The 72089-nt window shown below is 44.0% G+C and overlaps 3 protein-coding genes and 3 pseudogenes across 3 annotated transcripts in view; 5 read left to right on the top strand and 1 right to left on the bottom strand.

Annotated features, from left to right (window-relative positions):
- LOC117834491 (uncharacterized) overlaps positions 1-1772 on the top strand; it is a 3468-nt gene extending 1696 nt beyond the window's left edge. The window contains exon 1 of the mRNA XM_034714053.2: positions 1-1772. This exon is cut by the window's left edge and continues 1696 nt beyond it. Coding sequence (XP_034569944.1) covers positions 1-1772 — 1772 coding nt within the window.
- A 482-nt stretch (positions 1773-2254) lies between these two features.
- Positions 2255-10793, top strand: LOC117834490 (uncharacterized; annotated as a pseudogene).
- A 24694-nt stretch (positions 10794-35487) lies between these two features.
- Positions 35488-48066, top strand: LOC117866834 (protein ALWAYS EARLY 3). Its single transcript, XM_034751122.2, has 22 exons — positions 35488-35645; positions 35753-35945; positions 36416-36538; positions 36812-36910; positions 36995-37057; positions 37276-37353; positions 37988-38177; positions 38313-38578; positions 38674-39046; positions 39623-39706; positions 40790-41076; positions 42175-42222; positions 43859-43895; positions 43981-44156; positions 44246-44424; positions 44497-44779; positions 45038-45265; positions 45353-45517; positions 46210-46350; positions 46437-46655; positions 47264-47539; positions 47644-48066. The coding sequence occupies exons 3-22, from the start codon at positions 36434-36436 to the stop codon at positions 47815-47817; spliced, it is 3471 nt and encodes a 1156-aa protein (XP_034607013.1). The 5' UTR covers positions 35488-35645; positions 35753-35945; positions 36416-36433; the 3' UTR covers positions 47818-48066.
- A 25-nt stretch (positions 48067-48091) lies between these two features.
- On the bottom strand, positions 48092-49766 carry LOC117866835 (wall-associated receptor kinase 3-like; annotated as a pseudogene).
- Positions 49767-62476: 12710 nt separating this feature from the next.
- LOC140220278 (uncharacterized) lies at positions 62477-63690 on the top strand (annotated as a pseudogene).
- A 1801-nt stretch (positions 63691-65491) lies between these two features.
- On the top strand, positions 65492-70783 carry LOC117866275 (uncharacterized). The gene is made up of 2 exons (XM_034750442.2): positions 65492-65676; positions 66768-70783. Exon 2 carries the CDS (start codon positions 66929-66931, stop codon positions 70520-70522), a length of 3594 nt encoding a protein of 1197 aa, XP_034606333.1. The 5' UTR covers positions 65492-65676; positions 66768-66928; the 3' UTR covers positions 70523-70783.
- Positions 70784-72089: the final 1306 nt, after the last annotated feature.

Genomic DNA, 72089 nt, shown 5'->3' with positions numbered 1-72089 from the left:
GCCAAGGTGAAGGAACTGCAACACAAGAAGGGAGTCCGCAAAAGTACAAGGAATGGACAGATATTGCTGATCAGATGCATGTCAGTCCTGTGATTACCTATGAATGTGCTGACAGCAGCTGCAGCAGGGATTCTTGTAGCAACAAGAAGCAAAGGAAGGACAATTCAGTCACTGATGCTAATTCAAGTTATGATAAAACGTGTAATGATAATGTTGCTGGCACTGAGAATCAAGTTGCCGAACAAGCTCCCAGCACAGTGGACAGCCAAGATGAAGGAAATGCAACACATAAAGGCAGTGAGCATAAGTACAAGAAGGAAGGGACGGACATTGCTAATCAGATGCATGACAATCCTGTGATTACCTATGAGTGTCCAGACTTCTTTGATTTTGGAAAGTTAAGAGATGTTAACATGATAGCAGCTAATCAAATCTGGGCAATTTATGATGATCATGATTTCATGCCAAGAGTTTATGCTCAGATAAATCACGTTGATGCTTCCAATCATAAAGTTCAGTTAACTTGGCTGGAGCAGAACACAATGAGTGAACAAGAGATCAGATGGACTCGTGAAGAACTACCTGCTGCCTGTGGAAGCTTTTGCTTAGGAGAAACATATGTACTGCAAGACCCATCCATGTACTTATCTCATAGAGTTTCATGGGGAAAAGGGAAAAATGGGAATTCATTTGAAATTCGTCCTAAGCAGGGTGAGATTTGGGCTCTTTACAAAGAGTTGAGTTTGCAGCAGAGCTCGGACACAGATAACCATCAACCCTTTAGCTATGATGTTGTGGAAGTTTCCAATGTCTCAATGAATGTTGGTATCGTCGTTTCCCCCTTGGTCAGAATAGAAGGCTTTGTGAGTCTATTTGCAGAAGTTAAGGACAGACCCCGTATTTTGATACCATCAAGTGAGCTATTTCGTTTTTCTCACAGTATCCCATGTTATAGAACAAATGAAAAGGAAAATGCAGGGGTGGGAGGGTTACTGGAACTAGACACTGCAGCTCTTCCATGTGACTTTGGCGCAGCGTTTCCTTCCACTACTCTGGACTCTTACATGGATCTCAGCAAGAAAAAAGTCACTGAGTCTGTTGGTGTTGCATATCCTGATTCTGAATTCCACAATTTCGACGAAGACCGTTCGAGTGAGAAATTTGAGCATGGACAAGTTTGGGCTCTGTACAGCAGTACTGATATGTTCCCCAACCTCTATGGTTGGATAAACAAAGTTGAGAAGGAACCATTCAAAGTACATTTGACCTGGCTGAAGGTTTGCCCGCGAGGGATAGATAAACATTGGTTGGAGCAGGACATCCCTGTGAGCTGTGGTAAATTTGGGATGCGGAATACGACTTCTGAGCATCATGAGACCTGTGCCTTCTCCCATTTAGTCATAACCAGGTGCCAAATTGGTCCAGGCCGTCAGGTCAAGATTGCTCCAAAGGCAGGTGAGGTCTGGGCCATATACAAGAATTGGGCACCCGGCTGGGTTCCTTCCTGTAAAGATTGTCCTGCCGATTATGCTACTGGCGAGATCAAGATGTGCACTGAAACTAGCACACTGTTTGCTTTCCTGACCAAAGTCGATGGCTACATCTCTGTGTTCAAGCCTGATGTGCAGAAGGGAGCACTGGAGGTACCAAGGAAAGAGAACCTGAGATTTTCTCATCGGATACCGTCGTTCCGCCTTACGAAAGAGAATGGCGGCAAGCTCCATGGCTTCTACGAGCTTGACCCTGCTGCTCTTCCTGAAGTTCTTCTGTAGGAACTATGAAGCTTCTTCCCCTGAATCGCCTCTTTTGACGTCTGACTTGACTCGAGACTGTAAAGGGCAAATGTTTGAAACTTGTAGGGTGCATATGTGCTACCCTGTTGGTGTACCTGAAGTTCAAAACCATGCTAACTTCTTTTGCTATATATTCTCTTCTGTAGTAGACTGTAGACATGCTGTCTGTGAAGTAAACCCCCCAATTGTGCGGCGTTCTCCAGCTTTGAACTCCAAAAAGTGTTGTCATGAAATTCTGCTTTAATTTCGATCGAAACCTTTTAGTGCACATATGTGCCATTCAGTTTAGTCTTACTGAAAACCAAAACCATGCTAACATGTTAATTGGAGGCCCTCCTTTGTTCTTTAGTTGCCATTCTGTACTAAGGGCAAGCTCTTCAGTCTTCATTCACTGGTACTTTTAGTGCACCGGTGCCGGTGCTTGTAGTCGTAATTTTTGTTTACCAGGCTCATCACGTCTTATGGTGCCAGTCACTGTTGTTGGACTGCAGTACCTTACCACTGCACTGTCGTTTAACCATGCATTGTAATTTTTAACAGTAACCTGGGCATTTCACTTCTGGGTTGCACAGGCGTTTCAGTCTAAAGAACCATTGCGTGCAACTTCTTGCCTTTTCCTGTTTGATCTTTTGAACTGGAGCCAACACTATGTTCCTTGAAATAAAGCTAGAAACTTTTGATCCGCAGAATTTCAATAAGTGCAATTGCGTTGTAAAAGTTTGATGCTAGTATTTATATATAAAAAATTGGAAACTTGTACTTGAGAAGAACTCAAAAACTTGCAGTTGGCAGTTAACCATTTTTGCCTTAGTTAAATCAAACATGGATGTCGATTAGTGGCTTTTTGTTACACTGGAGAAGTTTTGCATTAGGTAAAATGGCATTGCTAAGACTGATGGCTGCATTAGTGTCCAATATAGGCAACATCTGCTACGATGGTTGACACGTCGTTATCTAGTGCCTCACATTCGCTTTTATGAAACGGTTGTTTTAATAGAAAAAAATTATCTTTCTTGTACCTTTCACTCCCTCACATCATAAAATATTTTGATATGGTAAAATAAAATGGTATCTGAATAGACATAAATGAATTGTCTGGATATTAGAATTTAGAATTGTACATAAGATAGTGTTTCTTGGATTTATGTGCCAAATTTCATAATTCATATAGGAAAACTCAAAGAAAACGTATGCACAAGGTTGAAGTAGAAACATGAGTTTCGAAAAAAAATGTATTGTGTTTACATTACATTTTCACAAAGAAAACATATGCACAAGATTTATGGCCTTATTTACTGCTCTGTTAATGGTTAACCATTACATTTTCACAAAGCAATTGGTGCTCTTGTGCTTGTTTGTTGGTACGTTAACTGACATGTTTGATGATCAGATGCTGCGGTACATGTGGAAAGGTTCTTGATGAGGAAATATACACTGACGAGCCTACTTTTGTTAAAGATCCCTCAGGGACGGTGGGTTTTGCCTCCATGCTTTGTAATATTTGGGCTTTTCTTTTCCATTTACCCATTGCTCAGATTAAAATTTTTTGGGGGCTATACAGAGCCGCTTGGCTGGAAGTATTCTGGCAAACATCGGTTCTCACTATTCAATGTCCCGTGAAAGGATCTTAGAGAAAGGTATTAATCTTTAGGCTTTTATTTATTTTACTTTTCGTGTTACTCTGTGAAGTAATTTTTATACTTTATTTTACAGGGAAGGATGAGATTAGTCAGATCGTCAATAACTTACATGTCAGCGGTGGAGAAACTATCATTAGCAAGGCTTATTGCTTCTATAAGGTCTATATTGGTCTATATTTCTATTATCAGTCAATAGTCATGTTGTTTAAATGGAATGCACCATCACGATTTTGATGCTGCTTCTTTTTTAAGTGCAGCTAGCTATTGACCCTAATTTTACAAGGGGGCGTAGAACAACCCATGTTGCAGCTGCTTGCCTTTACATTGCCTGCCGGTATATGCTACCACCGGCCAGTACTTAATGGAACTTCAGAAATATTTTTGTGTATTCTGCTAACTTCTGATCAAATATGGCCATTTGTTCTGCAATTTGTTTCCACCCTGGCTACTTTTGATGGGACTACTAGTAGTTAATGTTATATTATCTCCCCTTCTGTTTTTCAAAAAGCTCATACAGGTTTTACTTCTATTATATCCATTAGAAAAATAAACACTTAACCTTCAGAAGCTTCATCTCAGCGGTCCATAAGGATTACAACATTTTAAATGCCTAAATTATAACACAAAGTAAGCTTTTTCAGGCCTCATAAATGCATCTCAAACTCATTCAAGAGGCTTTGTTAATATGTGATGCATTCCTCCAAGTAAGCAAAATGTACATGTTCCCTGCATATTTGTTGTACAGTTTTTAAAGAATGCCCTATCATTGGAACCTAAGGTTACGATTTACTAAATTTTCTACTGCTGAGTTCTTAGCAGCCAGGATTTGTTAGACCTTTTTTACTTTTTTGTTTCTATTGCCTAATACAGGCTCCATGAAGCATGAGTAATAACATCATCTATGGGCATGCTTAGCAGTCTAGCTCGTTACTGTTTCACCTAGCCTGGCAAGGATACCCGTTTTGTAGGGAGAGAGAAAACTTGCTTTGCCCGGCGAGCTTGACCAACTTAGCAAGGATTTCGTTGCCTGGGTGGGCGAGTTGAATCGTCTCCCTGCACGGGCAAGGTTTGCTTGCTCTCCTCATTCCTCTCGGAAGCAAAGGAGCCCCTGCCAACTGTTCTCCTGCCTGGTTGAGCTCCCCCGTGGAATCGATGACCTTCCTGTCAGATCCATCGGTTCATGGCGTGAATTGAGTTTGTCGTCGCCAGAACAGAGTCCCTGCCTTGAACCGAAGCGTTCCATTCTGAAATCAGACAGCACGAGGTGCAGATCGTGGAAATCATTAAAATTGAGATCTTCCACCGAAATCAAGGCCTTCCCATCCTTGATCGATCGACTTGCCGCGCTCTTCAGCAGAATGAAGCTCCCATGCTGGAATCAACACCTTCCCTTCCAGACAGAGTGGCTCGCTATGTGGACCAAGATTTTCATTATCAATGTCGGTATTGTTGCTGCCGGAAATGGGGCCCTAATTGTTAGGAGCATGCTGCTGCCTCTAGGAACAAGTTCCACGTCGAGGGATTCTCTAGCCAATTGAGAGGACAAGGGAAGAATGGCAGTCTGCTTCTAGAAGAAGAATAGAGAAAAGATGAGGGAGGGAACCAAACATGCCGTAGGAAAATTGCCTTGCTTTGTTAGGCAAGGCTAGCCTCTCCTAGCCAGGCTTGGCAAGGCTAGTGAAAGTTCCAAGCTTACCCTATTTCTTCCAAAAGCTCTTATGTTTATTGATTATTGCTAAATTCCTTATTTAGCTTATTATTTCTTTCTTAATCATCAAAATATGAAAATACTGCGTTCACAATCATGCTTTTAGTGGTATGTTTTGCAAAGTATATTCTGGTTCCTTTTATTTTTGTTTCAGCAAGCTATATTATAGTACTAATGTTCAGTTTATCTACTTTTCTTGCCAGGCAAAGTAAGAAAGCTTATATTCTTATCGATTTCTCTGACTATCTGCAAATAAGTGTGTTAGTATCCCAACTATTTGGTCCTTTATCTAGTATGACTCAATGAAGGGGCTCACCTGTATTTTGTTTCAGTTATGTCCTAGGTGCTGTTTTTCTCCAGCTCTGCCAAGTTTTGCTACTTGCAGATCATCCAATTGTTCAAAAGCTTATAGATCCCAGCCTTTTCATCCATCGTTTTACAGAACGTAAGCTGATGACATATTCTGTTGCATTGTATATTTTGTTCATTTGCTCTTGTGTATGTAGTATGAGCAATTGTTCAAAGGGTTGAGGTATGCACAAATATTCTAAGATACTGCCAGTGTCCAGGTTTGTTGATGGTTGGGACTTGGGAGCAGCCTCATTTTGCCTGGTCAATCATGGCTTGCCCATTAAAGTATTTTAATCTTGAAACTCTACCGAAGATTGTCACATAGCATGTATTTCAGCTCCAATACTCACAAAAGCTACATGTGCCCTTAATATGTATATAATATTACTCAATGCTGCTAATTTTTCTTGTGCGTTCTAGGCTTTATTTGGTTATTTAGTGTAAGTAACCCATCGAGATTCCAACCTGGGTCTATTTTTATACTAAATGGTGGAACGCTATTGGTACCAAAATAAAAAAGAAATCATTGCTTTGTGGGTTCACACTTTGTTTTGAAAGTGAACTGTTGGATTACCCGGTGGACTATCAAATTGGCACTGGAGAGGTTATATGCAAATTAAAATATTGCCTCTATTTGTTTGGCTAATCCATTCAGTGCAATATGAGACTGAACTAACCTCACCTCATGGCTAACTGAAAATTGCGCCATGGAACAATTTGTAGAGTGGTTTTGTTTTTTTGCAAATGTTGCAAATTACATGCCATATGGGTTATGTCTACGGTGACGAGGTCCTTGTGGGTCTTGCTTCTAGGTATTGACCAGAATTAGTTCCTCTATTCATGTTCTTGGGTCTGATTATTCAGGTTTTGTTACAATATATTGGTTTATTTTAGGTTTGTTGGGGAGGAGGGATAATTCTGTCTCAGACACAGCTTTACGCATTGTAGCTAGCATGAAGCGAGACTTGATGCAGGCAGGCGTTCCTTCCTATGTTTCTCTTATCTTGTTTCACAAGGCTGAATAAGCTTACCACCTTTTCCTCTCTTGCAGACTGGGAGGAAGCCAAGTGGATTATGTGGTGCAGCATTATACATTGCTGCACTGTCTCATGGGTACAATTACACCAAGGCAGATGTTGTATGTCCTGATGCTCATGAAATATCTTGAACTTATTTGATAACTTATACTAGTGTTCTCCTTTGCCAACTTAAATTTGTTTTTTTTATGTATGCCTGTGCATATTTCTGTGTGTAGGACATAGGCATATGGCTGAACATTGTAGTGAAAGTGTCGATTCTATTGTATGTTTCTCAGGTTTCTGTTGTGCATGTCTGTGAAGCCACTCTAACTAAGCGATTGATAGAGTTCGAAAGTACAGATTCTGGCAGCCTAACGGTATGCTTCTTTCTTCCATGAAATTTCCAAATTTGATGAACCAATAGTTTATAACATTCTGTTGAAATTCCTTTTTGGTCATACAATTTATTATTGGCACAGTGCACATGTGAATGGCTGACAGTAACTCATGTAGTGATGTTCTCATATAAAAAGAGTCATTTGTTTGTAAGCTGCTTTTCTGTAGCATAAGGAACTGTCAGCTCATGATAATGGTTTAAAATTCCATTTTTGGAAAAAAAGCTCAGACCCAGAAAAAGATGATACTGGTCCTTTCTAGGCCAGTAACGGCAAGCAACCTAAATTTGTCATGTGGTTTTAGTTTGTTCGTATAAATGTATATTTTAAGAAAGGTTAATTCATAACTTTAGTTTGGCCATTCTAGGCCTGTTCGCACACAGAGTTACTAGGTACACTTTCAGAAACACTTTTTATCAGTTTGAACTAAAACAAATGCAATTGTATTGCAATGCTCTTGGATCGGTATTCGTTGTCCTGCTACCTTCTAGAGAAAACTGTTCACTTATTGATTTGCAACCTGCATCATGGTGTAATAAACAAGTATGAACCTTAGCAAGCAATATTAAGACATCCCCTATCAAAATACACTGCTTGATTTTGTCATTCTTAATGCATGTTAAGCAACATGTCCTTAAACAGTTCTCGTAAGATGTGAGTATGCCTATATCTTCATGCCCCTTTGTTAGATTGAAGAATTTCTGGCAACAGCTGATGAATATAATCAAGAGCCTGTTTCAAAATGTTCACTCAAATCCGGAGAAATTCTTTGCAAGCACAAGGGTAAAGAAGGTTTTGAGCATTTTGCTAATGGACTTTGTGAAAAATGCTACAATAAGGTAAATCACATCTACTATGCGCATAGCACATTGACTTGCAGATTTCATTTTCTTTTGACATTTCGTATTATTGCCCAGTTCGCTAAACTATCAGGTGGACTACAAGGTGGTGCTGACCCTCCAGCATTCCAACGAATTGAAAAGCAAAGACTTGAAGCTGCAGAAAGGGCTGAAGAAGTTGTTGCAGTTAAGGAGGCAGCACTGGAAGAATCTCTTTGTGACACATAGAATTCTGATGTTGAGAACCCAAGAAAGATAATAGTTGGGTTTTTTTTTGTTGGGGGGGGGGGGGGGGGGGGGGGGGGAGGGAGGGGGGTGCATCCGCAGTGTTACCTCTAAGGAAATTTGTCCCCTATTTTACAAGTGTGCCTAAGAAAATAAATTTAGCTCACAACAAAACTGACTATTCTTGTATGTAGTTCCATCTTATCTTGTAGCTTGCATAACAGAGATTTTACCTACCCATGCACAATGTTTTTAAAGTGATTATTATATTTATTCTTTGGTAAGTCTTAAACTCTTCAAGTAAACAAACATTATAAATTTATAGTTCAATAAGGTAGTATTACATACTACCTTTTAACATTCGACGTTATTTATGCAACTTCACTGATTCCCCAACTTTTTCCTAATGTCTGTTAACTTCATTGATAACTTGTATCCAATTTCATTGGCATTATATTAGTATAGATGGTATTGCAGGATTATAATTCAGAGGATTGGAGTAACGCTCCGAATTGGTCTTAGATTTTTCCTTGCTTTTGGTGCTCCAACTACTCCCTCCGTCCCGAAAAACAAGTCACCCAAGGAATTCTAGGACAGATTAACAAGGAAATAAAATGACCTTGATTGCCCCTATTTATTAGCTATATTTGGTGCTAATTGACTGCCACGTGCACATGCACACATGCCAAATTGAGTATAATGACTTATTTTTTGGAATAAATTTTGAATCATAGAATGACTTATTTTTCGGGATGGAGTAGTTGCGGACGTGAAGTGTGCCAAATTGTCTAACAGCTCTTGATCTGTCCAACATATTGTGCACTACGTTATCTGCTTCTCCTGAAGTGTCTGTTGGGACACAATAATAGGAAATTTTGTTCGGTTTGAAAGTTGATGACTTCTCAAAATTTTATGTTCCATGTAGTGCACATTATTTGTTCAAAATTTCAATGGCATAGCCCTGTGCTTATAGAGTTGTTTTCAAGACATCAGTACCAATGTTGGGCCTAGGCATATGAAGGGGCAAAGGACATAAGGTGCTGTGTCAGTAGAAGAGACGTTGCCATGAACTGGATTAGAACGTTGTGTTCTTTCAAGTTAGGATAGTGTAAGAGTATATATGTGTTAGTCTCATAAGTTGGTATCCTTGTTTAGTGTTTTTGTGCAAGACGCAGAGGCAAATTGTGTTAGAAGGCATGTCACCCTTTCTTAAGGCACATAAGCATCACCTAGGTGACAAGGCGTGTTGTACATGAAAGGCGTCCTGCCGCCTTAGACTGGGTGGGACAGAGATATGGCAGCAGTGTGGAGACAGGGGTTGCTGCTAAGGGGAGCATTGGGAGGCATGTGGGGATGAGGACAGCTGGTTCTTGCTGTTAGCATATTCCATTCAAGCCTTGCTCTGCCTAGTGCCTACTGCTGTCAGCAACGTAAAAATAGACTTTATAGATTAATAAGCATATGTAGAAGTTTTGAACAATTCCATCAGTTTTTGTTTTGTATTCTTTGATTTGAAAGGGTTTATTAGGTGGGTAACAATCCTACGTGGATACATGAAAACAACCCCTTAAAACATAAGTAGAAGTTTTGAACAATTCCTAAAAAAGTTACCATATGTCGGAGAGCTGATGTTTCATAATCATACAGACTGTCAAGATCAAACACAATTTCTTTTATTGTATATGAAATTGGCAAATAACGAAGAAAAAACCAACAACTAGGATGAATAGCTTTTGCACTGAATTTTTATCTTTTTCTTCGCTTTTTTGTCAATTTTACGTGAAGTGGTTTTTTGTCAACTAACAACCAGAAGAAATGAAGTTTTATCTGCAAATTTCCGTGGCTATGTATTATCACATCCTCTGCAAGTGATACTTATGTTTTGTGAAGTGGTTTCTGTGTTTCTGCCCAGTGCATGATTCCTGCTAAATATCTACCTAGGTAACAAATATATTTGGCACCACAAAGTAACTTTGGACCATTTAGACCCAAGAACAATACTGTCAATAAGACAACAGAATGATGCAAAATCTACTCTTGTTGCTGAATTTTGTGTGTGTGTGTGGCTGTGGCATTATTACATGCTATTTCTTCCATCATATTTTTTGTGTTGGAACTCGTGTCCTTATCCCCCCCCCCCCCCCCCCCCCCCTTCTGTGCTCTGGGAGCTCACTTCGAACAAGGTGTAAGAGCAACGGTTGCATCCGGGGAACTCACAAATGACTCCGAGGTGTCCAAGGATCCTGAAGGGGGAGGTTTTTTTACTTCCTGAACCATCATACTTAGCAATAATTTCAGTTTTCCTGTTTCAAGTCCTTGTTATGTTGATTGTTTCTGAAAGCTGAATGCTATCTTGCATACTTAGGTGAAAATTGTGAAGGTGATGCTGATCCAGAAAGCCTTTCTGATATTGACGATGTAGAGGTACTTTCACAGTGAACTTTATCATTTTTTTTGAGGATTTATTCTATGGCACCAGTAGTTAGATGTGGGGTGATGACCAAGCAAGCTTTTGTAATTTGCTGTAATGCTACGAGTTTTGTAGGTTGATTGGTACCTTCTCAATGAGGAAGAAACGCAATATAAAAAGATTACCTGGGAGGAAATAAACAAAGAGTACCTTGAGGTAGCGATGACTCCATCAATGTAACACAGTATCTCATCTTGACTGAGGATGCTACTGCCTGCCGTTTGGTTTTACAGGAACAAGCAGCAAAGGAAGCTTTGGCAGCTGAATTGGCAGCTAGAGGTGTTGTTGTGGAAGAGGGGAAGAAGAAAGTAAGGAATGATTTTGTGCAATCAAACTTCATGTGTTCATTATGAACTGGTAGATCTTGAGATTGACAAAATCAACTCAGAAACCTCACTATCAACGATCACATCGTCTATGTCTAAAAAAATAGAGTTAATTAGTAGAATAAATTTAGGGCAATGTAAACACCGCACCGAGATAAGAACTTAGACCTAGGTAGATAGGTCCCACCGTAAGAAACCTAACGAACTAAGTTATGCCACCGACCATATACAGCTGGCTACAATCTGGTAGGCTCGCCTCCCCGAAGGACAAGGCGAAGGACGTGACATAACATGAGAATAAGGTGGCTAATAGTCTGAGAATCGCCCCAAAACCAAACCATATATAAAATAAAGTTAATTTCAAACCACACCAACCAACCTATTACTTATATATCTAAACCAAACTGACTCAAACTAATGTTGGTCATGTAGATCTAATGGTACCAATTTGCACGAAGTAGCTAACTGTCATTCTGAGACATCACAAACAAATTTCAGTCAAATTCGCTAAAATTTTAAGGTATGAACGCGAGGTTTTAATTTTAGGGTTCGGCTTTCGACGTGGGACTCACATGTAGATCTAGGCACGCTAATCTGCACAAAGTAGCTGACTGTCAATCTAAGACATCTCCAACAAATTTCAATCAAATTCGCTAAAATTTTAGGGTGTGAACGAGAGGTTTTAGTTTAGGGTCCAACTTTTGGTGTGAGGCTCACGTGTAGATCTAGCCATGCTAATCTGCACGAAGTAGCTGACTATCATTCTTAGACATCTCCAACAAATCTCATTCAAATTCGCTAAATTTTAAAGTGTGAACATGAGGTTTTAGTTTTAGGGTCTGGCTTTTGACGCTGGGCCCATATATAGATATAACCATGCTAATCTGCATGAAGTAGCTAACTATCATTCTGAGACATCTTCAATAAATTTCAGTCAATCTTTTCTTGCTGAAAATTTTAAAGTGTGAATGCGAGATTTAAATTTAGGGTCCGACTTTTTACCTAGGTCACACATATATCCATACAAATTTTCTTTTTATCGAATATTTAAATTAATCAAACCAATTGCCACTGCCCAGACCATTACAATCGCTAAACCAGACCAAACCCAACCATTATATATATCTCACACTATTGTCTATCAAACCAAGCTAGATTAAATAAAAAATCAAACCATCAAAACCGGTTCGAGACCAAACCATTCCTAGGCTTACATGGGAAGTAGGTAGAAAATTTGTGGATCGAAGTAGCTAGCAAACCCCAATGCCATACTGGTTAATGCAAAGCCAAGACCGATGGCTAGGGAGGAGGCAACAACATATTCTTCCGTTCGATCGGAAGGTATCCACAGTCTACGTTGGCGTAGTCTTTACAAATCAATGTAGCCGTGTCCTCCCGCATGACCCAAAGGCCAATCCAACGCCACCCATGGATGCAACTTTCTCCGCGTCGAATTGGGATACAAGGAATGTCGAATGATTCAAAGAGTCGTCAGTACCAGCGGTAAACATAGTGTGGTTCCTTATCGAACAATGCAAGAACCAACAAAATGAAATCAGCGATGGATGTGGAGAATGATTATGCAGATACGTAGTTCGTTACTTCAGGACACCTCACATCAATAACGGCACCACAAACTGGCAACGGACAATTGGTCGGCTCGATGCGGGAGTCGTTGTAGGGTCTGGCCCGACATCCATGGCTCAAGCAGGCAAGCACTAGTAGAGAACTGACTTTCGATCCACCTCCTTTTATCCCGGTTTCAAAGTGGCCCGGGACAAAAGGGGGTGCGCCGGGGTGCGGGAATTTGGAGGGGAGCATTAGTCCCGGTTGGTAATTGCAACCGGGACTAAAGGCCCCCCTTTAGTCCCGGTTGCAACGGCTAGCGGGGGGGCGTCGGTGGCGGGACCCTTTTATCCCGGTTGGAGGCACCAACCGGGATAAAAGGGTTAGTCCCGGTTGGAGGATCCAACCGGGATAAAAGGGTGTCCCTTTTATCCCGGTTGGATCCTCCAACCGGGACTAACTTTCCAACCGGGACAAAAGGTGTTTCCTTTTGTCTCGGTTGGAGTTTTTAACTGGGATTAAAACTCATCCCCCACTATATCCCGAGACAGAGACTTTCTTCTTCCTCCAGCCCGAGCAGTCCAGCACATTGATAGAGAGCTGAGCTTCACCTACTCTCCTGTGGTGCCCAAGCAAGGGAGGTGCTGCCCGAAGTTTTTTCCCTCATTTTCATGGGAATTTGACTCAGCCAACAAGTGCTGCGAAGGTTTGCTACTTCATCCTCGTGTTATGCTTTGATTTATGCTTTGGAGATGGAAAGATTATTTGCTACAATGTGATGATGAAGTAGAAAAATGGAGAGGTATTTTGAGCTAGAATGTGAGGGAGATTGATGTGTCATATATAGTATGCATTATTTCAGTGGTTTAAAAATGATGCTACCTTGTCTAGACGGTTTATCTTATCAAATTCAATATGGTTTTTTAAATCCATATACTTGTTAAACTTGCATACCGTGTTCATTTCTGCGACGATGTTCTCCGCCGAGTAGCAACGTATGTCAAGAAGGAGGTTCGATTCTACGAGAAAGAGTGGATACGGACATCGTGACCGTGTCCCCTTTTCCGTAGCATCTAACCTCTTTCATGACGAAGTGCGGTGCCGCCTAGCTGAGGACATCCTCGCGAAATGAACACGGTCTTCAAGTTCAACAACTTCTGTAGTGGTAAGGAAAGAATTTTTGTACATAGATGACTTCTGCTACTTGTTGAACTTGCATACCGTGTTCATCTCGCCGAGGATGTTCTCCGCCGAGCAGCAACGTATGTCAAGAAGGAGGTTCGATTCTACGAGAAAGAGTGGATACGGACATCGTGACCGTGTCCCCTTTTCCGTAGCATCTAACCTCTTTAATGACGAAGTGCGGTGCCGCCCAGTTGAGGACATCCTCGCGAGATGATCACAGTCTTCAAGTTGAACAACTTATGCAGTGTTTGGGACTTTAATTTAAATATGTGTATTTGGATCTTCATGTTGTTGTATTGTACCATGTTGTTTGGATCTTTAATCGATTTTCACGCGTAATCCATTGTCAAGTGTAATCCATTTTCGTGCGTAATACGATGCAGATGGACCGGCATTGGATGTATAATGCAGACAGGTGGAGCAAGGTGTTTATTGATGGCTTGCATTATTTTCTCGAAGTGGCAAAAGCGAACAAGCCAGAGAATGGGTTCGTATGTTGTCCATGCTTCCAATGCAATAACAGGAAGGAGTATTCAAAGGATTCCTGGGGGACTATTCACAGCCACTTGTTTAAATACGGTTTCATGCCTAACTATTTGGTTTGGACCAAGCACGGTGAACTAGGGGTTGTAATGGAAGATGGCGAGGAGGAGGAGGAAGATGACACCATTCCGGACTGGGTTGCAGGCCAAGCTTTTGCAGGTACTACAATGGGCGAGGCTGATGAAAATGAGTTTGCAGAAAATGACCCTACTGATGACCTTGGTCAGGTGATACGAGATGCATACAGAGATTGCGAAACTGAGAATGAAGCAGCAAAGTTGCAGCGCATGATAGATGATCACCAAAAATTGTTGTACCCAGGTTGCCAGCAGGGCCATAAAAAACTAGGTACGACACTAGAATTTGTGCAATGGAAGGCAAAAAATGGTGTGTCCGATAAGGCATTTCAGGGGATGTTGAGAATTGTCAAGAAGATTCTCCCCGAGAATAATGAATTACCGTCCACAACATATGAAGCTAAACAGATTATTTGCCCTCTCGGATTGGATGTTCAGAAGATACACGCATGCCCTAATGACTGTATCCTCTATCGTGGTGATGAATACGAGAAATTGGATGCTTGTCCCGTCTGCGAAGCCCTGCGGTATAAGATCAGGCGAGATGATCCTGGTGATGTCGAGGGGCAGTCTCCCAAGAAGAGAGTTCCCGCGAAGGTGATGTGGTATTTCCCTATAATACCACGCTTGAAGCGCTTGTTCAGGAACAAGGCGAATGCTAAGTTGATGCGATGGCACAAAGAAGACCGTAAGGAAGATGAGATGCTGAGACACCCCGCAGATGGGGCACAGTGGAGATCAATTGATAGAACATTCCCAGACATTGAAAGTGAAGCAAGGAACATAAGGTTTGGTTTAAGCACTGATGGATTCAATCCATTCGGTGAGTTGAGTAGTGGTCATAGTACTTGGCCTGTGACCCTTTGTATGTTCAACCTTCCTCCTTGGATGTGCATGAAGCGGAAGTTCATTATGATACCGGCGCTTATCCAAGGCCCAAAACAACCCGGCAACGACATTGACGTGTACCTAAGGCCGTTGGTTGATGACCTTTTACAGCTCTGGAAGGAAGAAGGTGTACGTGTGTGGGATGAGGATAGACAAGAGATCTTTAATCTACGAGCACTGTTGTTCGTAACCATCAACGATTGGCCTGCATTGAGTAACCTTTCAGGACAGACAAATAAGGGATATCGGGCATGCACCCACTGTTTAGATGACACAGATAGCATGTACTTGAAGCACTGTAAGAAGGTCGTCTATATGGGTCATCGTCGATTTCTCCCTGCTCACCACCAGCTGAGAAAGAGCGGGATGCATTTCAAAGGGACGCCAGACCATCGTAAAAAACCTGCACACCGTAATGGAAAGCGTGTGTTCGAGATGATGAAGGATGTACATGTAGTCTTCGGAAAGTGACTTGGTAGCCAACCTGTTCCGAACGACGATAACGGACATGCACCCATGTGGAAGAAAAAGTCAATATTTTGGGAGCTACCTTATTGGGAAATCCTAGAGGTTCGCAACGCAATAGACGTGATGCACCTGACGAAGAATCTTTGCGTGAACGTGCTAGGCTTCATGGGTGTTTATGGAACCTCAAAAGATACATTGGAAGCACGACAGAACCTGAAAGCCATGGGGCAACGAGATGACCTACATCCGGAAAAGAGAGATAATGGACAGCACTACTTACGTCCTGCCAGTTACACTCTCAGCAAGGAGGAGAAGGATAGCATGTTTCAATGCTTGAATAGTATGAAGGTCCCGTCTGGGTACTCCTCGAATATAAAGGGAATAATAAATATGAAACAAAAGAAGTTTACAAATCTCAAGGCTCATGACTGCCACATGTTGATGACCCAGTTGCTTCCGGTTGCACTGAGGGGTGTTCTACCAGAAAATGTCCGGTTGCCGCTCGTAAAGCTATGCGCGTTTCTCAATGCGATTTCGCAGAAGGCAATCGATCCATCCAAGCTATCAAAGCTACAGAACGATGTGGTGCAATGTCTTGTCAGTTTTGAGTTGTTATTTCCACCATCCTTCTTCAATATTATGACGCACTTACTGGTTCACCTAGTAAAAGAGATTGGTATTCTCGGACCTGTATACCTGCACAATATGTGGCCTTTCGAGAGGTTCATGGCAGTCCTAAAAAACTATGTTCGTAATCGTGCTCGTCCAGAAGGAAGCATCGCCAGGGGATATGGAACAGAGGAGGTGATCGAGTTTTGTGTTGATTTTATTGATTCAATTGACTCGATTGGGGTTCCAACTTCACGCCACGAGGGGAGGCTCCGAGGAATGGGCACCCTTGGAAGGAAATCAAGTTTGAGCAATGATACTAATTTGTTCGACAAGGCACACTACACTGTTCTACAACAGTCATCCTTTGTGTCTCCGTATATCGAGCAGCACAGGCAGATGGTAGCTTCCAAAAACCCGACCAAATCCGATGCTTGGCTTACCCGTCATCACATGGAAACTTTTCCCTCCTGGTTGCGCCAACAACTTATGGGTAACTCTGAGATTCACCCACAGCTTGCCTGGTTAGCCAGGGGACCTGCTACCACAATCGTCAAATTCCAAGGCTATGAGATAAATGGTTACACATTTTACACGAGAGCCCAGGACCAGAAAAGCACGAACCAGAATAGTGGTGTCCGCATAGATGCCATGGACAGAAATAATAGCAAGGAGTCGTATTATGGTTTCATACAGGAGATATGGGAACTCGAATACGGACCGCTGTACATCCCTCTATTTCTTTGCAATTGGGTGAAGCTAACTGCCGTCACCAAAGATCAGTACGGAATGACAATAGTAGATCTGAGCAAGACTGGATACAGTGATGACCCATTCGTACTTGCCAATGATGTGCATCAGGTGTTCTATGTGAAGGACATGTGCAGCAAACCCAAGAGCAATCCAGAAGAGACATGGGAGCCAAAGTGCCACATAGTTCTTCCAGGTAAAAGAAAAATCGTGGGAGTCGAGGATAAAACAGACCAATCAGATGATTATGATCAGTTTGATGGCATGCCTCCATTCGACGTTGAAGTTGATCCAAGCATCCTGCTGTCCAAAGAAGAGGCTCCGTACTTACGCCGCGATCATGATCAAGGAACTTTCGTGAAGAAGAAATTTTACAACGTTGTATTGTAATGCGTTAAATGTGCATGACCTTTGTGTATTAATTGATACAATTTGTAATTTACCCTATGTATGATTTCATGTGTTATTAAATTTGTTAGGTGAAGATTTTTTAGATATACATGAACATTGTTAACCACATACTAACATGGATTTTTCTGCGCATTCAAATAATTTAATTGAATAATTTATTGATCACAGCAATGCAGTAAAATAAATATTTTACAAGCTACATGAGTTGGTATAGAAATAATGATTACTTCATACTTATTGTCAATTTACTAGTTAATTAAATATATTTTTGCATGTACAAAATCTGAGAAGGTTTTGTTTTTCATCCTGGAATGCAGTGAAAAGGTTAAATAAAATCCATTTCCAAAAAACAGGCGGGAGAAGAAAAATAGGAAAAAAGACCTTTTGTCCCGGGTGCTAACAGCAACCGGGACAAAAGGCCCCTCTTTTATCCCGGTTGCCGTTTAGGGTACGTTTCGTCTCCCGCCCGAACGTACCCTTTTATCCCGGTTGCCAACTGCAACCGGGATTAAAGGTCCCCCCCTTTTATCCCGGCTGGTGACGGGACCCGAGATAAAAGGGTGCGCTCCCAGCCCCACCTGGCGGGGGCACCCTTTTGTCCCGGGTCCCGTTACCAACCGGGATAAAAGGGGCCTTTTATCCCGGTTGGTAACGGGACCCGGGACAAAAGGGTGCCCCCGCCAGGTGGGGCTGGGAGCGCACCCTTTTATCCCGGGTCCCGTCACCAACCGGGATAAAAGGGGGGGGCCTTTTATCCCGGTTGGTGACGGGACCCGGGACAAAAGGCCCTTTTGTCCCGGGTGCCATTACGAACCGGGATAAAAGGGGGGGGGTTAAAAGCACTGTACTCCCTTCTACCCCCGCCAGTTCCACACTTAGCGAAATTTTCGCAAGTCCCGCGCTCTCCGCCCGTCGCCGCCCGTCCGCCTCCCTCGCCAGCCGTCGTCGTCCCCCATTGCGCCGTCGAAGTCCCGCATTGCGCCGTCGTCGTGCCCCGGCCGGCCCTCCTCGATCCCCTCCTCGTCCGTCGACGGGCCCAGCCCCCGGCCCGGCCACCTCGTCGCCGGCTGCATCGCCCCTCGTCGCCGGCTCCATCCTCGTCGCCCCTCGTCGCCCCTCGCCGGCCGCCGTCGTCGTCTTCGCCTCGGCCGCCGTCGTCCCGCCGTCGTCGTCTTCGTCCTCGTCGCCGCCCCGGCCGCCGCTGTCCCGCACGCCGCCCGGCCGCCGCCGTCACGCCGCCCCGGCCGCCGCCGTCAGGCCGCCCCGGCCGCCGCCGCCCCGGCCGCCGCCCCGCGCGCGAGAGGTCTGCCGCGCCGGCCGGTTCGGGGTGGTTCCGTGGAAGTTCGCTTTCCGAGGCGACAGCGCCTCTTACAGAAGCCGGAAGCGAAGAAAGGAACAGATGGAGGAGAGCTGGCGGCAGATGCTAGAACAACGAATGATGGATGAAATCAATCGGCGGGTGGCCGACGCAGTTGCGGAGTTGGCGCAATCTGGAGCAATGCCGAATCCTCACACCGCCAGCCCTTCTCAACGCCTCGGGAGCAGTTGTGCTTCTACAGGGGTCCCCGATGCGCAGACGCCCAGGTTACCCGTGGAGGAGCAACGGTTCCCCGTGGATGCCATCACGCAACGGACCTCATGTGAGCTGCATGCACCGGTCGGCAACCTCACTATTAAGGTATACTTATACATAATATTTATGCAATCTTGTCAATTGATCCAGGCCTCGAGATCGGAGTTCAACTTGTTTACTTCTGCTATATGTACAGGTAGCGTACGGGAGTGCGTTACCAACGCTGGCAGGGCAGAGCAGTCATGGCATGGACATTCCAACAGGCTACGCCAGCGTCTGCGTGGAGCAAATAGTAGATGCCCAGTATGAAGGTCTAGAGCTCGACTTTCCGGGAGGCGACGGGGAAAAGACATTGGTAGATGCGCTTCATGGGATCATTCTATGGAAGAAACGCTACATCATTATTTCCCGCACGGAGCCATCTCCTCAGACCTCAAGACCGCTCCCCGTAGATCCCGAGCAGCGACCTTCTCCTCATACCTCGAGACCGGCATCTCCTGCTCCAGGACCGTCGCTTCCATCTATATCAAGGTCTCCATCTCCACCACATCCTGGTGCTGGGAGCGAGGACGACAATAACAACACCCCTCCCCGATCACCGTCGCCGGCACCAAGAGCGGCCCCCTCGAAGGAACCTACAGCACCACTCAAGAAGTCACGAGCACCGCCTCCCAAGCAAAGACAGCCTCGAAAGAAGAAAACAAAGGTCAACCCTGAAGTGGCTCGCAAGGAACGCTTTGAGGCAATGTCTCATGCGGAACAGTGGGCAGAAATCCAACGAGAGGCCAGTCAGTGGTTCAAGAAACAAGCCGAATTAAAAAAGGCAAGGGAGATGGAGCCACCGCCAGTAAGTCGGCGGGATTTAAACTTTTTTATCAGGATGGAGGAAGGAGCCAAGAAAAGGATACCACTCTTGTCAAACTATGAACGGGCTCTAGTAAAGGCTGATGAAAAGGATAAAAGAAAAGAAAAATCATCCTCCAAAGGTTCAGTCCCCGACCTCAGCCATTTATCAAAGAAAGATGCTCAACGGGTAAAAGCAATGCCCTTGGATCAACAAGAAAATATATTGAAGTTCATGGAAGAAACAGGTCTGGGACTTGATGAATGCATAGGGCAAGTCGAGACGCCAACTGCACCGCCCCCTGAGCCGAGATGGCCTTATGAGCTAGGCAAGCCTCTAGTGAAGCCGGCAATGGTACGGAAGCTGTCAACAAAGATGTACGAATTCCATCAATGGTACATGACGGCATCCGCCAAATCGAGGGAGATGATCGGCATGAAGGTAAAACCGATAGATTTTCACGGTGAAGGGGAGAAAGTGCTGTGGCTAGACTTCAAGGATATATACGAAGTGTACCATCATGATGCCCTGGACGTCTCTCTGATCAGCGCTTGGATTCTGTAAGTGTCCGTTTATTATCTCTACATGTAAATTTTGGCGTGCGTCACCGTACTAACTTCATCTTCCATTTCATGTAGGATGCTAATTCAGACATGCCGCCGAGAGGCGTACCTACATGTAGGCTTCATGGATCCATCTGTAGTTAACCAACAACAGATACAATTAGCGCCGGAAAAAACCTTTGCCGAAATATACAATTTCCTACACAAACAAACATTCAAGGATTTCATACTACTTCCATACAACTTCAAGTAAGTGTGTGTATACCGTCTACTTTCGATGTCTTTTTCCTTATCTCTACATGTTAGTTAGCTCTAATATGCATGAACATTTTACGCACGCAGCTTCCACTGGATCCTTATTATAATTGAGCCTGAAAGAAGCCACGTCACTGTCTTTGATTCGTTACGGAAAGATCCGGTGGACTACCAAGAATTGCAAGACATGCTAGGCTTGTAATAATTCTGGACCTTGATCTCTATGCAAAAATTTATTTCCTAAATTTTATCCCTGTTACACTATGTCATTCATTATTCTAATCCGCAGCGCATGGAAACAATTCATAAGGACACACAAAGGTCCATTCAAAGAAAATCTTACATGGAACACAGACTTCCCAGTACGTATGAAGTCTGCAAATTTATTACATTGTATAACACGAATATTTCATACTTATTTTTTTCCGCACTGAAGTGCTTAAGACAGGAACCCGGGAATAACCTATGTGGCTACTACATCTGTGAGCACATGCACAGTTTTTTGGGACCCAAGGGACCGAAGATGACGCCGCACAACTTTAAAGTACGTAAAATAAATATATTACTAGTTAATTATTTTCTAGCTCCTTATATGTATTTGTTCATGTAACATTCACAAATTTCCAAATTATAGATGTTAAATATTCAACAAGGACTCTTGAAGGAAGAAAGAGTAGCGGCAATATGTGAAGGTCTCATTGGATTCATAATGGACGAGGTGGTAAATCCAAGAGGAGAATTTTATTACGATGGACGACAATTAGATACTCCTCTCAGCAACACCACGACGGGAAGATCGTAGGAAGATACTTTGATTTATTTGTATATATGATCGATTTGTACTAATTAAGCTAGTTGAATTGTGTATATGAATTGTGTATAAGGATTGTGTATATATATAGTAGTTGTATAATTACAAATCCCATTCGTTTAAATACTAGTTGATTTAATTCATTCTAAAAAAATCTCAACTACAAGGTTAACAAATTAAAAGGGCCGCGGTACTACTATACGTATACGTGATGCATGCATGAAAAATTCAGGCGTCACCAGTGCCATGCAAGCGCAATTTAGTCCCGGTTGGAATTGAGCCGGGACTAAAGGGGACCCCTTTAGTCCCGGTTGGGAAATCCAACCGGGACTAAAGGGACCCCCTTTAGTCCCGGTTGGTGTCACCAACCGGGACTAAAGGGCCTGTCCCGCGCCTGGCGTGGCAGGCCCTTTAGTCCCGGTTGGTGACACCAACCGGGACTAAAGGGGGTCCTTTACTCCCGGTTAAAATACCCGGGACTAAAGACCCCCCCCCCTTTTGTCCCGGTTGGTTTATCCCGGATGGATATCCGAGAGATATGACCCTTACCAACCGGGACTAATGCTCAGTTTTCTACCAGTGAAGACAGCAGCACCATGCAGGAGAGGCCTGACCAGCGTCCATACGCAGCCACCAGCTCTGGCTTATTCGGTGGGGCAGCAGCTCTAGCCGTCATGGGACGCATCGAGCATCGATCGATGACCATCACAACACTACGCTACTGACCAGAGAGCAAGGAACAAAGAGAGAGGAAGACTGGAGATGCGATAAGAGAGGCATGGGCACATGCATGGCGATTGAGAGGCAGAGGTCCCGGTGGAAATTCTGCTGCTGAAGCTAGGGGAAAATTGTAACGCAAGGAATGCAATAGTAAAATTGTGCACATGCATCGTTAATGGATCATGGCACATCTAAATCCTCTCACCACACATTGAGTTCCTTATTAACAATGATATATTCCCTCCATCCTAGATCGTTTTGACTTTTCTATTCACAAAACAACCTATAATTTGGTGAATATATATTTTGCGCCACAAAATATGATGATAAAAGAAGTTAATATCTTGGTCCAAACGACGTAGACAAAACAAGAATAAAATAAGATTATTTGAATAAATTCACTTCATGTAAAACAAGAGCAAAATTTTAGTAGAAAAAAATCTAGCTACCCGCGCTATTTGCGCAGGGTACCTTGCTAGTTGCAAGGAACATAATGATGCAAACGGATTTGAAAACACACATTTCCCGTGAGAGTTATGGACGATCAAAGAAAATAAATCAAAATTTCCTTGTGTGCTATTTTCTTTTGGACCATGTGAACGGGGGAGCATGTGTAATTGGTTGCCGGCAGAACATAATTAAGGTCGCGCGTTTGCCTGCGCGCCTTCAAACTGGCCCGATCGAGGCATTTTATTCCAGCAGGATTTCCGGTCCCGATCCAATCAGCGCTAGGCCGGAACATGTCCATAGTCCATAAGCCACGTGCTCGAGTCCATATTTTAGGACCAACCCAACCAACCTCCCGTGTACAAAAGCCGCAGCGGGCTAGCTAGTAGTGAAGCCTCTCCTTGCCACCGGCACAGCCGCACAGCAAGCAATCAGCAGAGATGAAGAATCCGGCCAGGCTCCGGCCCCGTGCGCGCGCGCGCGCTCTTCATGCTCGCGGCAGCCGTCGTGCTCATCATCGTCGGCAACCGCCTGGCCCACTCGGGCGCGGATGCTGGCACCGGCGTCGTCGAGGAGGCGCGCGGCGGCCGGCAGCAGCGACGGCTGGGTGGCGACGGCGGGATCCGGAGTCCCGCAGGGAACCCGAACGTTCATAAGAGGGCCTTCCGGTACCCCCGCCGCTGGGCGGCGACGTCGTCGGCCGTGCAGGGGGCGGCGTGGCCGTGCGCGAAGAAGCAAAGGACCAGTGATTTTTATGGGTCGTGCGAGCCTCGATGGTGCGCTCGCAGCAGATGTACCTGGTCGACGGCTGTCGCTGCAGGGGGCTCACTGCTTGTTTGTACTCTGTTCTGCCGACGGCTGTGAGGCGTGCACACTTTTCTACTGCGTCACAGTGGGGGCCACGGAGATGTCCAGTTCAGAACTTCTCTCCGACCTTCTGTAGGCAGCAAGCCTACAACTGGATGTATGACACCAGATCCTCCAGGTTCACACATTGTTGTCACTCAGAATTTGAGTAGAGAACATGCATCTTCAGGGCTAAATAACATGAACATGCAGAGTCTGACGGGATTAGGTAAAACAAAGCAAGATGATGACACCAACAACAGGCACAACAGGGACTCCTGTAACAATATGAGGGAGAAGAAGTATAAGTCTCTCTCTGATGCTAATTCGGGTGAAGATGAATTATCTAGTGACAATGTTGCTGCTGCTGCCAATCAATCAGTTGAATGTCACCCCGGTAAAGTGAACAGCCAAGGGGATGGAAATGCAACGTGTGAAGGCAATGCTAGTTTTGGTGATGGTAAAATGTACAATAATAATGCTGCTGCAATTGACAACCAGTCAGCCAAACTTCTTCCCAGAAAAATGGACAGCCAAGGGGATGGGAAATGCATCACATAAAGGCAACGTTAGTTCTGGCGGCGATAAAATTTTTGACGATAATTTTTCTGGTGTTGTCAATCGATCAGTTGAATGTCTCCCAAGCAAAAGGAGTATCAGCTAGCTCGCCCACTGATGTGACCACCGGCACTACAACTTGTAGAACAGATCATGGGAACACAAAAATTGCTCAAAACTAGTACCATTTCGAACTAGAGGTTTGCCACCCAGTGTCAGCAGCTAAAGATATTCTTTTTTTGAATGTCACCCCAGCGAAGTAGACAGCCAAGATGATGGAAATGCAACTCATGAAGGCAATGCTAATTCTGCTGATGATAAAATGTTTAGCGGCAGTGCTGCTGCAATTGACAACCAATGTGCCGAACATCTCTCCAGAGAAATGGACAGCCAAGGGGATGGAAACACGATAGATGAAAGAAATGCTAATTCTGACAGTGAAACATTTTTATAATTGTTTTACTAGTGTTGACAACCAATCACCTCAGCATATCCTGAGCCAAGTGGAGAGTCGGACGAAAATGTAACAAATAAAGGCAATGAGCAAAACCATGAGAAAGAAACTGCAGATAGTCCTAATCAGAGGTCTGCCAGGTCTATGATTACCAACGAGTGTCCAGGTGACTTTGATTTTAGCATCGTTAGTGTGAACTCCAAAAGTGAAATAGGGCAAAAGAAGGACTTTCCATCTAATGCTAACAAAACCATAAGCAAATGTTTGATGGTAATGTTATTAATACTGACAAACAGTCAGGTCTACGTCTACCTCATTTGTCCAGCAAAGGAGATATCCAAGAGAATGCAAAAACTACTGGTATAGATGATCAGGTCAACGCTAAAGCTACTGATACTGTTGGTGACAAGAAGAATTCCTATTCCGGGTCCATCTCTGTTCCTGATACAGATATCTTTGATTTTGAGAAGAACAGGGATACCAATCTGTTTGGTGTTGGCCAGATCTAGGCCATTTATGACAATCTTGATGGCATGCCAATATTTTGCGCTCAAATAATGCATTTCGATGCTTACTTCAAAATACAAATGGCTTGACTGGAACATGAAGCAATGAATAAAGAAGAGGACAAATGGACTGATGAAGAATTGCCTGCTGCCTGTGGAAGATTTTTCTTAGGAGAAACAGGTGATACAAGAGATATCACAAGACAAGTTCATGTTCTCTCACATCGTTACATGGAGAAAAGGCCAAAAAAGGAACTCGTTTGGAATATACCCTAACAAGGGTGAAGTTTGGGCCCTGTACAAGGGATGGAGCATGCAATAGAGCTCAGATGCAGATAACCATAGATCCTTTGGGTATGAAGTTGTGGACGTCTTGTCAACCATGTCAGTTGATGGTACCACTGTTATCCTTTGATCAGGATTAAGGGATTAAGGGTTTTGTCAGTTCATTCGCAACTTCCAAGGACAAATCCTCATTTTGTAATACATTGAGTGAGCTGCTTCGGTTTTCTCACAGTATTCCCTTCTATAGGACGAACGGAAATGGAAATGTAGGTGTCCCAGGAGGATTTCTGGAACTTGGCACTGCATGTCTCCCTACTGACCTAGATGTTGCATTTTCTTCAATTACTCTTGACTATTACATGTCAGCAGCATGCTCTTTGATTTGACCACTGACAGCACAATTGGTGGAATGGATCCTGGAAATGAGCAAATTGCTCAAAGGAGGGACTCCTTGGAACCACAGGTTTGCCACACAGTTTCTACAGGTAAAGATATTTCTTCTGAACAAAATACATCCTCGTGGAAAAATGCCCATGGTGCCAATGAATTCAATGATTCCTCCCAGCAAAACTGCTTACCCCTCAACAGAAAAACATGAACTGGGCACCTGACTGGGTTAGCACAAAGCTTACTATCCTCACTCAAGTTGACAGTTACATCTCTGCTTCAACCTGACAGGGGAAAGGTTTCTGGAGCTTGGAGGTGCTTGCTTGGTGGAGAGAAATTGTGGTTCTCCCACTTCATACCCTCTTCGGTCTGGCTGAAGAAAGGAGCGGCATGTTCTGGGACTTGTACAAGCACATCTGGTGAGTGGTGATCGTCGTAGTAAGGCACAGTTGTGAAAAAAGTTGTCGTAGTGGACACTTGGAATAGTATAATCGAACCTGATTCTCTGTATGACTATCTTGTCTTGATATGTTCTGCTACCGAAAGCTTTCACTGAACATATGTGGTATTCATGATTTAATCTTGATGAAGTCAATGCCAGCTTCATGCGGAGGCATCCAGTCCATTGCCATTTGGTAACCAATGTGAGACCCTGGATTCAGTAGTACTTGGTATTAAGTCCAGCTCACATATGTGTTTGTGTGCTGAATGATTAACGTTAAAGTCCCAGTTTCTATATATGTTGGAAAATGCAGTACCTTATCACTGTGCTGTTGTTTCACTTTTCACCCTGCAATGGAGCTGTAACCTGGGTATTTCAGTTTTGGCCTTCAGAAGCTCCGCCTTTGTCTCGACGACGCTACACGCCTGCCGGCCATCTTCATCGCACACGAGGACAGGGAGCACCACGCCAGCGACTTGGCCCGGCACGTTCAGCACAAAGCGCCGGGCACCATACCGATATTGTCGCCGCTCCGGGATACCGGCTAGAGCATCAGCTGCCACCCACGGGCAAAGCCTGAAGGCGACCGGCGGCGAGGCCCCTGGCCGGTCGACGTGACCACGCCGCCATTACGGGCGCGTGCGCGAAGCTCCTGCCTTCCGCCCCGCGTCCTTGGCATTGGTCGGCGTACTCGACCTCCACCTCCACCACCATGGCAAATCTTTTCGCGTGGAACTGCGTGAGGATGCATGCCTCCTCCGTTCCATTCCATGTCGAAGAGAGCCGCGGCCTCGCCATTGGCGGCGTGGGCCAGGACGCGCGCCCTCGGGATGGTTCTGGAGGATGTCGTCCTCCGGGGAGCTGAGCTCCCCGGCCGGCACCGCGGTCGCCATGGACGCTCCCTCGAACGACGGCGGATTCCGTGAGGCGTGAGCCGTGTCCCTCGTTGAACGCGTGCACACACGGCTGACTGATGGCTTCAACGAGCGCTACGTACGACCTCGCCCTGGCCGGGCACGAACCACCGCGCCGTCTCGATCGGCGAGGGAGGCGGAGGCGGCAGGCTGGCCGGGCGGCGGCGGCGCTTGCCAGCGGCCTGGTGATGTTCGCCGGCTCGCCGCGCTGCGCTGCTGTTCCTCAGCGACTCCACGGCCTACACGTTCTCGATCGACCACTCCCCTTCACAAGGCAGCGCACGTCCTGCTCCCATGGACCGCACCGGCCGGTACGCTCGACGTGCGCCTCTCCTTCGGCCGGTCGGCCCGTGCAGGGGCGGATCTAGGAACGCTGTGGATGTTATCCTTCCATGTTTTGCGTGACTGAAACATGAAATACGTAAGATGCGAGAATAATATTTGAAATCATGTCTAAAAATTGACTCCACCAAAATCCATGGTTTAGTCTGCCTTAATGTTGATGTAACGAATCTTCTCTTCTTCGTCAAATCTTAGGGGGTGTTTGGATACACCCCACTAAAGTTTAGCACCTGTCACATCGGATAGTTGATGCTAATTAGGAGTATTAAATATAGACTAATTACAAAACTAATTGCACAGATGGAGTCTAATTTGTGAGACGAATCTATTAAGCCTAATTAGTCCATGATTTGACAATGTGGTGTTACAGTAACTATTTGCTAATGACGGATTAATTAGGCTTAATAGATTTATCTCGCGAATTAGCACAGAGTTCTGCAATTAGTTTTATAATTAGCTCATGTTTAGTCCTCCTAATTAGTATCCGAACATTCGATGTGACACTACTCAAGTTTAGTATCTAGTATCAAACACCCCCGTAATACGGTGGGATGGGACTATTTGGATGTCTAAGGACATCAGAGGGGATGCCATTTTCATGCCATTACTCTCCGATGCATGGTTATGACTCTCACAGAGTTGCTGGCTTAAATAATATCCTAGAGGCTGAATGCATTTTAAGTTCTGTGAGATATATTACTCCTCCCGCTAGCTCTCCTAGGCTCTGTTTGGAGCCTCCGGATTAAAAAGTAGTTCGACGTTTCGATGGCACGAGCTAATTGTGCAACTAACTGCATAAGTCATGGTTAATTAATGGGTAGAACCCACTGATCCTAATTAGATCATAATTAGCCCGTAGTACAATTTAGATTAATCATGAGCTAATTAGGATTAATGAATTCTACTCATCAATTAGACATGACTTATACAATTAATTTTATCAATTAGACATGACTTATGCAATTAGTTTGGTAAGTGCTCATATTTAAGCATCAAGCATTGGAATAGTTTTTAGTCCGTATGCTCAAAATGCTCAAATGCGCTGCCATTGGAAACCTCATCTAGTCTTTATTTTTGAGCGGAATTCCGAAAAAAAAAAGACAAGGAAACCTGCTGGTTGGGCCTGGGCTAGTTCCTCTCAGCATCGGATACGAGACTGGGCCAAGATTGGGACGATGCCCCTCGGCGCAGATTCTATATGACTTCCGGAAACCCGTTTATTACGGGGCTTCGGTATTATCCGTCGGATGCATATAATCTCTTCTTAGCCCAACTTTCGCACGCTCCAGCCACCGTCAAATGAAGGACACGCATCAGCGGACAGACGGAGGAGGCGGAGGAGAATCCCATTTAATTTCATTTCAAACTTCAAATGCATTTTTCTCTTTAACCGTTAATCCGTTTTGAAATCCATTTGAACCACTGTGTTATTTGGAATTAATGCAACAAAGTAAGATCCAATATAGGTTTAATTTTAATTTTTATATGTATTTTTTTAAATTAACATTTGGAATGTATTGTTTCAACATTTTGAATAACTACTCCAACATTTTGGACATACTTTTTTAACATTTATATACAAAATGTTGATCTTATCAATCCGAATTGTTGAACTAAATTTGATAAAATGTTGAACCTAACATTTGAAATGTTGAGTGCATTAGTTCAACACTTTAAGTATATCTATTCAATTTTTATGCTTAAAATGGCAAAATAGTATAATCAGAATGCGGGTTATTTTTTCGGAACGAGTTGAACTAAACTCTTCGTGTTAAAAATTACATCAACGTACGTCTTAGCATATAATTAGGTAATTGGATCTCTATAAAGTTCAGAGCATGCCATCGCCTCCTTCCTATCCCCAATCCAAAAGCTAGCTAGGGTTTCACCACGGCTTGCGACCCCAAGATCGACATGCACGACGCCGACCCTCTCGAATCAGCAAGCAAGATGCCCGGCAAGGGACTCCTGTTGTGATCGCGAAGGTGGAGAGAGAGGAAGAGGTGGCATCGGTGGCGGCCGTCGCCGCGGCCGGATAGTCTAATGGAGTAAAGGCTGCCGTTGTTGCCGCGTTTTACACAAATACGGAAACGACTTAAGATTCATGGATTTTGGAAAGTACTGATTGCGGAGGTGATCAGGACCTAGGATGCGAGGATTCTGCTCATCGAGTCACCGTGGGGATCCTCGGATCCGCCTGTTGCCCCTGCTGTCCTGCGGCTGCACTATTCTCATGGTTGCACTGCGCTGGATCCTTACGGAGTTGTACCCGCAGGTACAGGCCTGCCACTGGGAGGGTACCGAGAAACCCACTCTTATTTATACCCAAATATAAATATATATTATCTAATTCTCGTCCTCCTTATTCTCACCCATATCCAATGGATAATTAATTTTGTACATGTACATCCAATTGATTAATCCTACCCTCTCCATTTCTAATGCATATATAATTTTCTATCCATACCTTCCCCGTTTGATGCATATATAATTTTCTATCCATACCTTCCCCGTTTGAGGAGGGTATGGATTTGAGTACGAATTAGGCCTGCCTGCGGGAGTTCCTCGACGAGAAGCTGGAGCTTCTCGTTGAGCATCCGCGAGTCGTTGCTCGCCTCGCAATATGATTTCGCCAAGTAACAGGCGTGGATCCGCGAGATGCACGAGAGGGACGGCCGCGTCATGATCCCGGCCGACGGCGTCAACCCCCAAATCGATGAGGCGCAGGAAGAAGAACTCGATCACTTATCTTTGCAGGAAGAAATCAATCGCTTGTTTGCGCAAGTAGGAGTTTAGGCGTATAGTAGGAGTTGTTGCATGGTTTGGCAAACTGCGCTAGCATTCCAAACGCAGCCTTACGGTACTATAGTTTCTGAAAACAGCAACACTCCAAACAGGACCTGGAGATGTTTCTCTTTGCTAACATTGTATCATCTTGCAGGAGTCTATGGTGTACTAAGCCCTGCCAATCTTTCACAGGAAGGGCGGATGTTGACAATCGTCACTGATCTTTTTAAGGAGCTCAATTCTACTGCAGATCTTCGCCGGGACATCATTTGTCGACTGTACAGGAATGAGTATCGTCAGAGGTTCATTTATGCTGAAGAATATCCTTAAAAATATCATTAAGGTGGTGAGGATAGGAAATAATGCCAAGGCGTGTCTCATACCCTGGCCACATCCAAGGGAGACAGACCAGGAGCATTTCCAGACATCGTCCATGTCTACAAAATTAAGTACTCCTCTAGTCCTAAATTACTATTTGTTTTGGCTTTTCTAGGCATACATCTTTGATATGCACCTACATATATACTTATGTCTAGATACATAATAAAAGTGACGTGTCGAAAGGTCAAAAACGAATAGTAATTTAGGACGGAAGGAGGAGTACATGTGAAACAAATTAAGCAAGTGCATGAACAGTATACGTTTTGTTGAAATGAAGTCATGCCGGTCACTACACAATGGTACTAATATATTGAGAAAGGGGGTAATAAAAGCATAAATGAAGCTAAATAGTTGTGCGCGCGCTTGACCTGCTACTTAGTACTTAAAGCTATAAAAATCTTTGATTTCTGTTGCCTACCTGTGCATCCATTTGGAACGGAAGCATTGCCCGTATAGGCAGTAGGGCAATGGCATATAAAACTTCCTGGTGTATTCCTGCAATCACCGTAGCAAACATACTCTCTCCGTCCCACAAAACCTATTCGTTTAGAAAATTTTAGACAAGATAGTAGCAGTGCTAAAAATCCAAAATACCCCTAATAACTCTTCTTAATTAGATAATTGGATAGATTACCGAGTACAATTAATTATGCATGCACGCTTGTAGTAATTGTCAGACCTATTAGCCTTTGTTATTTAGCGAGTCTAGCTCGGGAATCGATAGTGGGAGAAGGTATTACGAGGGTCTTTGTTGGATGGTCTAAAAGTTATATAAACACTCTTTGTGGAACAAGTTTGGAGGCTAAGGTCAGTCTCAGTGCATGGTTTTATCGCACTTTTACCAAGACTGCCATGTCATCTTTTCAATGAAATGAAACTGTCACTCTCAATGCATAGTTTCATTGCACAATTTCATAGACAACCTGCAACATTTAATTTTTGTATGGAATTATGATCAAATTTGTTTTGTGATGAAACTATAAAATCTTCAGTGCAAGTTATCGAGTTTCATGGGACTTGGTAACTGTACTAGGCGGGTTTTATGGGGATGAAACTCCCCTCTTCTCGTAATTAGGTTGTCGTGTCAGCAAAATTGCTGATATGGCATAGAATTTAATGCCCATGAAATCTTCCATGACACTCTACTAAGACTGGCCTAAACAAATAATCTTTTTAGGACGGAGGAAGTAAACATCTGAAGAGTCGCATTCACCAATATCTAAACAATCACAAGGGTATTAATTAGAGTATGAAAGGTTGTTTGCATATTCTTGAAGAGAGAGGAGATGAAAAGAACAAGTGGATTAACCACTGTACCTTGGCATCCATATGGAACATAGGGATTGCCTTGATAACCATCGTAGCATCAGCACCGATACCCAGAGGGGCTTTGGCAACTGCTATGGTTAATGCAACATTAGCGATGAGAAAAATCGTGTAACTTGTGACTAAATCACGTGCGCGTGTACGTGAGAGCTTCCCAAAAAATTTTAATATTTTTTTAGCGCAAAACCCTTTAGTCCCAGTTGGTAATAATATACTTTAGTCCTGGGTGGAATAACCGGGACTAAAGGTCAGGATCTTTAATCCCGATTCTTAGTTCCGGTTGACAAAACCGAGATCTTTGAAGTTTCCCAACTAGGACTATAGCCTATTTCCCATTAGTGATAGGTTCCATCATGACATAGACAACGAAAACTTCGAGGAAAATTTTGGAAGATTCCATAACATGAAAAAAATATGCTTCTAGGTGCTCACACTCATCTATGTCTAAAAAAGTACATGTACAACAAACTAATCTAAAGTATGAACAATACACGGTTTGTTCAAATGGTACTAAAGTGCTGGCATTTATTCAGAAAGAAAAAAAAGACTATAAATGAATTTAGACAGAATTAGTTCGAAAGCTAAATCTATAGTGCATATATAGTGTAGCTGAAACGAATCGGATTCTTATTTCTAAGAACCCGACTCCTTGTATCTTGTGATAGTCCCTGGATCAATAGCTATTACGTACAGAACTCATCTCAACATAATATCATCTTCATACAATGAATCAGAGTACATCATTGAGAATTTACATCCATACTAATGTGGAACACGAATACGGTACATGCCCCTTAGGCTAATCGACAAGTAGAAATCTTGTGTAGCGGTAGCTAGGGCTTCAAGACTTTATCTCCGATCTTCACCACATGCATCCTTGAGTGAAGCAACACAACCCTTTAACAGCACGATCAACTCAAGCTCCAAGTCTAAACCTGTAACTCACGAACTGTCCCAAGGAAGTGGGATAGGTCCATGTCACCATCCGCATATAGCAAGCTTTAAGGTGGCCTATACTAGTATATAACAAAATATCAAGGAGTAATGGCTTGGGTTTCTTATGCAGCAACAACAAATAAATGAGTAAATCTTCATCATCCCAACTATATCACAACACCACAGCTGTCCCTAGCAATCCAGGGTTCCGTCTCAATCTCACCTCCATGTCTCCTCTCAAGTCGATGGGAAAGCTCCCACCCTTCCCATCTCAACGGCCAACACCGGATCCTAATCCTGAACTAGTAGCTGTCAACCCATCCTATAGTTTTAGAAGAGGGGGAGATAGAATATCCCAAAACACGAATAAGAAGAAGCCAGTTCCAGGGGGTGTCCATATGGCTGAGGCCACGACTATACGTGTAGTTTTAACTCTGTAGACTGTGTACACCTGGACCCACCTGGGCTGCAGACGGTATATGGCCATCTTAAGACACAGCCCACAACCAACACTCTCTAGCCGGAATAGTACCGGCCTGCATTCTCAAGCTTGGACCCATTCAGAAGACTGGACCGTCCCGGGATTGTGAATCTCTAACCTAGCCAAAAGTGGTGTTGAGGGTCTCATAAACAAAGGGCTGGAAATAGCCGGGCTCCATACACCCTTGTGAAATGGCTAGCCCAATCCTAACACACTACTCCTGCAGTGCTGGTACCGCTTAGCTAGGGAATAGCTAGAACCTACCCTCACAATGGGTAAGTGGTGTGCACGTTCGACAAATTCCCATCACCAGATCTGATTGACTCAACTAAGCTAGAGCAAGCAAGTCTCCAAATGCGTATCCACTGAAGTGGTCTGCCAATCGGCACCCATTACAGGTATGGTTGCCCAACTCCTCAAATTCAATATCATCACAATCTCAACTAATCCATAACAAGTATCCATAGGAGGTGTCCAAAGTAATCTCCTAAGCCCCGACCCGAAGGTTGGTTAATGTCTGCTCACTCCAGGCGGAGGTTCGAAATTCTCCAAGTTTTCCCAACACACAACTCACACCAAGAGGTTTAAAAGCACGTCTATTCCCAACACATGTAAGCATAGCATATCATATAAAGTGGAGTAGTGGGTTGGAAAGGATAACGGATATAAAATAACACTGTGCAGAGGTTCATGGCAATCATCCATGCGATATAGTAAAGCGCTAGCATTCTACTTGCAATGCCTGATAGGAGTTCAAATCAGGATGGGCGTGAACCTAGAGCATGGTCCTACTCCTCCACTTCAATGTAGTTGTAGCCGTCCAAAGTTGTTGAAGTAGTCCGGGGTCCTCCATAGTCCTATTACGCGGATTATAAATAAATAACGATATTTTAATAGCAAATGGACTCCAAATGAGAAGCAATAAAGAACAAATAACTTTAAAAGCTACACTAATGGGTGCTCCATGATTTTAGAAAAATAATGAAATAGGTTTCGTATTTTTCTAAGCTACAATCGATTTATTATGAACTAGCAGAAATGTATGTGCGTTGCTACGGATCCTTAGTTGCTCTCATGTTATTATTTGCTTGTTCCTAATATGTTAGCTTCGCTTCACAATATGTTACTGCGTTGTCCCTAGTAGTCCTCTCTTTGCAAGTATAGTATTAAAAGACATTTGTGGGTGGTTTGATGCCATCTGCTTATTACATGGGACCCACACATGGAACTCGTGCATTCCGATAGAAGTGGGGGCGAGCACAGCTCTGAGTGGCGTATCGCGAGTCCCATTGCCGCGGTAGAAAGCGACCTACGATGGGAGCGGCGTCAAGATGTATGATGACGATGACGGCGCAACCGTTGTTGGGCTCCATAAATAGAAACAAAGCTAAGGATGGAAATGATTAAGTTTGACGACTGTATTTTTTTAATACAAACTTTTGCATACGATTTTGGATGGATACAAACTTTATATCAAAATTGTAGAGCTCGACGAGATTTTAAACTTAGTAGTTGATAACTTTTTCATTCGAGATCATTTAGTAGTCCAAAAATATGTTATAAAGTTCAAAGAAGAAACACGTTGCCACATCATCAATCCACAACTCCATAAACTGAGTGTTTCTATTGGCCGAACTCTCCTCCCACCCTTCCCTCTTATCAATCAACCTTAGCTCCTCCCTCCCTCTCTCTTCTCTCCCACCTCTCCCCTCTCTCTTCTCTTCCACCTTTTAGGCGCGCCCTCGCGGAGGAGCCCCGGCAGCCAGCATGCCCCAGCGGCGCAGGTGGCTGGCAGCTCCAGCTCCATGGCGACGACAGACGCCGTAGCCTAGCCGAGGCCGGCTGGCGCGGGCGCCTCCACCTCTACCTCCACAATTGCAATAAATAAAGTTGGGACTTTTTGCAAAATCGTCAAGGCATATCCAAGGACTGCGGGTTGATTACGAAAAAGGTTGATTACGAAAAAGGTAAGGGGTTTTTTTCAAAACAACCACGATGGTTAGAAGAAACAATCGTACTTATAGATTAGCAAAGATGTAAATCAATTTCTGAATTTGAATTAATTTTGGAAAAAGAAAAGATGAAAAGGGATGCCATGTGGCAGCGCAGGAGCATGCCACCTGTCAGGTTCCTAAGGCAGGCCAAGCTTGCTGATGTGGCATCCACGTCAAGTTGATGTGGCGCACAAGTGGCTGCAGCGGCTGGATGGACTGGGTCCATGATGGACCGGGTTAGGGGTTCACATGGACTGGGTCTACGGGATCGGGTATGGCTCAGGCTGGATCTGGTGTGGCCAAGGGCTGTGTGGTCGGCTCTGTTTTGGGGGTGAGGTGGCTGGACAAGGTATGCACACCAGGTGCTCGACAATTTCGCAAGAGGCAATTCTCCCTCACCTCCCTCCACCATTTCGCACCCTCCCCCTACTCCCACACCATTCCGGCGAGGCGGCCCCTCCGGCTCCTCCCTCCTCTCCGGTGGAGCGTCGTCAGCTGCGGTTGCGGCTCCCCGTCTTGCGCCTCGGTCGGTGGGTCCTCGTCCTCCTCCCCTTCGACCCTTCCCCCACCCTACTGCTCTGGTTCCCATCCCCGTGCGAGTGTTCCCCATCTCACTGCCCCTGCCCCCCGCCCGCAGATCTGCCGCTCGCCGGAGGGCCTCGCAATCCGCGGTTGCCTCGCGGTGGTGGCCCTCGCACCTGCTGACGCGAGGCAACGGCGACCCCGATTTGAGTGGCCACCGGAAACGCGCGGTTCGCGTCACCTCCGGGGGTTTCCCTGGCGCCGTGATTCCCTGCCTCATCGCCTGCGGAGGACCAAGGTCTCTCCTGGTAAGCCCTATCTTGCTGCCTCACTCCACCCCCAATTCTCGAGCGGACAGTTTAATCAAGCTCTGGGCTTTATGTGGCAGGGGTTGCACAAATTCGCCTTTGCTGTAGTTGTTGATCGGGGCCGCACCTGGATCGCGGCCTTAGATTTTTATAATTCAAATAATGGCAGCCAGACGTATCTGGCTGTGTCTCTGCTTGCAGAGCTTCACTCCAAATGACATGCTCTGTTTGAATGATGTATTGCTAAAATTGGCTCCTGCATAAAAGCTAGCTGCTGTTGGATTTTGAAATAATAAGGCAATCAATGCCATTAGATATTGTGATAGGGAGATTCGTCCTTGAAAGTTGAAACATTTTGATCGTACTCACACTAAGAAGATACTGGAGCTAGCTTTAGGTACATTTTGAGACATTTTCTGTCCTTTCCTAATATGAGCTTAGTAATAATCTCCAGTGAATTGTGTTTTCAGGTAGTTTAAGTGATTTTTATGGCTTCTGCAAGAAAAGTGAGAAATGCGAATAAACGCTATGCCAAAATCAATGATGATTGGAAGATTGAAGATACAGCAAGTGTACCTAAAAGTAAAGTGCGAGTAAGTACATGTGAAAATCAATATTCCTTTTCTTCTCACATGCAAATTTTTTCTTCGTTTTAGTTAATCTGAGAAGAACATGTTAGACATCTATGGGATTATGTAACAGTACGGCATGGTAGTATTCTATGGACTATCAAGTATTAGTTATTTTTTCTAGAAATAAGTGTGGTTTTAAGTTTGGTTTTGGGTAGTGTTAATGCATTTGAGTAGTTAGCAATACCTTTGCTTCATCTTTGATCATTGGTAAAAGAAAAAAAATCTCATTTGCAGAAAAAAAAGTTATCAGACATGCTTGGGCCTCAGTGGAGTAAAGACGAGCTTGAGCGCTTCTATAGTGCCTACAGAAAATACGGAAAAGATTGGAGGAAGGTCTGTTTTGAGCTTATCTGGACAGAGTTGAGACAAGGGAATTGCACCTATGTGATACTTGCTGATTTTCATTTCACTTTCTAGATTGCCGGTGCTATCCGTGATAGAACATCTGACATGGTGGAGGCTCTTTACAACATGAATAAGGTAAATATTGGGCTTTTTAAAATTATATAACCACTCGGCACTCGTTTTTCCATTTACCTAAATTTCCCTAGATCAGTTCAATGGATTTTTTTTTATCAGTTCCATGGATTGCGAAGGTAGCAGTGCTTAATTTCTTGTATTCATGTTTGTCTGCTAATTTTCAACTATTTGCATATACACACTTCAGTGTGCTAGATTAACATGTGTGGCATATCCAGGCCTATTTATCTCTTCCAGAGGGAACGGCAACTGCCGCAGGGTTAATTGCCATGATGACTGATCACTACAATATTCTGGTGAGACTATATTTTAGGGATTACTAATATCTAGAGCTTCTGTAATTCTTTTCTCTAATACAAGAAAATCTTGTGAATATTTATAAAAGTTGGCGCCTGAAAAATACATTCTATTTGCATCTTTTGTGACCGTGGACTAAAAATTACTTGCTCCGGTGACATATACATGTGCAGTAGGATATCAATAGTTTGATACAGTCTTCAATGTGTCTCTTTTGACTGCAAATATCTATAAAATGCTTCATATTAAACAAAAAGAGTTATATGTTATGAAATTGTATTTCATGACTAATCTATTAACATCAACATTGTATTCTCAATCTGTATAATTTTTACATATTGATGATCAAAACTAAAAAAAGTTTGACATAAGACAAACCTAGATGGACTTATATTTGTGATCAGAGGAAGTATTATAGTAAGCAAAGTCTCAAAAATGTATTCTTTTCCATTTAGGTATATTCAAAATCAGTAATTAATTTGGCATCAACCACAGATCTAGAACTATTTGTTCCATCCATGAGTACAGTTGTACTGAATTTCCTGGCTGGTGAATGTACTTATGTGGCATATGCGGCTTCAGCTGCCGTGATTTATTGAAATTACTCACAAGGACATCTGTTATGGACTGTAGGATGGAAGTAACAGTGATCATGAAAGCAATGATTCACCAAAAAGTTCTAGGAAGCCACAGAAACGTGGCCGTGCAAAGTTTCAATCTGTCTCGAAGACATCTGATACACGTTACCCTGATCAATTGCAATCTCAGCCTGCTTCATCGAGCTATGGATGCCTTTCTTTGTTGAAGAAAAAACGTTCAGGAGGTAATTTGAGATAGTCCTATGTACATGCATGGTTTGTGCAGCAAAGTAACATACATAGTATGATTATTGTATAACCTGGCTGTGTGGGAATCTGAGATATACATAATCCTTGCAACTTAATTGAAATCTTTGTAGACCTGTTTGTAGGGAATAGGCCACGTGCTGTTGGAAAAAGGACTCCAAGAGTACCTGTTGCCAGCATGTACCATCGAGATGAGAGGGGTGCACCACATAGACAAGCAAAACCAGATTCTAACAATGGTGATGATGAAGGAGCTCATGTAGCTGCACTTGCTCTGGCAGAGGTATATCAAAGAGGAGGCTCACCTCAGGTTTCTCAAACGCCTGGGAGATCTGGCGACCGGATGTTCCTGTCTCCCATTAAAAGTAGTGACAGAAAAGTAAGAAACTGGAATTTTATGCCTTCTCCCCTTTTTGTTAGTCACCCATTTAGTAAAGTAATTTCATGACCAAGATGCCTGTTTGGCACTTGCAGAATGCTGATTCAGAGATGGGAAGCTCAAAGTTGCATGGATTTCAGTTGGATGCTGATTACCCTGAAGCTAGCTTAGGAAGTAGGGAAGCCGAGACTGGTGACTATACTAAAGGTGCATCCTATTTGATGACTAACAAAGGATCTCCATCTGGAAAACCTCAGAAGAAAGTAAAGAGGTCTCAAAAGAGGAGGAAAAAAGCTGTACGCAAAACAGGTGATCAGTTTGAGTATGATAGAGAGGCTTGCAGTGGTACTGAAGAAGGACATAGTGCGAGAAAGGCGAAAGAGGAACCAGAGCTGGAGGCATTGGGAAGAAAAACTGCGTGGCCATCTAGCACATCAAATAAAAGAAGTCGTCAACTGTTTTTTGATGGTATGTCTATATTCTAGCAGTTACCTTTTTTTAGTAGGGCATAGTACTGAACTATGAATGACAATAGCATTCTCTTTTTTCATATACATATTGAAATTTGGGCAATGGATAAATGTGTTTAATTTCTTTTCTGTAACTGTACTGCACAATACTTTTTTCTCAATCTGTGGAATTAGATACAAAGACAATTCCCTTCTAGTGTGGGATGAAAGTTTCAGCAATGTGATCAAACATGTAGAAATAACCATTTTCTGAATCATCTTTTTCACCATCCAATTTCTATTCCAGAATATTGGTTGTCTTGCGTGTTTATTGCACTATAAAATAAGATTTTATGGTTTCTGTAACCTGGGAAACATAAATAGAACCACACAGTGTTGTTACTTATCACACTCAAATTCCTGCCATGGCGGTGTCCTGTTTGAGGATTTATTTTATTGCCTTTTAATTTAGTCGTTTGGCTTTGATGTACGTTCATTATTGTGATGCTTGTTAGTTGTAAGGATAACCTGTTTTGTTCTTGCTTTTACTCCATCGATGCAGTGCAAACCTTCAATCAACCCTCTTGTTTTGCAGATGATATTTCAGCTCTAGATGCATTACATACTTTAGCTGATCTATCTGTGAACATCCTACAGCCATCTTCAGTTGTTGAATCTGGTTAGTCTTATCTTATACCTTTGTCACTTTTTGTGTTAATGTTTTAAATACTACATTCAGATGCAACCCATTTTACTCCGTTATTCCATTACCCTATTATTTTTTTCTTGTACTTAATGGCAAGATGGAGAACAATGCATTTCTTGTATCTTAGCAGGTGCAGTGGTCTTTTTTTTTTTTGCGTTCAACTTTATCTCCCACTCTTCTGACACTAATTTGCATAAAGGTTATAGACATGTTCAGAAGGGTTAGAGTACATGCCAGTGTTGTATTTCACCAGCAGTGCAGTAATGCAGGGTTTTGTTTTCTAACCGCTGACCACTGGAGGACATTGCAATTTTTTTTCTCAAACATGCAGGAGAACAGCATATCTTTATGTTAAGAAGAGAAAAAAGGGCAGAGAACCCTTATAACACACACAAACCAACACATTCACCCCCAGGTTCGGGCATTGCAAAGTTAATAATTCTATGAGTAAGTGACAATAAATAAATCAGGGTCATTTCCTGGAACACATAGCTGGTGAGATAATTTAGAATGAGGGGGCAAAAGTGCCCCACAACCACAATTACAAAAGAATGCTGTTGTTGAGAAGTCACCTTTGTTTCTATTTGAGACAAGCCGTATTTGGATGGGATATTAACCAGTATCCATGACAAATATGAATTGGATCACCTGCTGCCTTCCACATGTCCTCCAAATTTTTGCAAACTGATAATTTTGTAACGTCAGTCAACAAAGTATTGACTCTGCGATGTCCTCCAGCAAATGCCACAATGGATGTCCACAAAACATATTTAGCCTAATTTATACCACAACCTCCCATTAATCCATGCATAGTGATAGATATTTTCTAAGTTGTAACAGCCATATCCACTGCATGAGAAATCCCACAACAAATTTTGGTAAAAAGTTCTACTTCAAAGTTAGCTTGCATCAATATTATATTTGTTAATGATTTTGTTCACCTTTTTTAAAGGTGGCTACCTATCTTGCTTAGTAGGCACCAGACCATCGCTCACCTAGCGCTTTTTAGCACATTGCTTGATAGTGTTACTAATAGGGCACCTAATGATCTTCCAGAGTCATCAGCACAGATTAAGGATGAAAATAAAGACAATGATTCTGATGGAAAGCCTAGTATTCCTGCAGCCGTTTCGGTGTATGAACAGAAAGATTACTCCAAAAGTATGGCAAAAAAACTCAAAAGGCAGTCAGAAATTGCAAGCACCGATATGGTTACTAGGAAAAAAGCCAAACTTGCTAAAGATCCTCATCATGATGGGAGCACCACTTCTGAAGTAAAGCAGCAAGCTTGTACATGTGGCGTTAAAACAGAAAAAAAGAAGAGGAAATCTTCCACGGGAAAGGTACGTTCAAAATTATTATTTGTTAAGTATTCTGCAAGTAACAGTCTTGTTTGCTCTATAATTGAAGGTTATAAATCGTGTAGTCAAGTTCATTAACTGCTGACTGAGTTCGTTATGGATTGGCTTCAGTGTAGTGTACATGCTGGCATCGGTTGATGTATTCTCATATGCCAATTCTAAAAGTACTCATAATTTAAGTTTATGATTGTGTATTGTGTGTTTCTTATATCAAACTAATGCGAATAAATATTGTGCGTCAATTGGTGAGCATATAGTAGCACATAAAATTTGCAAACTACGCCTGCAATATTGGTAGGACCACATGTCAGCTCTTAGTGTGATAGCACCACATATAGTTATCTTGACCTGCGAACGGGCCTCTAGCTGAGTTGGTTAGGTGGCTCTAGTAGCACTCCTCAGGTCCTGGGTTCAACTCCCCGTGGGAGCGAATTTCGGGCTGGGGTTGAAAAAATCCCCTCATCTGTCCCATGCCAAAGCATAGGTCTAAGGCCCGGCCTAGGTCGTTGGTCGTCTCACACGGGCTACGGTGCCGCTATGTAAGGTTGGGGCAGGGGGCAGGTCGAGTTTTTTAGTTATCTTGACCTCGCTATTGCTTGTTGGCAATGGCCAAGGTGAGTTCCTAGAACTCCTAGAACACAACACACACACACTAGAGCTGGAGGTAGGAGAAGGGGATAGGAGAACAGCACACACACGCACAAACACTTTGCACAGGTTCAATTTGGTGCTGCTGAACTGAACTGAGCTGCAGCTGCTCTTCTACTTCTTATAGAACCTAAAGTCAAATTAGATTACATAATGGTATGAGTGCTTCTACCAACTACCTACTACTAGTACTATACAAGACAGGGCATGCTTGCCCTTCTACTCATGGCACTGCTGCCATATACGGCAGGCAGTGGCCATACAGCCGGCCAAGGAGCTCTACCTGCTCCATTGACTTTGCAAAAGGAAGAGAGAAGTAATGAGCTGAGCAATTGACTAACATTGCTATTCCATCTTCTACCACTATTACTTAGTTCCTTGCTATAATTCATTTATGTTATGCATAAACTTGTATGTTTTATTCATATACAGGTTTCAAAAGATGAAAAGAATATATTAAAGGACGTGGAGAAGACTGAGGTATCTAGCCCAACTCTTTCTTCTTTCTTTTTTGCATCCGAGACTTATGCAATATATTAATCGGCTGTTTGTTTGAAGTTCAAACCACCCCATCCTAGATTGATTTGTCCATTATAGGACCACTCCGTAATTTTCATGGGACGTCCCTGTGCCTTTTTTCCATACTAGACTTGTTCTTATTAGAGACAGGTTGGTGATAGACCAACTTCCTCCATTCCCTAGACCAACTTCCTCCATTCCCCAAACCAAATAGCCCATAAACTTGTGGCATGCATTCTCAACTTAATGTGGATAGGATTTTAGTTTCGCATACAATGGATATAAATTAGTGATATAGGCAACCTTAACCTATTTAGTTTGATTGTATGATAAGTTTTTAGAGCCTGGGTTTGGCTATACTGAATCTACTTTAAAGCAGTAAAGACCTTTTTGTTGTTGCATATAGTGAAGAAATTAATATGTAAGTGTGTAGGCTAGGTCACTAATGTGATTTGACTTGTAGGCTGCCTGCTAACTACTTTTTGGAGTTTTGTTCATAGTCTCTTACTGTGCAACCGTTTGTAATAATTGTCATATTCCTATAAAAGTAGAATTCATTCCTTTTTCTGTTGGATTTTGTTATGTTGTAAATCCTTTGACACTCAAACGATATTTTTACCAACATCAGCATTTCAGCCATGTCTTTACTTCTGGGATTTAGGTTCCAAAATATCTTATTCTGTCAGGTAACTGCTAAATGATATATGAAAAATTAGCAATTAATATCATGTGAAAGAAATGTTGACATGCTATTCAGTTAGCTGCATTTCTAGTTCACCTTTTTCTTATTTATTCTACGACTTCAGTTATGAGCACTAAGGTCCGTAGGTCTAATTTTCAGTAATGGGTATGTAAGAGATGGTATTAGTATTAGACTATTACATGGGGTAGTATTGTCACCAAGAAAAATAACCAATAAGCATGTCCCATAGTGTCACAGAATCTGAGCTGGTTAGATTACAGAAACTGACTGGACATATTGGGACCCCAGCTGAACTTTGTTGCCTATTTGCCTGTCTGCTTATTCTTATCTCTCCCTTTTCTACATAATTTCCTCTGGTTTTGTGTTTGTCTAATATTGCACAGTGTTTAGCTGCAATATTCTTGTGAAATAGCTATCTAATCTAACACCTACAGAATTGAGAGCACTTGGCCAGATAATACCAGTTTTTCGAACCCTGTCTCAGTGTTTGTCATTATGCTTCTGTAATGACCTATTGGAAAGGTTCTTTTGCTGTATATATCCTGTGACATATATCATCTATGTATTACATCCAATTTTTTTTATGGCATGCCATCCTTTCTTGTTTATTGGTAGTTTGTTGTTTGGATCACAGCATGTGGCACCAGCTGTGACAATCATAATACAGGCTACGAAATTGAATTTGACATTCTGTACAATAATATCAAAATGGCATGCATCATATGGCATGATTGCAATGTACACAATTGTACCAAGCCTTCACTGAACAGCTCTCTAGTTATTTGCTGTGTCAAATTTTCACCCACCCTTGCACAGTCAAGTTTTACATAACTAATCTCCTCATGCTTGCCGGATACAACATGATTCTTGTTCTGGTATATCTGTACATTATAGGTTTCTGCTGAAGAAGGGAAGGCGTCTTCTAATAAAGGTAGGCATACTCATATTAGTCCAATTTTGGAAGGGATGTTTTCCAGCACATTCTGATTTTGGAAAAGTGTTCATGGATATACCAGAGACAACTGCACGAGGTGCAACGCCTCCGCAAGCTGACTTGACCTCAAAGGTCAAAAGCCGCCGAAAAGGAGGCATTCAAAAATCACTAACTCAAGAATGTAAACCTACTGAGGGCGCTGATGATTCTGGAAGTGATAAATTGTCTTATTCATTGAGTAATATTATTGATGTCAAGGTACTGCTTTTTATCTTGTTATATGCTGATTGATGTGTTTCATTACTTGACATGGGTGAAAAGTCATATTTACTCTTAACTTATTGCAGGACAAACTCTCTCACTGCTTGTCATCACGTTTGCTCCGTAGATGGTGCATGTTTGAGTGGTTCTACAGTGCAATTGATTATCCATGGTTTGCAAAGAGTGAATTTGTTGAGTATTTGAATCATGTCAAGCTGGGTCATGTTCCAAGACTGACTCGTGTTGAGTGGGGTGTCATACGGAGGTTTGTAATCTTCAATATTTCTGTTAATGTTAACTTTAGTTGTATTTGCCCCCTAAATTTAATGTTCTGCAGTTCTCTTGGAAAGCCCCGTCGGTTGTCAAAACAGTTTTTGTGTGAGGAGAGAGAGAAGCTTTCCCAGTATCGTGATTCAGTCAGACAGCACTATGCTGAACTTCGATCTGGCATTAGAGAAGGTCTACCAACGGATCTTGCACGACCTCTTGCAGTTGGGCAGCGTGTTATAGCCTGCCATCCTAGAACCAGGGAACTTCATGATGGAAATGTCCTGACTGTTGATGATAATCGTTGCCGGGTTCAGTTTGATCGACCTGAACTGGGTGTTGAGTTTGTGATGGTAATCAATTGCTATCTCACTTATGTTTTTGATAATTAGAGTTTAGTTTCATTTAATGTCTTTTGACTTAAATGCTTTGACCTGATCTTTGTGATCATACTCAAGAAATTACCATGACTTGCAATAATTTAGTAGAATGGTTAAGCATAGAAGATTGTTGTCTTATTTCCGCTGAAGATTGTTATGACTAGATACATCAGTCTTCTCGACACTGATAGCATGTCAAATATGGTTTATTGAAAGGAATTTGTTTTTCAGGATATTGATTGCATGCCCCTGCATCCTCCGGAAAATTTCCCTGAGTCTCTCAGACAGCAAAACATTGTCAATGAATATTATAGCCGCTTATCGGAAGCAAATGAGGATCAGATGAAAGAATTGGGTAATGGAGGTGGAGCAAGATTCACATCAAATCTGAATGGTGCTGATGCAACCTTCCATATCCCTCCTGGTCATCCAATAAGTACTTTAATGAAGCAAGCAAAGGTAGCATGTTTGATGCTGAAGCTACTTACTTTTGTATAGCCAATGCAGAATAAGCTAACTGTACTCCTTTTGGGATTTACGCGATAGGGTGACTCAATTGATTCCATTGCACAGGCCAAAGCTACAGTTAATGAGGTTACAGTTGCTACACAACAGGCGATCTACAATCAGCCATCCACCCTCTCACAGATACAGGAAAGAGAAGCTGATATAAGAGCTCTTGCTGAACTATCACGTGCTCTCGATAAAAAGGCAAGTGCAACAAGTCTTGTGCCTTGTTTTTCGTCCCTCTAATGTTTGCAAATGGATACAAATTGCATAGCTCAAATTGAAATCTCCACCATCTTTGTTTTCTAATAAGTTGCTGTGTTGCATTGCAACCTAGAATTCGATGTACACAAATCCATACACAGATTTGTATTACAGTTGACACTGAGTTGGTCATAATTGTTATAGTAATGCACTTTCAATAATCTGGCAGCTGATATTAACAGTTAACCTATTAGTACAGTCTATCTTGCAGTAGTGTTTTCTTAATCTTATTATTCAGGCTGGCCCATTGTGGAGTCTTGATAATCCATCAACTTTCTGATACTTGAAATGGGCTACCAGTGTTTTTTGTTCAAAAAAAAGAAGTGGGCTACCAGGCAGAGCATAAAATGGGAATAATCTGCTCATCTGGTATGAAAGATAGTTCCTTTTTAGTTCCCAGACCAGGGTGTGCCACACTGTGCCTACAGAGTACTATTTGCCATTAAACATCATTCAATTCAAGCATCATTATTGTTGTAAGCATAAAAGAATTATTGTTGTAAGCATCATTATGGTCTGTGGTGTGTATTTGCCATTAAACATATTGGATATTCTTTTTTTAAAACATACACGCTTTTGTATTTACATCATTCAATTCAAGTGGGTTATGATGAACCATAAATCTGTTGCAGGAAGCATTGCTGGTAGAATTGAGGCACATGAATGAAGAAGTGTCTGGAAAGCAAAGGGATGGGGAAATTATTAGAGACTTGGAGCATTTCAGGAAGCAATACGCCATGGTGCTTGTGCAGCTAAGAGATTCCAATGATCAGGTAACCTTCCCAATTTCAAGCTATCACTTTAATAACTTCGGTTTTCATGTACCTAGTTGAATGATACAACATATTTTCATACACAGGTAGCTGGAGCCTTGCTTTCTCTTCGCCAGCGTAACACATATCATGGGAATCCAGTACAATCATATCCTAAATCTATGGAAAATGGCATAGCCTTTGCTGGAGCGCCAGATCCGTATAACCTTTTCGGTTATATTAATCCAGAGTCTGGTTCCCAAGTGATTGAAGTTATTGAGACTTCAAAATGCAGAGCAAAAATGATGGTTGATGTTGCTATCCAGGTCTGTTGGCGAGAATTATTGTATTCTTTTCTGTATCATGTCATGCTATCTGACCTAGAGTTCCTCATGTTTCTGATCTACTTATTACTTTATGTAGTTTGAATACAGCTGTTCACTTTGAACTGAACGAGCATTGCTTTCCATATTTGAGGGGAACAAAAATTTAAGATCCACATCTACAAAAAATCAATAAACTGACTCAGTGCTCGGTTCTCACTACTCTGTAATAACTGCTAAAAGAAATTGAAACTACCTGTCTAAATACTTGATGTTTAGTTTCATGATGAAACCTGGGACCCTGTTTATCTACCGATCATCTCTGTTTGGAATTTTCTTAGTTAGTTATTAACTTGTTTTCAATTGGATATTTGCTTTTGAGAAACACTGCTGTCAGCTTGTTGGGGCAGGTTCCATATATTGTACTCTTGTTAGTTATTTCTATTGTTGGATTAGAGGATTCATTTAGTTAATTTCTGTATTTCGCTGAAGCATTACCTATTTATTCTCCTTTTTTTGTGCTACATAGAGATATGAGTCCTTTTCCCTTCACATTTTAAATTTATTTCATTCCAATGCCCTTATCGCTGCTTTTTTTCACTCTTGACCAGGCGATGTGCAAAGTGAGTGAAGGAGAGAACCCTTTTGCAAAAATAGGTGAAGCATTAGATAACTTCAATAGCCGTGGTACTGGCTCTGGTTCAAGCATTCTTGGCATAAGACGGATACCTCCTGATTCAGGTCAGTCAAATGCATCGTATCAAGAGAATGGCACACCTGCTCCTGCAACAAATAACAGTTCAAGATTGCCAAATGGTGGTAATTCCGATGGCCAATTTCCTAATGAGTTGATTTCATCCTGCGTCGCTATGATGCTCATGATAAAGGTAAGCCATCCAAGCTCTGCGTGTTGTTCAGACTTCAGACTTAAACATTCCAGCACTCCCACTATGCCTAATGGTCTAACGCTGCGATCCGTACCATTCTCCAGAACTGCACGGAGAAGCAGTATCACCCTGCTGAAGTCGCGCACATCCTCGATTCAGCGCTGTCGGGCTTGCAGCCGTGCAGCTCCCAGAACATCCCGATCTTCAGGGAGATCGAGATGTGTATGGGCATCATCAAGAACCAGATGCTGGCGTTGATACCGACTGCAAGTGGCTAGCCCCACGCCTGCTGGGGGCAATCCTAGCTAATGTATTTGGGAAGCAAAAACCCGGACAACTGTATGTGGCGTGTATTATTCATTTTTTTTCCTTTTCTTTTTTCTTTTTTGCTGTGTTACAAGGTGTATGTCATTTGTACATTTATACATTAAAGTACTGATGAAAAATATATGCGCACTCTCGCAAGGGGGCTACGAATGAGGAGCGAACTCCCCAAATTTCAGTATATAAAGAGGCATTTTTAGATAGCGGCGCAAAGCTGATGGTGCCAGATACATGCATGGATACACAAATTATGCTGACTTTATCTTTATTTCTCACCCTTTGTGCACATGAATATATGCATATATGGAACCGACTTTGACCAAAACAAACACGGTTATGGACCGATTTACACAACCATTTACAAGAAAACAGAAATAGCACTTCCTTTCCCCTAAAAAAAGAGGAGGAAAGAAGAACGCAAGGTTCTTTTTTTCAGGTAAAAAAGAAAGAATATCTGTTCTTCCACTAAACAGCCATCAGAAATGGCTTTCCGGTATAACTGTGCTGTTCACGAAGATGTAATAGCAAAACATCGCCGAGCATACCATGCCGGCAGCAAGATGTTCCTCCTCCATGCTGTACTGTCTACTTGCTTCATTCGCAACCCCCCGAGCTGGCACGTAACGAGTTGCGATTTCGTCCCCATCACACATCTCCCTGATGAAAACAGAGGGTACTTCGTGGAGAATGCTGCTTCTTAACTCGCAAGTTTTCAACTGAAATCTCCACTTCTCGCATTGTGGGCCCGCCTTTCTTCATCCAGTTTAGTGCACCTTGCTGCTAGTGCAGCTACTTCTTGGACTTCACCATCTCCCTCTTCCATGACCTGCGGATCTATACTATGCCAACCAAATCACCTTCCGTGAGTAGTCTAAAATGTGAACCAAGACTGTCACTGCTCTCGGAGTTTGTACAGGGATGGTTTCTTTCTAGTCAGCAATTCGACAAGAAGAACACCCAACCTGAAAACATCACTCTTACCTGTCAGCCGCCCCGTGTAATAGTACTAGTACATGGGATCTAAATAACCAAATGTTCCCTGAACAGCTGTAGTCACTCCTGTCTCATTGATTGGGACATACCTTGAAGCTCCAAAATCCGACACTTTAGCTGTTAAACTATCATCAAGAAGTATGTTAGAAGACTTAATGTCCCTCTAAAATATTGGCATTGTGTAGTAGCTGAATGTAGATAGGCTAGCGCTCTAGCAATTTCAACGGCAATCCTTAGTCCATCATCCCAAGGTAGTGTGATATTGGACCTTCAACATGAAGATGGTGAGAAAGTGTTCCATTTGAAATGAACTCGTATACTAATAATGGAACTTCTGTCTCAGGGCAGCACCCCAGGAGCTTCACCGCATTTCTATGGTTGTTCGATTTCTCTTTGTACCACTATCTTTGATTTCTTGATGGCCACTACATGAAGGTCTAATATTCCTTTGCACACAACACCATGTCCTCCACCACCAACCTCGCGAGATCTGTCAAAACTGTTTGTGGCCTTCTCCAGATCTGCTAAGGTAATAATCATCCTTTCACCAATATCTAGCATTCCGTGATATTAACTGCTGCAGTAACAAACCATGATTTTGACTGAAAAATCTTTCTTTTGCTTTTTGAGCCTTCCGTAGCTTCATCTTCCCTCCTCAGACTCTGCATCAAACTCGGAAATGTTATTGGGGGGGGTTGGACTTGGACCTGCCTTGCTGCCAGTCGGCAAGTTACTGGTACAGAGAGCAATGCAGAAACTACCGATTCTGACGGCGAGGGAGACAGAGATGGCGGGGGCGCCGGCCAGCTTTGCCTCTGCCTTGCTGCCAGTCGGCAAGTTGCTGGCGCCGCCGGTCGGCCGTCTTCGTCGCGCGCGTCGCACAAAGCACACGATCGACGTCGCCCGTCGCGTCCCGTACGCCGCACCCGGCGGGCGCGATACCGATCGTGTCGCCGCGCCGGCACCGGCTGCCGCTCAGGCCACGGCCTGAAGGGTGAAGGCGGCCGGCGGCGAGAGAGGTGGACCTGACTTTGTCGGTGGTCCGCCGGTGTGTGCGCGGCGCCGGCGAGCGCGCTGTGCTGCCGCAGACTGGGCGGTGGACCGGTGGCAGAGATGCGCGCACCCTGCACGGAGCAGTGGGGAACGGGCGCCTGCGCTGAGCCGTGGACTCTGCCTTTGGACGAAGACCCGCGGCGGATGCCGTGTGCCCGCGTCCGCAGGCGCAGAGATCGACGACGGTCATGGCCGCGCACGAACGGCTTCTCCGGGCGCTACAGGACCTCGCCCCGGCAGGGCACCAACCACCGCGGCGTCTGCGACGCGGACCGCTTCCTGTTGCTGATGGCGACGGAGGCGCGTGGCAGGCGGGTGGCGGCGGTGCCCGCCAGCGCCACCTCGCCTCCAGGTGGCGCCGCGCGTGGCAATCACCATGACATGAACTCAGGTGCTCGGCTCCGACGACGCACGCAGAGCAGGCAGGTCTCCCGGCACGTCAGCCCGGGTCTACCCTGCTGGGCGAGCTAGCCCTTTCGACGCGGAGCGCGGGCTGGTGGTGGTCTCTCGTATACGCATCATGTTCTTGGAGACGCGGTTGGTTAACATGCGTCTCCAATGTGGGTACATAGGAGACGCGGATCATCCTCCGTACTCTCGGAGCACTCCTATATGTCATAGGAGAGGCGGCTTACTTCCGCGTCTCCTATAAAGGTGTCTCTTTTGACAGATTCTGCCCACGCTACCGGCCTACCGCCCGAACGAAGGCGCCGGCAGCCACCTGGGCGATCGACCTGATGATGGCGCCGTGCCGTGGCGGCACCGGCCATCGCGCTAGGCTCCGCCGCGTCATGGTATAGTACGCACTCGGCACTACTCCGAGTGACTGCGTCGGTGCCGCCGTGCACACCTATCCCCTCCCCCTTGCTCTCTTTCTCAAGAGCGTCAGCGCAGCTGGATGGATTTGTACTTACTTAACGCGCTCTATGAACTGTTACGCAGCTACAAAATCATAACGTTTATTCATAAAAAAATATGGAAAGATTTGTGCGTGCTTGGGCTAAGCAAATAAAGGACGAGGAAGCATAATGGCGAAGCTCAAACCTAACCAACTTGAAAATTTTTGTGAGAGATGATTATTGTGGATCGATATTTGTAGTAGCCCCGTTGAATATACCGAGGATTAAATGTAAGAAATGTGATTTCAGAGTTAAACTAAAGTATACACGTCACTGATAACAGCATATATACATTGATTCCAAATAAAATGGGACAAACCATTTCGTGCATTTATTATCATTCATTCCTCTTACCGTCTCCCAGCTACATGGACGTAAATGAACTCATGAAAATAGTAGTTGAGTGGCCAGAATGCCAGATACTTTGCTTCTCTAATTTCAACCTTGCCACCCAAAAAATTTGCAAGGAGGGACATTCTTGCAATTTCTCCCACTACGGGAAACATGGAAGATGCCGAGTGCTAGGGGCACTCGGCGAAGGCCTAAAAATACTTGGCAAAGGCTTTGGCAAGTGTAACACTCAGCATTTGACACTCGGCAAAGATTTTAACGGCAAACAGAACTTTGCCGAGTGTCAAATGTCGGGCACTCGGCTAACATCTTTGTCGAGTGTCAGATGACACTCGGTAAAAAAAAAACCCGTCGGTGAAGATGGAATAACGGCGCGGCATGGTGACAGGGCCTTTGCCGAGTGCTTCACAGAAAAGCACTCGACAAAGGCCAGCCAGTTTGCCGAGAGCAACCTGGAAGCACTCAGCAAAGGTCAGCCAGTTTGCCGAGTGCCACCTGGAAACACTCGGCAAAATATAGCAAGTTTGCCGAGTGCTACTTGGAAACACTCGGCAAAGTGGCGCGTACAGACCTATTTTTATTGCCTCTTTGCCGAGTGTATAAGCCGAAACACTCGGCAAAACTACCACACTCGGTGAAACAGTAGCAGAAAATGACAGAAATAGCCGCTTTGCCAAGTGTATAATCCAAAACACTCAGCGAAGCGGCCCTTTGCTGAGTGTAACACTCGGCAAAGTGGCAAACCCCCCTATTTTTACTGCTTTGTTACGTATAAAGGACCCCTCTCAAACAAAAATCACATGCATGTATATTACATCACAGGCATATAATAAGCATCACAGGCATATATGTTAGGTCACATGCACACAAATCACCGAGTACATGTTCTAGTTTCAACAAACCATAATTCCACAAGTATAAGTTCGAGATTAAACAAGTAGTTCACAAACAATGCACAAGTCAGTGAGGTGGCATCCCTGCAAACCGCTGCGACAAATCTGGGTCTTGAGCTTGGGTATTCGAAGCCACCGATTGATTCTGCACATAGAAGAAGACGTGTGAGACAAGATTGATATCATTTGAGCTAACTAAGTCATCTTTGAGCTAACTAAGTCATTTGAGGTGACTAAGTCATGTTTGAGCTAACTAAGTCAAGTATTGAAACTAAAGTTCAAGTGACTCACAGGAGTATGTGTGGGTGGCTGAGGTGGAGGGAATATCATCGGTGGCTGTGGCAGTGGTGTACCCATACTCGTAGCAGTAGCAATATTTTGCATGTATTGAAACATTTGTTCCATCCTCAACCGATTTTCTTCGTCCATCCTCTGCCACTCGGCCTCCATCCTCTGATGAACCATCCGCTCCACCCTCGCCTCCATGTCTTGTTGTTGCTTCTCCACTTGGGCCTACAATTTTTCATCACAATATTACAATGCAAAGGTAAAGTACGTAACAACCAACGAACGATGAATGAAATAGAAAGAACTTGAAGAGCCTCCATCTGAAACTGTGCAGTGGTCGGCCGTGGGCGTATCGCTGGGCTCGAGCTCGTGCTCCTTGCTCAGATCTGGGAGAGAGTGGTAGATCCATGGTAGATCCACCTGGTGTAGTCTGACGTAAATCCGTTCTTCACAAGATGTTTGCCCATTTCTAGCTTGGTTTTTCGACACATGTTTGCACATCTACTGCACGGACACCAAGTGACACTAGCTCCTTTAACCCTAGCAAACGCCTGTTCCAAGAATGCATCAATCTTTTCAATCCATTCATCGGTCAATGAATCTTGACTAGAGCGGCACGTGTACATCCACTCACGGTCATCCATCCTTTAGCATAACAACGAGTAATATAAAAAATCATGTTGTATCTACACGTTCCTATACCGTCTAATAGGTGAAGATAGGTCCTAATCCCACCCGAGGATGTGTAGGTGCAGTTAGTTTCCATGCCCTACTCCGATCCGAGATAGAATTTCGGCAGCACCTTCCCGCTGTTCTCCAAATACACGTCTAGGATCAGAGATTGTGTATCCGGAGAACAATAGGAAGGTGCTGCTGAAACTCTTTCATGGATCGGAGTAGAGCATGGAAACTAACCGCACCTACACATCGTCAGGCTGTCCAAAAAACATGGACAATTCAAAATAGATACGGTTATAGATATGCAAATATTTGCATATTTGCAACCATATCTCTTTCGAACGGGATACATCTAACTAGGTTACGTGATATACGAACATCAAACGGAAAGAGATGTGTAAGATGCCTCACCTTGCTATCCTGCAAAGTGACGAGTCGAGGACTGTCCTTGTGAGCCTCTCCTACAAGAAAAGAAACATAGTACTGTTAAGTCAAAATTTCGGCACCAGCTCCTTGCATGAGGAGGTTTCCAAAACCTGCAACAAAGAAAGCGACACGATGGCCGACAACCACATTCTCACCAAAGAGACGGCAAGATGGCCAACAACCACAATCTCACCAAAGAGATGGCACGATGGCCGACAAATACATCCACACCAAAGAAACAGCACGACGGCCGACAACCACATCCACACCAAAGAATTTTCACAAGCAAATAGACATCCTAGTTTTCTAAATTCTGAAAAAAAAATCCTACCACCTCTCTAGACATCCTACCACCTCTCTATTTTCTATTTTTCTAATTTCATGCCTCTAATTTCTGAAAAATAATCCTACCACCTCTTTATTATTTTCAACATTTTCTAATTTCTAATATCAATCACCTATCGTAATTTTTTCTAATTTCAACAATTTCCTAGCTTGGAGGCTGCCGGCCGGGACAGGAACCGACAGGGGGCGGGCGCCGGCCGCGGGATGGGGCAACAGAGCAGGGGCGGCCGGGGAGGCCGCCGGCCGCGGGCAGGGGAGGGGCGGCTGGGCCGGGGCAGGAACTGGCAGGGGGCGGGCGCCGACCGCGGGCCAAGGCAGCGGAGCAGGAGCGGCCGAGGAGCCGGCCGGGGAGGCCACCGGCCGTTGGCAGGGGAGGGGCGGCCGGGCCGGCACCAATGGCGGGCCGCAGGGGCAGCCGGGCGGGCGGTCGGAGGGAGCGTGGCGGCGGCTGAGGGGAGCCGGGGGTGGGCCGCCGGAGGCGCGGGGCGGCAGGTGCTGCGGCGGTGGGTACAGGGCAGCCGGAGGTGTGCAAAGTGGTCTAAGGGAGCGAGGGGAGTCTGTGACCGTGTGTGGTCGTGTGCGGTGCGCAGTGGATAGGATTTAGAGTTTGCCGAGTGTCAAGATCCAAAACACTCGGCAAACCATATTTTGCCGAGTGCCCGGATCCAGAACACTCGGCAAACCCTTTTTTAATATATTTTTTTAACCAATTCGAAACGGTATATGCGCTGCTATGGGCCCATACACTAAGTTTGCCGAGTGTCTGAGGCCAAAACACTCGGCAAAGTTCTTTGATATTTCATGTACAAATAACTTCCTAACGTCCTTTACTAAATTTTTTTCGATGTACTTCGACAAACACGATCAAAATCACTTAACAATACATATTTGATTTTTCTACGAATATTGTTCCATTATTTTAGGCAGTTATAGCTCAAATTTCATTTATCTCAATTTAAATTCTATAATTAAAGTTAATACATTAAAGTTATCAAAAGGATACGAAAAATTCCCAAAATTTGAAAGGAACCAATCTATGTTGTCCATTGCCTATACAAAAAGTTTTGAAGTCTAACTCTAATTCGACCGTCACTTTGACTCCAAATCTTAATAGATCATTCTGAACTTCTAAACTCTTCTCTCGAGATGCTCCGGTTTGTAAGAGTTGTACGTGACAAAATGTGCGAAACCTTCTCAATTTTTTTTCCAAAGTCTCCACGTATGACATCATGAGATCTTGACAAATCTCGTGATTTTAAGAGTTCGTTTGCTTTTTCTAGAATTTAAAAACCATTGGGCCACACGGTTATGGTCGTATTTTCTGAACAAGATATTCAAAATTTCTTTTCATTTCCTGGGTAAGGCCCTAGAGTGGACTCAGTAACATGAATAGGATTTTTCCACTGAACTTATTCCATTATTTCAAACACTTGCAGTTCAAATTTGCCCGTAACCGAAAAAATCCTATTTGTGCTATAAATTTATTAAATATAGCAAACTGATCCACAAATATACCAAACTTGAACATGTAGTATCACATGTTGTGTATGTTGTGTGTGGAGAGTGGAAAAAGTTTGGAGGGCAGGGAAGAAAAAAATTGTTATTTTGCCGAGTGTCTACAGAAACCACCCAACAAACATAAACTTTGCCGAGTGCCTAAGGACCGACACTCGCCAAAGTGCAAACGTCCGGCACTCGGCTGTCGCACGTGCTAGGCACGTGTTAGAGATTTGCCGAGTGTGCCTTAATGACACCCGGCAACACTGTAGTTTGCCGAGTGCCTAGGGACGGACACTCGGCAAATGTATAATTTGCCGAGTGTCGCTAACGGGCACTCGGCAAAGTGCAAACGTCCGGCACGCTTCGTAACGGCTATCGCACGTGCTTGGCACGTGTTAGAGATTTGCCGAGTGCATGTTGTTTGCCGAGTGTCATTGTCGTTTTTGTCACGTGTTTCGTTCATGACACTCGGCAAACAAGTCGTTTGCCGATTGTATTTTGAATGCCGATTGTATACATGGATACACTCGGCAATCATGTAGTTTGCCGAGTGCCCGATAGATTGCACTCGGCAAAGATAAAAACACTCGGCATTTTCACGGTTTCCGTAGTGTCCGGTGCTATTTTGAGGATTGAGAAACGAACCCGATGGCACAACCGCAAATTCCGCGAAAAAAGACGGGGAGAGTAAAAAAGCGCTCTACCTGCCCATCACTGCTGCGGAAAACCCCACTCCCCTGCCGCCGGCCTCCGCCGATCACTCCACTCCGCCGCCGTCCGCCGACACCCGGTTTAGTTTAGGGGCCACCTCCGTGTTCCGGTGAGTTGCCGGACCCCCGTAGCCGCCGCATACCCTCCTCCTCCTTCCATTTTCTTGGCTTGGTTGCGACTAGTCTAGGTTGCTGTTGCTGGGCACCGGTACTCTGCTATATGCCTATATAGTGCTACGGAACGCAAGCTCTCGACCCCCTGTTCTTCGATCCGCGCGGGGACGTGGGATTTGGGAGCAAAGATTCGTGGGTTTTGTCGTGGTGAAGGATTTGTTCCGCTTAATTCATAGAATTGGGGAAACATTTCACTGATCTGGGTGCCAGGAGTTGGTGTCGTTTCGATGCTAGGTTTCTGGTATCATTGTCACCTGTGTGCAGCAATTCAATCGGTTGCAATTAGGTGGATTAGAGGTGGCCTCTGTGCACAAAGTGGATTCTTCTTGCGTGGTACATTAGCACAAGTAAGAGGGGACAAGTTTGTTGCTTGTCCCAATTATTAGCCTCCAATTTTTCTCCCTCTTGCTCTGGGCCGGTCGATGCTCCTGTCCTTTATCCCAGTAATTTTGTTTAGGGACTGCGCTGTGCCACTGTGAAAAATAAATGTAAAATGTTATGCCTTGACTATTTCGATCTGTGGCGGTCATTATCAGTTTCTTGATGAATAGTGATAGTATCTGTAGAACTGAGGCCGAAGTTGTCATGAAGAGGGTACAAACTACAGTGCTAGAAATACCTTGTGGCGATGCAAAATATGAAGTGTTGTAACATTGACATAAATATTTAGGCTAGCATATTTGTCAAAAAAAAATTGTGTGTTGGCGCTAATAAATTATATTGACCTGATCCAATGTATTGACTTTTACTTGAGATGTTTCAGTTACCTATTTCAAGTACTTGTCCTTGTGTTTTTTGCTTGTCTATTGATCGAATCTTTATCTTATATCTTCATTAGTGTGATATGTAGTTTTTTCGGGCATATTTCACAGTATGTTCCTATTTTGACACTGCTGCCAGGCTTGATATGTTAATTATCTGTTTGAGATATGTAGTTTGTTGAGTTAGGTCTGTTGTGTAGCTATTTCTATAACATTAACAAACTTCTGTCAAATCCTCATGGACTACAAATAATGGTGAAGGCAATTCTAAATTTTATTATCATGTAATTGTATCATGCTAACCCCTGTCCCCAGTCCAGTAAAAGGCTTAGCTTTGAATTTCTTATCATTTACTGTTTGCTCACGTCTATTATATCATTAAGTTCTTCTCACAGGAACCTTAAATGCAATAAGTAGTACTACATCCTTGATACACATAGGTGTTTGATGATACGATGTCCCCTATTTGCAGTGTCCTTGTATAATCAACATAGCTTTGTGATTGTGGGTTCAACAGCTAAGATTTTATCATGTGTAATTTTTTCTATTACCAACAAACTTATACTTGTATACATTCAGCAACTGATGTACTGAAATGTTATTTGGGAGAACTTGCTAGACACGTACTATGGTGGAATGCAACAGAGAAGAGGCCGTAAGGGCCAGAAGAATTGCTGTAAAGAAGCTACAAAATAAAGATTTTTCTTGTGCATGAAGGATTGCGCCCGTCAAGCTCAAAGGCTTTATCCAGAGCTTGAGAACTTATCCCAGTTGTTAACTGTCTGTGAAGTGTATTGCGCAGCAGAGACAAAGATCAGCAGAGACTTGGACTGGTACGGTATTCTGCAAGTAGAGGTAACAGCAGATGTCACAGTCATAACAAAGCACTATGACAAACTTGCGTATTGGCTTCATCCTGATAAAAATACTCTTCCTGGTGCTATGCTGCTTTCAAGTTGGTTTCAGAAGCTCATGCGATATTGTGTGATAATGTGAAGCGATCTCTGCATGACATGAAAAGACAGCATGCTTCCAGAGAAGTGACGGGAAATGTCATCCGACAATCAGGCAAAAATCATCCAGACAAATGTAATATGGGTGGACGTACAACACTAAGTGATTTTACAATGGTGTTCTCGACTATATGTCCGCATTGTCTTTTCTAGAATACGCTAGAGAGCTACGTATCATTCAATTAAGTAGAGAGAAAAAGTTATTTTACAACACGGGTCAACCGGGCGCACGCACATGGATTAAGATTACGAAAAGGATTACATGGCCAACTTAGACATCCCACAGCAACTAGATGCTTAATATTAGGTTGTCATTGCACACCCTGGCCAACCTATGGCCGCCATACTTAGTTGCCCCGGCAGAGCACCATATCCGCCTTGCTTCAGCCGCAATTGTCTCTATCAGCTGCTGTGCCATCTTCGTTTCTCCTCTATTGAATACCCTGCTATTACGTTCCTTCCAAATCATCCAAGAAACTAGCATGAAGGTAGAGTCAATCCCCTTTCTTCTGGTGCTATTAAGCCTTTCTCTCTTCAGCAGCCACCAATCCAGAAGAGAGATATTTGCTGTCGGAGCCATCTGGGGTATGCCAATCACCTGACAACAGCAAACCAAACCTGTTGAGCATAACTGCAGCGAGCAAGAAGGTGCTCCGCTGTCTCTGATTCTTGGCTGCAGAGTGTGCAATCATCGTTGTTCTGCAGGCCATGTCGCTTACGACGCGCTGCCATCCAAATCCTCTCTCTGAGGGCCAGCCATACGAAGAACTTGATCTTGAGGGGTGCCCATGCTTTCCAAACAGCTGTGTATGCCGGGTAATTCGTTGAGCCGAAGAAGAAAACCTTGTAGGCAGAGCGCGCAGAATATATCCCAGTGCTCTCCCAGTGCCAAGCCACTTTGTCTTCGGCGCCTTGTTGTAGTTGGATCTCCGAAACGATGTGCCACAGCTCAACATATTGGTTCAGAGAGCGCACTGTAGCGCGCTCGACAACATCCTTGATCCACTGTTTCTCCCTCAATGCATCAGCTACTGTTCTTGTTTGCCTGATTTTGAGCGTAACCATTTGGCAAAGCTCCGGAGCAAGTATGTAAGGGGATGAGTTGCCCAACCAATTGTCGGTCCAGAATAAGGCATAACCATTTGGCCTGATTGTCGGTCCAGAATATGTCCGCATTGTCAGAAGCAATTTATGTACTACCAAATGAATCTTAGTCAGCTGTGATAGCTGCGGCGAAAACTTCTTTGCATTCAAGCTGCATGAGCAAGCTGTGCCCTCGAGATTACTATCAGCTGCACCTAACAGTTCTCCAGTACAACCAGAAATGATTTCATGTCAACAACATCGTGTTCCTAATCAACAGGTCCAGTGCAATAAGGTTTGTGCTGCAGGAGGGAACATGGACTCCGATCATTGGTGCATGCCTCACATAGTGATGACACAAAATGGGATGGAAGGTCATGTGGTGATAGGGAAGGTAGGCCAGAGACAAGAAGTGCTGTACTTCAGTTTTCAGCTGTCAACCACACTCACCCTTTTTCACCTTCGGGAGACAAGGGTACAATTGAAATTTGAAAGTATAATGCAAGATTCTTCAGATCCAAACTTTGTTGCCAATCAGAACTTGAGTAGAGAAGATGCATCTACAGTGCTAAATGCTGCAGCGTACTGCAGTCTTGAGGGATTATGTAAGAGGAAGCAAGATGATTGCACTGACAGCAGCCACAATAGACTCCTGTAACAATAAAAGGCAAATGGTGGACAATTCACTCTCTGATTCTGCTTCGGGAAATGTTACAATGTTGAGATCTTCTGTGGTGTTTAGTGAATATATACCTGTGACTAAGAATCAATCTGCTGAACTCCTTCCTAGCAAAATGGACAGCCAAGAGGAAGAAAATTCAACACATATATCAGATGTATGGCAGTACTGAGATTACCTATAAGTGTCCTGACTTCTTTGATTTTGGAAAGTTAAGAGACTCTAAAAGGATTGCAGTTGGTCAAATCTGGGCACTTTATGATGATCATGATTTGATACCAAGAGTTTATGCTCAGATAAATCGCGTCGATGCTGCCAACCTTAAAGTTCTATTAACTTGGCTGGAGCACAACACAATGAATGAACTAAAGTCCAGGTGGACTTATGAAGAATTGTCTGTTGCATGTGGAAGCTTTTCCTTAGGGGAATCATATGTACTGCAAGACCCATCCATGTACTTATCCCATACACTACGGGAAACTTTAAATTTGCCGAGTGTTTTCTTTTTGCCGAGTGTTTTTTTTCGGACACTCGGCAAACAAGCTCTTCGCCGAGTGCCAAGCCAAAAACACTCGGCAAAAAAATAACACTCGGCAAATCGTGGCTTTGCCGAGTGTCAAATAAAAAACACTCGGCAAAGCCCCCTCTTTGCCGAGTGCCAAAAAAAACACTCGGCAAAGAGGGGGTTTGCCGAGTGTCAAAAAAAAACACTCGGCAAAGAGAGGGGTTTGCCTAGTGTTTTTTTTTTGACACTCGGCAAAAAAAATTTTTTTTTTCCTCTTTTCACCATGAAATTTTTTCTACTCCCCACATACAACATGTGGTACTCCATGTTAAAATTTGGTATATTTTTGAATTTATTTGCTATATTTAATTAATTAATTGCATTTCAAGGGAATTTTTGGTATAAGTCAAATTTGAACTGCAAGTGATTCGAATTATGGAACAAAATGAGTAGAAAAATGATATTCATGTTATTTGGACCAATTTGAGACCTGACCCATGAAATGAAAAGAAATTTCGAACATCTTGTTCAGGAAACACGATCATGAACGTGTCGCAGTAGTATTTTTAAATTGTAAAAAAAACAATCAAAGTCTTAAAATCTTAAGATTTGTCATGATGTGATGATATAATACGTGGAGGCTGTGGAAAAAAATTGAGAAGGTTTTGCACATTTCATCATGTACGACGATTACAAACCGAAGCATCTCAGAAGAAGAATAGTAACTTTAAGAAGGATTCGATAAAATTTAGAGTCGAAGTGACGGTCGAGTTCGGTTTGACTACAAAACTTTTTGTATAGTAAGTAGAAAACCTATATTGGTTTGTGTGAAAATTTGGTATTTTTTTGAAACTGTTGGATATTTTTTAAATTTTTTTCAAAAAACGTTTGCCGAGTGTCCTACGCTGGACACTCGGCAAAGAAAACTCTTTACCGAGTGTCCACGTAGGACACTCGGCAAACCATCCGCCCGGCCCCAATTAATAAGTGCCTCCCCCGGCCCCCTGGCCTCTCACTCCCCTCACCCGGCCGGCCCTCACTCCCCTCACTCCCTCCTCTCTCCCTCCTCTCTCCCTCCCGCCGCCGCCCGAAGGCCCCCGCCGCCGCGCGCCGCCCGCCGTCCCGCGCCCGCCGTCCCGCGCTCCCGGATCCGCCACCGCCGGCCGCCGGATCCGCCGCTGCCCGCCGCCCCGGCCCCCGCCGCCGCCCGCCGCCCCGGCCCCCGCCGCCGCCCGCCGCCCCGGCCCCCGCCGCCGCCCGCCGCCCCGGCCCCCGGATCCGCCGCCCCGGCCCCCGCCGCCGCACCGGCCCCCGGATCCGCCGCCGCCGCCCCGGCCCCCGGATCCGCCACCCCGGCCCCCGGATCCGCCGCCCCGACCCCCGGATCCGCCCGCTGCCCCGGCCCCCGGATCCGCCGCCGCCGCCCGGATCCGCCGCCGCCGCCCCGGCCCCCCGGCGCCCGGCCCCCGGCCCCCGGCCCCCGGATCCGCCGCCCGCCCGTCCCCTCCACCGGATCCGCCGGCGCCGGGGCCTGAAGAGAAGAGGAGAGGATGGTGGCGGCGGCGGCGACGGAGCAGTGGCGGTGCGTGATTTTTTTTTATTTTTTCAATAATTGTTCGCCGAGTGTTTTCTGGGCACTCGGCAAAGTCTTTGCCGAGTGCCCGACACAAAACACTCGGCGAACTAGTGTTTGCCTACTCTATATTTGCCGTGTGCCGTTTGCCGAGTGTTACACTCGGCAAACGGTTCGCTGAGGGTATTCTGCCCTTCGCCGAGTGCCCCTGGCACTCGGCAATTTGACTGTGTCCGGTAGTGATAGAGTTTCTTGGGTAAAAGGCAAAAATAGGATCTCATTGGAAATTCAACCTAAGAAGGGTGAAGTATGGGCTCTTTACAAAGAATCAAGCATGCCATGGAACTCATGCACAGATAACCATCAGTCCTGCAACTATGATGTTGTTGAAGTTTCCGGTTTCTTAATGAATGTTGGTGTCATTGTCTACCCCTTGGTCAGAATTGAAGGCTTTGTTAGTCTATTTGCGAAAGCAAAGGATAAGTGCCATTTTTTGATCCCATCACGTGAGCTATTCCGGTTTTCTCACAGCATCCCCTGTTATAGAACAAATGGAAAAGAAAAGGCAGGGGTATCAGAAGGGTTCCTGGAACTGGTACTGCAGCTCTTCCATGGGACTTTGCCACAACATTTTCTCCAATTAATATGAACTCTCTTGGCAAGAGTAGTGAACTCGTCGCTGTACCACATATCCTGATTCTGAATTCCACAATTTTGATGAAGGCCGCTCATGTGAGAAGTTCGAACGTGGACAAATTTGGGCTGTCTACAGCAGCAAAGATACACTCCCCAACCTCTATGTATGATTAAGCAAAGTTGAGACAGAACCATTCAAGGTACATTTGACCTGGCTGAAGGCTTGTCCTCAGAACGAGGTGGAGAAACTTTGGTTGGAGCATGATATACATTTTTTTTGAACGAACGAGTGTGTGCCTATTTCATTGATAGAGCAGGAGTTTACATGAAAAAACAAAAACAAAAGGAAAGGAAAACACGGCGTGCCGTGCGGTGAGCCGTGCGACAAGATAAGGGACTACTCTCGCGTAGAAGTAACGCTAGGACTTTCACCCCGCCACTGCCAAGCTGACGCATCCTCCCTGATTTTCACCATAAGCGTCGTCGTTCTCTCGTGTCTGTTGAAGACACGCGCGTTTCGTTCTTTCCAAATCTCCCACATAATGAGTGGAGTCAGACTTCTCAGAGCTTTACGCGGTGAATCCGGTGTCGTAGTTATATAAGTCTACTATTCCATTGCGTTGGATGAGGGCCGCCATGCATTTGGCCTGAGCCTTGGCTGCGCTATCCATGTCGCCGTTAGATCCCAGATTCTCCCAATGTATCTGCACTGGGCCAAGATGCGGTGGCTAGTCTCCATGATCGGTCTGCAGAGGGTGCAAGTGGTGTTGTGCGGCCATCCGCGTTTGGTCAATCTGTCCGCAGACCCTAGCATGACATACATATGAGGTGTGGTAATTTTGAAATTGGGAATTCGACAGCTGAGTGCCATGAAAAGTGTGCCTTCTCACATATGGTCACAACTGTTCAAATTGGTACAGAATGCCAGGTTAAGATTGTTTCAAAGGTAGGTGAGGTCTGGGCGATCTACAAGAACTGGTCACCCGATTGGGTTCCTTCCAGGAACTGTCATCGAGCTGAGTATGCTATCGGTGAGGTCATCAAGTGCACTGAAGGTGGCACATTGTTTGCCTTTCTGACTAAAGTTGACGGCCACGTCGCTGTGTTCAAGCCTGATGCACGATCGAGCGCGTTGGAGATACCAACAAAAGAGAACAGGAGGTTTTCGCATCGGATACCGTCGTTCCGCCTGACAGAAGAGAACAGCGGCAAGCTCCGTGGCTTCTATGAGCTTGACCCGGCCGCTGTTCCTGACGTTCTTTGGTAGGAAGGATCTTGCCCAGACTGCTGCTGTCGATGTACTGGTCTCAAGATTGCAAGGTCCAGCAAATGTCTGAACCTGTAGGGAAAATATTAGTACCATATATGCTATCTGTTATATCTGAATTGTAGACTGTGAGGAGAACCACGCATTGCATGTCGTCGCACTGTTATCTGATCAGGTCCTCAGTGTTTGTGGCTAGGTGGTTGTTTGGATTTGGTTATTTCTCTCGTGTAAATGTTCCTCTTGCGCATTTTGCTGTGAATTTATTTGTTCATGTGAAATCTCAAATAGGTGTTGGAATCGTGGTCTCTGACAATTTTCACGCAACTCTTTCTGAATGCACTGAAACTGTATAGTAATCGTAAAAAAAACAAAAAGAAAACTGTGTGGTAAGCACCGGGGGATATCATCATTGTTTGCTTAATTAGTATTGTTCTTTGCACCAGATGAGTACTCCGGTTTCAGGCACCAAAACTGTTGCGCATAAATATAACATTAAAAAAAAGCTACACTTCCCTTAGCACTGGAGAAATATCATACTCCACTTTAAAATATAGCTACTTTTATGTATTTCAAGTCAAACTATCTCAGACTTAATCAAATTTATAGAAAAAATATTTATAGGTACGACATCAAATATACATCATGAAAAATTATAAAAAACTTACTGAAAAAATAAATCATGGCCGTAGACCATGAAGCATTTTTAAAGAAAATTATTTAGTTTTTCTTCATTTGAAAATATAATTCACATCTTAGACAATAAATAAAACTCTCATCCGAGCCGTCGGCACGGTCCGGAGTGCTGTATCATGCCTAGACTTGTAGACACGTCATGCCATGCCGGCATGGCATGGCAAGCCTCTTACTAGACCCAAGCACGGTCGTGGCACGCCGGTACGTCTTCGTACCATTCTAGCCTAAGCATGATCCTCACAATACATGTGTTTGTCTTTTATTGTTGCTCAAGTACTTTTACTCTCATACATAGAAAATAATTTCTAAAATTAATAGAGGAAATAAATCATATTATATAAATATTGTAGACGAATGTTATGACTACTTGTGGCATATGAGAACTCAACATTATTACGTTACGAATGACTATTATCACGATTCCATACTTGTAAGGTAGATTTTGTGGCTTCCGTTCATGATAGTAATTATGTTAGGCTATATGACACATAAAACGAATGATATTAGGATGATATAATCTACGGATGTGTTAATGGGATATTTCCGTGCCGTGCAGGTCCAAGCACGTCCCAAGATATTGTGCCATGCCGTTCCACCCCTCGTGCCGAGATTTTAGGCACGGCACGACCCTCGCATTTGTACCGTACCGGTATGGTCCAAAATTTATTGTACCATGCCGTGCTTATGGATTGTGCCCAAAATATCGTGCTTCGAGCGGCCCACAAATAGCACGGCTCAAATCCCAGCTCTACTCACATCAGTACGGTTACATGTTGGTAAGAGTAAATAACTGAGCCCCAACTCACCATAGAGCATGAATCTCAACACGCATGGTCAAAGGAAATTTTTAGTTTTTCTTCATTTACAAAATACAATTCACATCTTAGATGGTTAATTTATTTCAAAAAAATCTTAGACAATTAATAAAAAAGTTATCGGTACGATTACTGGTTGGTAAAAGTAGAGTAGATAGCTAAGCCACAGCTCTTACTGTTCGTCTGTTCTATCGATCCATCCATCCATTAATCACGAGATCGAGTCAAGTGATGAACGAAGATCTCAAGGCAACGGAAGGGCAAAACTGTCATTTGCAGCGCACCACCACCCACTCCTCACACGACACGCGTGCACTGCGCTCTGCCCGTCACTGCGGCAAAACTCGACCGCCCCAATCGATCCACCGACCGATCGCTTCCTCGCCGGAGCCGCTGCCCGTCTCCCGGCACCGCCCGCGCCGGCCTCTCCATCAATCGAGAGCGTGTCCTTCCCCTGGCCGCCCTTTTCCTGCCGCCGGTGCGTGTCCTTCCCCACCTTTCTTGGATAGCCGCCGCTGCTCTGTTTCGCTTGATGCGCGGCCGCGTGGGAGCGCGGCGAGTGAGAGGTAGTCGTAGGGACATCTGATTCGGTTAGTACTACTTCAGCAGAATGGCACATTGATCTTTTGTGGTAGGTAGGAATTGGTACCCGTGCTTCTCGATTTGTACGACGATCGGCTGCAATGCGCGAGTTGAATCTGTCCAAAGAGGCAGCCTTTTGTCCGCGCTAGCAAAAATTTGGGGGGAGGGATGCTTGTCGAGTCCCTCTGTAGTCTGTAGTCTTTGCTCCAGCTCGGGGGCCTCCTTTTCCAGCTATCCTATGGATGTGCTTAGAAGGCTTATGGTTGATGTCCTGAACAAAATCCTCCCTAATTTTTTTGGAACGTCCTCGCTGTGATCTCCATGATTGTCATAGAGTTGTTCCAGCTACAGTTTTACCATTGTTATAGTGCTGCGGCTATTGATTTGTGGGAAGATCCATTTTCCGTAATCCTTTTCCGGCCTCTGTGATTACTGTATTGACCACAAGACCTTTTGGGGCACGAGGAATTGGAAACACAGTGCATATACAGATTGATTTGGAAATTATGCTTAAATGATAACTCATCCTATGCCTTTCAGAGAACTCCAGAAAAGAATTTCTGTTGTGTGAGCTAGCCTATTATGTTCAAGCACTGCCTGGTAATCTTGAGTGAATCAAAGTGTCTCGTATAGGAGTTTTAAATCATATGTGGATTTGGTTCAAATCCTTACTTGATAGAAGTAGCTATATGCGCGCTTATGGATTTAGCCACCATGCAGTTATTATATCTGGTTTACTCCAGTTGTTTCCACTGTCAGATTTGCAAGATTTCCTATTGCTTATGTATTTTATTTCTTGTTATGTCTACCAGTAGCAAGTTAAATGTAATAAGTGGCAATACAGTTTATTCATCCATCCTCAATTTTCACATCTGTGATTAATGTTATGTCGTCTCCAACTAATAGTATCCTTGCACAACTTTGCTGTTTTCTGGCGCTACTAAGCTTTTGTCATGGCTAACATACTTGTTCTTTGTATACATGCAGGACTTGATGCGCTAAAAGTTCTAGTTGTGTTGCATAGATTGATCCAACGCATTACTACTGCTTCAAGATAGTCTGTTCCTGAAAGCATGTTGGCCAGTGTGTACTAACGTCAGCCTGGTAGCAGTGTATCATAAGGCTATTGGGACAATTTGCTAGATATTATGATGGAGTTCAACAAAGAAGAGGCCTTACTTGCCAAAGAAATTGCTCTAAGGAAGGTGAAAACTAAAGACTTTTTGGGTGCCCAAAGGATTGCACTTAAAGCTCAAAGGCTTTATCCAAAGCTTGAAAACTTACCCCAGCTGTTAGCTATCTGTGAGGTGCATTGTGCTGCAGAGGTGAAGGTCAATGGAGACATGGACTGGTATGGTATCCTCCAAGTAGAGGCAACAGTGGATGGAACAGTCATAAGAAAGGAATATGAGAAACTTGCCTTTTTACTTCACCCTAGTAAAAATACTCTTCCTGGTGCTCAAGCTGCTTTCAAGTTGGTTTCAGAAGCTCATACGATATTGTGTGATCATGTGAAGCGATCTCGATATGACATCAAAAGACAGTGTGATCCCCAAGAAATGTCAAAGGAAACTACATGGCTAGCAGATGGGACTCGTGCAAGAAAAAGTGATGTGGCTGAACACATGCCACCATCTGACTTTGTAATGGTCTTCTGGACCATATGTCCACACTGCTGGAAGCGATTTGTGTATTATCAGCGGAACTTTTTGATCTGCTGTGATGACTGCAGCAAAAACTTTTTTGCATTCAAGCTACATGAGGAGGCTGTTCCCTCAAGATTCCTTGTTGCTGCTCCAAATAATTCTCAAGTTTCATCTGAAATGTTTTCACGTCAAAAACATGGTGTCTGCAATCCACAGTTCCAGAACAGTAAGCTTCATAAAACAGGAGGGAATGTGGATTCTGAGCCAATGATGCATGCTAGAAAAAGTGATGAACATGTAGAATGGGATTGCAGGCCAGATGGTGATCAGGAGGGTAGCTGCACAGGGACAAGAAGTGAGGTAGTTGAATCTTCAACAATAAACCTAATTCACTCTCCTACACCTTCTGTAAACAAGTGTACAAGTAGGATGATGCCAGATCCTCCAGATCCATACTTTGTTGCCACTCAACACATGAGTAGAGAAGATGCATCTACAACGCTAAATACTGCAGGGTCTGACAGTCTTGTCAGATCAGGTAAAAGAAAGCAAGATGATGGTGCCGACAACTGCCTCAGCAGGGACTCCTGTAACAACAAAAGGAAGAGGGTCGAAAAGTACAATTCACTCTCTGATGCTGATTCCGGTGATGATAAAATATCTAGCGTCAATGTTGCTGGTGCTGACAGTCAATCAGCTAAAAATCACCTCAGCAAAGTGGACAGCCAAGGGGATGGAGATGCAACGCGTAAAGGCAATGCTAATTCAAGTGATGACAAGATATTTGATGATAATGTTGCTGGTGCTGACAGTCAATCAGCTGAATATTGCCCTAGCAAAGTCGACAGCCAAGCTGACGGAAATGCAACACATGAATGCGATGCTATTCAATCAGCTGAATATTGCCTTAGCAAAGTCGACAGCCAAGCTAACGGAAATGCAACACATGATAGTGTTGCTGGTGCTGACAATCTATCAGCTGGACATGTCTCCAGCAAAGTTTACAGCCAAGGGGATGGAGACACAACACATGAAGGCAGTGCTAACACTAATGATGATGAAATGTTTAATGGTAATGTAGCTAGTTCGAACAATCAATCAGCTGAACATCTGCTCGGCAATCGCCAAGTGCACAGAAATGAAACACATGATGTCACTGCTAGTTCTGGAGACTCTGAAACGTTTAATGATATTGCTGCTCGTGCTGACAATCAAACAGCTGAGCATCTCTACAGCAAAGTGAACAGTCAAGGGGATGGAAATGCAACACATGAAGGAAATGCTAAATCTGGTGATGGTAAAATGTTTAGTGATAATATTGCTTGTTCTAACAATCAATCTTCTGAACATCACCATAGAGAAATGGACAGCCAAGGGAATGGAATTGCAACACACAAATGCAATGCTGATTCTGATACTGTCGGTGATCAGGGCAATGTCAATTCTGAAGCTACTGATACCATTGGTGAGAAGAGTTGCTATTCTGGGTGCCTCTCCTTACCTGATCATCCAAATATCATTGATTTTGAGAAGTTCAGGGATGTCAATATGTTTTCAGTTGGTCAGATCTGGGCCCTTTATGATAACCTTGATGGTATGCCAAGATTCTATGCTCGAATAATGCAGCTTGATGCTTCAGACTTCAAAGTACATTTGGCTTGGCTGGAGCATGATCCAATGAATGAAGAAGAGAACAAATGGACCGACAAAGAACTACCTGTTGCTTGTGGAAAATTTTGCTTAAGGAAAACAAGAGATATATCACAAAACATGTCCATGTTTTCTCACATTGTTCCATGTGCGGACGGTAACAAAAGAAATTCGTATGTGATACACCCTGTTAAGGGTGAGGTATGGGCTCTTTACAAGGGATGGAGCATGGAATGGAGCTCAGATGCAGATAACCATAGATCCTATGAGTATGAAGTTGTGGAAGTCCTGTCAGATATATCAGCTGATGGTGGTTTCACTGTTACCCCACTGGTCAGGATTAAGGGTTTTGTCAGTTTATTTGCGACAGCTAGGGACAAATCCTCATTCACAATAACATCAAGTGAGCTACTCCAGTTTTCTCACAGGATCCCCTTTTATAGGACAACTGGAAATGAAAAAGTTGGCGTCCCAGGAGGATTTCTGGAACTGGACAGTGCATCTCTCCCCACTGACCTGGATGCAGCATTTCCTTCTGTTGCTCTAGACTCTTACAAGTCTACCAACAGTATGTCCGTTGGTTTGAGAACTGATAGCATGAATGTTGGAATGGATCCTGGAACTGAGCATATTGTTCTAGAGAAAAATCACTGTGAAGCACATTTGCCTATGGAAAATCATAAGTATACCTCTTTTGAACAAGATACATTCTCGCAGGAAAATGCCCATGGTGCCAACGATTTTGGTGATTCCTATCAGCAGAATTGCCTTTCCCCCAAAACTTTCACATATCCTGATTCTGCTTTCCACAATTTTGAAGAACTCCGCTCACATGAGAAGTTCGAATGTGGGCAAATATGGGCTTTATACAGTGATGTTGATGAATTCCCCAAGTTCTATGGCTGGGTAAGAGAAGTTGAGATGGAGCCGTTCAAAGTGCATTTGACCTGGCTTGAGGTTTGTCCTCAACAGGAGCAGGAGGAACAGTGGTTGGAGCAGGGGATAGCTACAAGCTGTGGTACATTTCAGGTTCGAGACTGGAAAGCCATTTATGACACAAATGGCGCTTTCTCTCATGTCGTACATGCCCGAAAGACTAGCAACAAGTGGCAATTTGAAATTCATCCGCAAGTAGGTGAGATCTGGGCCATCTACATGAACTGGTCGCCTGATTGGGCTCCTAGTGGCAACCGTGCCGAGTATGCTATAGGCAAGATAAAGAGGCGCACTAGATCTGGCATAGTATTTGACTTTTTGACCAAAGTTGATGGATATGTCGCTGTGTTCAAGCTTGATAATCAAAGGGGGGCATTAAAGGTACGAGCGAAGGAGAACATGAGATTTTCTCACCGGATACCCTCGTTCTGCCTGACAGAAGAAAATGGTGGTGAGCTCCGTGGCTTCTACGAGCTAGACCCAGCTTCTGTCCCCAACGATTTTCTATAGATGAATGATGTTCCTGGAATCATTCTTGATGCATTACTTGTCTGAAGGCTGTGTAGGCGAATTTATCTCACATTAGAGTTTTCTTGTGTTCTGTTGAACGTCTGAACTTGTAAGCCTGTAAGGTGCAACCATGTGTGGTTTATTTATGTGAGAACCATGCTAGCATTATTCTGGAATTGTACTGTATGTCAGAACCAGGCATTGTTGCAGCCACTTGCTGTTTATGTTCCTATGTCTCTGGAATTTTCTCTGTTCCTCTCCTGTGCATTCTGTTTTGAGGCAAATGTACTAGATTACTCCCCACTCCTGTGTCCAACATTGAGCTGAAATCGCAACGTTTATGTGCCTGACATTTTCCATTCTGTTCTTTTCGGATTCAGTGAAGCAGTGTAGAGTGTACGGGCTGACCAATCTTGATTATCGCCCTTGCCATTGTTTGGACTGAAGAGATTTAGTCTCCTAATGTTGCAGGTTCGCCGACCAGTCTAATTTCAGCGTGTACTTGTTTAACTCTGAATTTGTGAATTTATTTTAATCTCTGAATGGCAAAATTCTGTCAGTTGTTGTCTTGTTGAAACAGATGTATGGCTGCAATCGTATGCCGTTGCTCAGGCAGCTCAGGCTGTTACCACATCCTTGAGAATGGATCAGACCCATCTGCAGGGTTAGAGCAGGTTAGATCCTGGTCAGTTTTAGACCGGACGGACGCAGATGCTCATGCCTGGCACGTGCCTTCATCCTGTCAAGCCGGGTGGCGGCTTGATCCTCTGGGAGATGAGCCGGTGCCGGCGGCGGCCGGCGGGTCGTTGCTGGACATGGTGCCCCGTCTTGGTATGGCACTCTGAAACCATCTCTTGCGGCTCAAAATCGGATTGAGTTGATTGGGAAATCCGGATCTTCCTCGGGGTAAGTCCGTGCTCCAAAACAAAATTTCGACGTTCTTGGATTCGCACTTCGCCTGTGCACGTCGATTCGGATTTCACCCACCATATCGAATTCGGAGTGAGGGCTCGGTTGCCTGGGTTACGGACCAATAAGTATACAGCCGAGAGGTTTCCTCCATGACGAGGATGTCACCATGACGGATACACATGAGCCTTGGCCTTCTCCAAGTTACAGGTTGTCACCAACTTGGTCTTCGCGTTTGGTTCGGATTCAGCCGACCATCCTGGACGGAAACGACAATATCTCCTTCATACGATATTGAAACGAGGCGTTCTTTGATGCGTTGGAAAGAAGAAGACAAAACCTTTCATTTGGTTCTGGTCCTAGCTCTAGAAGCATCGTGGATCATTTTGGGCCAAGTTGGCCTTGTATTGTGCTAGGCATTAAGCCCATGTTGTGGGTGCCCCCCTCCTAGTCGCCCCGACCCTAACTCACCCTTTTTCATATAAACTCAGTAGCCGCCACATGAGAGACTTGGATTTTGTTTATTTCTAGTTTTCCATTGAGAAACTGAGATTGATTCATTGTAATTGTAGCGACAAGTTCTTTTACGGTGATCTAGGGCTCCTGTTCTTGATCTCCTCGACTGTGTCAATTAGTCCTTTCAAATTGAGAGCTTGAA

The sequence above is a fragment of the Setaria viridis genome, chromosome 8, assembly GCF_005286985.2.
Source record: "Setaria viridis chromosome 8, Setaria_viridis_v4.0, whole genome shotgun sequence".
NCBI lineage: Eukaryota > Viridiplantae > Streptophyta > Magnoliopsida > Poales > Poaceae > Setaria > Setaria viridis.
Note: the sequence above shows the minus strand (reverse complement) of the source record. Positions and strands in the feature narration are given on the sequence as shown.

What these genes read in the sequence shown, in the direction of transcription:
- LOC117866834 (XM_034751122.2), top strand. Translation starts at nt 36,434, where the DNA reads ATGGCTTCTGCAAGAAAAGTGAGAAATGCGAATAAACGCTATGCCAAA. An exon ending in GAAGAAAAAACGTTCAGGAG is followed by an intron (nt 38,178 to 38,312) that starts GTAATTTGAGAT and finishes AAATCTTTGTAG; the next exon opens with ACCTGTTTGTAGGGAATAGG. An exon ending in AGGACGTGGAGAAGACTGAG is followed by an intron (nt 42,223 to 43,858) that starts GTATCTAGCCCA and finishes TGTACATTATAG; the next exon opens with GTTTCTGCTGAAGAAGGGAA.
- LOC117866275 (XM_034750442.2), top strand. Translation starts at nt 66,929, where the DNA reads ATGATGGAGTTCAACAAAGAAGAGGCCTTACTTGCCAAAGAAATTGCT.